Source organism: Helianthus annuus, chromosome 11, assembly GCF_002127325.2.
Source record: "Helianthus annuus cultivar XRQ/B chromosome 11, HanXRQr2.0-SUNRISE, whole genome shotgun sequence".
NCBI lineage: Eukaryota > Viridiplantae > Streptophyta > Magnoliopsida > Asterales > Asteraceae > Helianthus > Helianthus annuus.
The window spans coordinates 18364373-18436182 of NC_035443.2; the positions used below are offsets into that span (position 1 = coordinate 18364373).

The following is a 71810-nucleotide window of genomic DNA, read 5'->3' on the forward strand; positions in this document are numbered from 1 at the left end:
AAATCAAGTTGTGAACTTGATTGAATCAAAAGCAAGAACGATCAAATCAAGTTGTGAACTTGATTGAATCAAAAGCAAGAACGATCAAATCAAGTTGTGAATTTGATTGAATCAAAAGCAAGAACGATCAAATCAAGTTGTGAACTTGATTGAATCAAAAGCAAGAACGATCAAATCAAGTTGTGAACTTGATTGAATCAAAAGCAAGAACGATCAAATCAAGTTGTGAACTTGATTGAATCAAAAGCAAGAACGATCAAATCAAGTTGTGAACTTGATTGAATCAAAGCAAGAGCGATTAAATCAAGTTATGAACTTGATTGAATCAAACAAGTAAAGCATGTGTTATAAATGGAATGTTTTAACAACTTGTGTAAACATTTCAGAAATAGAGATGGCTGATAAAGGTAACGATGATGCGGTGCCAAGAGTCACCGAACAAGTGAGGGAAGTGATTGCCGAAGAGGTTGGAAAGGCGATCGAAAACAGTTTGACAGGCTTCATTGATAGAATTTAAAACACAGTTTTATCAATGGTAGAAGATAGAATCAAGAAACTAGAAGATGACTCAAATATAACAAAGGAAAAGCATGGAGGACGAAAGCCTTGTTCATACAAGGAATTCATGGCTTGTAAACCACCAATATATAATGGAGAGGTTGACCCAATAGTGTGCCAAAGATGGCTAAGTGATATTGAGGGGGTATTCGAGAGGACCCATTGTGATGTAGAAGACTATGTAGCCTATGGTACGGGTCAACTAAGAAATCAAGCAAAAGATTGGTGGGATAACAAAAAGAGAGAGATCGGTATTGAAGTTGCTATGGTCATGACTTGGGAAGAATTCAAGACGCCATTTCTTAAGCATCATAGCCCCAAAGCGGTTGTGAATAAAATCAAGGAAGAGTTCATGCAACTTAGGCACAAAAACGAGACCATAGACAAGATTACGGCAACGTTCATGGATAAGATGAAGTTCTGTGACGATCTAGTGACGAACGAAGAACAAAAGATATACTACTATCATAACATGTTAAGCGCCGAATATAGGGAATTTATCACCCCTTCCAAATACGAGACCCTTACCGAGATTATAAATGCTGCTCGGGAAAGGGAGATCGAATTGAAAAAGAGCATTGAAAGGGGTGAACGGAGAGCGCAAGATGTGAATCCAAGCCCTACTAAGAAGGCACGAACAAACGAAAGCGCGAAGAAATCCGATACAAAAGGCGGGTCGCCGAGTTGCAGGATCTGCGGGAAGGGTCATAAAGGCGAATGTCGTTACAAGGATAAGCCTTGTCCCATATGCAAGAAAACGGGACATATAGCTATATCATGCCCGGAGAAAGTGACGGTTTGTTACAATTGTTATCGAACGGGTCATAAGAATAAGAAGTCAGAATGCCCGGAATTGGTTGGAAAGAAGGATGGGCAAGAATCGAAGGGTGAAGCCCCGAAAGCAAAGGCAAGATCTTTCCAACTAACCGCCGCAGAAGCAAAGGTTGAACCCGACGTGGTCTCAGGTATATTTGCTGTAAATTCAATTCCTGCACACGTGTTATTTGATACGGGTGCGAATAAATCCTTTGTATCATATGGATTTATTCGACATCCTTCATTCGTTCTAACTAAATTACCTGTACCCCTAGAAGTAGAGATAGGTAATAATAAAAGCTTTATTGTTTGTGATGTATGTGAAAATTGTAAACTGAGCATTGACGATGAAGAATACTTGATAAATCTAATCCCGATGTCGATGGGAGAATTTCAAGTAGTCGTTGGGATGGATTGGCTATCTCGATACCATGCAAAGGTCGTGTGCTTCCGTAAAGAGATAAAACTGACATCTCCGAGCGGGAAACACGTCACCATTTATGGCGAAAAAGGAGGCAACCCCATAGTATGCTCAATGTCGAAAGCTCACAAGCTAATGAAACAAGGATGCAAGGCATTCATGATATACGCTAATGAGCCCGAAAAAGAATCACGAAAGATTGGAGATGTACCGGTAGTACGGGATTATGAAGATGTTTTTCCGGGAGATTTACCGGGGATACCGCCTGAACGGGAGATAGAGTTCGGGATCGAATTGATTCCGGGCGCGAAACCCGTAGCAAAAGCCCCATACCGACTTGCACCGTCGGAACTACAAGAGTTGATATCCCAAATTCAAGACCTGCTCGACAAGGGATTCATAAGGCCGAGTGTGTCTCCTTGGGGCGCACCGGTATTGTTCGTAAGGAAGAAAGACGGGAGCATGCGCATGTGTATTGATTACCGGGAGTTAAACAAACTCACGGTAAAGAACCGATACCCGCTCCCGAGGATAGATGATTTATTCGACCAACTACAAGGTGCGAATTGGTTTTCCAAGATTGACCTTAGATCGGGGTACCACCAACTAAAGGTCAAAGAAGAAGATGTGCCCAAGACGGCTTTCCGCACGAGATACGGACATCACGAATTCCTCGTGATGTCATTCGGGCTAACAAACGCACCCGCGGCTTTCATGGACCTCACGAACCGGGTTTGCAAGCCAATGCTGGACAAATCGGTCATCGTGTTTATCGATGATATATTGGTATATTCGAAAAGTGAAGCTGAACACGCACATCACTTACAAGAAGTGTTAGAGACCCTTAGACGAGAGAAGCTATACGCAAAATTCTCTAAATGTGCCTTTTGGTTACGAGAGGTACAATTTCTTGGCCATGTTATAAGTGCCGACGGAGTACTGGTGGATCCGTCAAAGATAGAGGCTGTGTCAAAATGGAATCCCCCGAAGAACCCTTCAGAAATTAGAAGCTTCTTGGGGCTTGCGGGATATTACAGGAGATTCATTCAAGACTTCTCCAAGATTGCGTCACCACTAACAAAGATAACACGAAAGAAAGAAAGGTTCATTTGGGGTGTTGACCAAGAGAAAGCGTTTCAAACGCTAAAAGAAAAGTTAACTCAAGCTCCGGTACTGACATTGCCGGACGGAGTCGAAGACATGGAGGTTTATTCGGATGCTTCACTATCGGGACTCGGTTGTGTATTGATGCAACGGGGTAAGGTAATAGCCTATGCCTCGAGGCAATTGAAGATACACGAAAAGAAATATCCCACGCACGATCTCGAGTTGGCGGCGGTAGTGTTTGCATTAAAAATATGGAGGCACTACTTGTATGGAGTAAAGTGCACAATATTCACCGACCACAAGAGTTTGAAATACTTCTTCGATCAGAAGGAGTTAAATATGCGACAAAGGCGATGGCTGGAAACGGTGAAAGACTATGATTGCGAAATACGTTATCACCCAGGGAAGGCTAATGCGGTGGCAGATGCTTTGAGCAGAAAAACGGGTTATGACCCGATACGAGTAAGATCGATGCAACTCGTAGTAAACTCGGGTATACTTGAACGTATTCGAGAGGCGCAATTAGAAGCAGTAAAAGAAGAGAATTGGAAGAAAGAAAGAATAATTGGTCAGTTGAAAGATTTGTCGGATGGGAATCACGGGTTAAAGACTCGATCCGGAAGGATATGGGTCCCACATACCTGTGGAGTGAAGGCGCTTCTACTTGATGAAGCTCATAAATCCCGTTATTCGATTCATCCGGGTGCAACCAAGATGTACAATGATTTGAAACAAAATTATTGGTGGCCTGGAATGAAGAGGGATGTGGCGAAGTACGTGGAAAAATGCTTGACATGTTTACAAGTCAAGGCGGAGCATCAGAAACCATACGGCAAACTCCAACCGTTAGAAATTCCGGTTTGGAAATGGGAACATATCACAATGGATCTACTGACCAAGTTGCCTAAAACAAATCGTGGCTTTGATGCCATATGGGTAGTGGTGGACAGATTGATTCGTGAGACTTACACGTCAGAAAAGATGTCGGAAGTTTATACCAACGAAATAATAGCCCGTCATGGGGTGCCGGTGTCCATTGTGTCTGATAGGGATACCCGGTTTACTTCAAATTTCTGGCGGGATTTCCAAGAGCAAATGGGAACCAAATTGTTCATTAGCACCGCGTACCATCCTCAAACGGACGGACAAAGTGAAAGAACGATACAAACATTGGGAGACATGCTACGGGCGTGTATAATCGACTTTGGAGGCAGTTGGGATGTTCATCTACCGTTAGTTGAGTTTTCGTATAACAACAGTTACCAATCTAGTATTAAGATGGCACCATACGAAATGCTTTACGGTAGGAAGTGTCGAACCCCAGTATGTTGGGGTGAGGTGGGTCCACGTGAACTCGCTCATCAAGATATAGTACGAGCCACTAATGAAAAGATCGATATAGTTCGAGCACACTTGAAGGCAGCTCAAGACAGGCAAAAGGCGTACGCTGATAAAAGGAATAGGCCAATCGAATTTCAGGTTGGTGACATGGTCATGCTAAAAGTTTCCCCATGGAAGGGCGTTATTAGATTCAGAAAAAGGGGGAAGCTAAGTCCGAGGTTTATCGGGCCGTTTAAAATTATTGAAAGAGTTGGCAAGGTAGCTTATCGCCTTGAGCTACCGGAGGAACTAACTGGGATCCATGGCACGTTCCACGTATCGCAATTAAGAAAGTGCCTAGCAGACGAAACGGCCTATATCCGTTACGATGATATCGAAGTGGATAATAGTCTGAATTATGCGGTAAGACCGGTTGAGATTTTAGACAGAAAGGTCAAACGTTTACGAAATAAACAAATTGACCAAGTCAAAGTCAGATGGGAGCATAGAAAAGGCTCGGACACTACGTGGGAGTCCGAGGAAGAAATGCGACGACTCTACCCTTCATTATTTGGTACGTAATTCGGTTTCGGGGACGAAACCCCTTTTAAGGGGGGTGGACTTGTAACACCCCGAAAATATAAAACGTTATATTAAAAATTATAGAGTATAAATAATCGGGAAAAATTACTAACTATAAACTTTTAACCTAGTTAGTTAATAGACTAGAAATAGCTTATGAGGTGATTAAAAGCTACCAAACTACATGTGGAACAAAATAGAGGGACCTTAGTTGTTAAAATCTGAAACTTGATTAGAAATAAACCAAACACTCCAAAAATTGAAGTGTTGGTCGACCAAGAAGTAGCAGGGGGCGACACCCCCATTCCAAAAACCCTAACCTCACAAAACAATCAAATTAAAGGCTCAAATCTGATCAAAAACAAAACCTAAACATAGATTAGTGATCCTCATCACAAGAGGGTTACAAGGTATGTAAAAATTCGTGTTAATTCTTCGTTTGAATTTCTTATGATTTTGGAAAATCCGAGAATTGATGTTGCATGTGTGTTATTTGGTTTGATTAGAATTGATAAGGTGTTTAGAAGTGAAACCTAACTGATTCCATGCTAAATCATGACCAAATTCAGGAAAATTCCATGAACACCTTGAAGGTGGGTTGTGGGTTTTACATGATGATGATGAACACTAGGGTTTAGATGACTATCCTAGTGTAAATTGATCATAGAAAAGTGATTTCAGAAAGATATGATGATTATAATGCTATATGAGGGCTTGATTGTTGTTAAGTTAATTAGCTAGCAAATTATGAACTTAATTTCAAACGATGTAGAAATCCTGCCCTCATAGTGTTTGTAGAAATGCCTCAAAGAAGGCTTAAAAATAAGAAATGTAAAGCTTTAACGCATAATTATGATGTTTCGGTATAATATGCGAAGTGAGGTCTAAAGAGAGTTCTAAACGTGTCTTGAATTGAACTCTATAGGACAAGATACCGGAACGTCGAGCGGACAAGCTGGTGGTGATTCGCGGTTGAAGGGCGTGCGTTAAGGTATGTAACTTGACCCGTTACATTTATTATATCGGATGATTTAAATATGTAATTGAATTTTGAATAAGAGCTGTTTTGAATTAAGCAATGAAGTTGTTAAATTGTTTGATCGATTAAATTCGGTTGGTACCCGTTGGTAGTCGTCATATAGGGGGATCCCTTAGATGAGCCAAACGGGTCAAATAATCAAGTAAAACATGATTTATAATCCGGAATATGATGGATTGTTGTAAGTTATGTGTTACACCCTTATATTTATACTGGAATTAATAGCTAATTTATACCAAAAGATGATAACTTAACATGAGTTTCAAAAATGTTACACTTCTTAGTCTACTAAGGACTAAGGTAGAACGTACTAAGTCGTTTAAGAATTTGTTTACAACCAAAGAACAAAAATTTAACAAGTTCAAACATAGCGGAAGCTTCGAAGTGGAGTGTTCGGTTCATCATCAAGTCGCTTGATCGCCATCCATGTGACCTCCTAATTACCTATGAATCAACAAATAAGTCATTAGTTATGACGTTTATAAATGATAAGATTTCAAGGTTTAACATCACTTTGAAACAACAAAAATATATTAGTTTTCCAGGCTCCACCGTAATTTACGGTGCCACCGTAAATTACGGTGAGTGCTGGAAATTCCTGGATCCACCGTAACACAGTAGAAAACCACCGTAAATCATTGGTCTCTACCGTAATTTACGGTGACACCGTAAATTACGGTAGTACCTGGGAATTCATGTTTTTGTTTGGTTTGAGCATTTCAACCAAAATCCCAACTCTCGGGTTTCAACATTCTGCATTATCAATGTAGTAAAAGTTTGATATTTCTAGTACATCATAATATAACCACTACATACATCAATTTATCATGTTTGGAATGTAAATCATGTTTTACTTGATTATTTGACCCGTTTGGCTTGTCTTTGGAATTCCTTCCTTTATGACAACTACCAACGAGTTTAATTCGTTATTCAACAAGTATTCAATTCAACAATGCATTCGCTTCAATTCAAAATAAACTAGAAACTTTGATAATCGACTACAATGATCTAATTTCACATAATGTAACGAGTCATGTTACATACCTTGGCGCACGCCCTTCAAACGAGAATCACCACCGGCTTGTCCGCTCGACGTCCCGGTATCTTGTCCTATAGAGTTCATTTACAAGACATGTTTAGAACCCTCTTAGACATCATTTCGCATAATATACCGAAACATCTTAATTAAGCGTTAAAGCTTCAAATTTCTATTTGTCAGCCTTCTTTGAGGCATTTCTACAAACATCAAGAGGGCAGAATTTCTATATTATTCATATTCATGTTTATGGATTGCTTAGTAGTTAACTTAACTTCAATTAAGCCATCATATATCATGTAAACATCACATCTTTTCTGGAACTATCTTCTAAGGTCGAATTTTACTAGTATAACCACTAAGAACCCTAGATTCATCATCATCTTGTAAAACCCACAACCCACCTTCAAGGTGTTCATGGAGTTTTCTGAATTTGGTCATGATTTCACATGTAATTGGTTGAGTCTAACCTCTAAACACCAAATAGATTCTAAACTAACCAAATAACACTCATGCAACATCAATTTTCCAGATTTCACAACATCATGAGAAATTCAAGTTAAGGGATTTCACTAATTTTACATACCTTACAATCCTCTTGTGATGAGGATTATGATTCTAGGCTCAATTCTTGATTTTTACTTGGATTAATCCTTCAAGTTGCAAGATTATTGAGATTGTAGGGTTTGGAATTTCTCCTGGTCGCCCCTCTCTCTCTCTCTGTTCGATCGATGTTCACCCAGGATGGGTGAGTTTTGGTGTTTTGTTCACTAATTAGTATTCAAGTTTCAATTTTTGACAAGTTCAGTCCCTTAACTACCATTTCCTCTAAGTTAAGTGTTTTAACCATATTATAAGTTTATTTCAAAACTAAATTTTTAACTAGGTTAAGTTCCTAGTTGGTAAATTCTTGTTTATTAATTTCTTTGTATTTTCTAATGTGAGGGTTTATATTTTCGGGTGTTACAAGTCCACCCCCCTTAAAAGGGGTTTCGTCCTCGAAACCGAAATTATGTACCAAATAATGTAGGGTGGAGTCGTCGCATTTCTTCCTCGGACTCCCATGTAGTGTCCGACCCTTTTCTGTGCTCCCATTTGACTTTGACTTGGCTTATTATCTTGTTCCTCAAACTTTTCTCCTTATGATCTAAAATCGCAATTGGTTTTACCGCATAGTTGAGGCTGTTATCCACCTCGATGTCATCGTAGTGGATATGAGCAGTTTCGTCGGCCAAACATTTTCGAAGATGTGATACGTGGAATGTGCTATGAATTCCACTCAACTCTTCGGGTAATTCAAGTCGATAAGCCACTTTACCAACCCGTTCAGTGATTCTAAATGGCCCAATAAATCGCGGGCTTAACTTTCCCCTTTTTCTGAATCTAATGATACCCTTCCATGGGGAAACCTTTAGCATGACCATATCGCCAACCTGAAACTCAATTGGCCTTTTTCTTTTATCTGCGTATGCCTTTTGCCGGTCTTGAGCCGCTTTCAAGTGTGCCCGAACTATGTCAATTTTTCGCATTTGTAGCTCGGATTATATCGGTTGGTGCTAGCCCCCGCGGACCCACTTCTCCCCAACATACCGGAGTCCGACACTTTCTGCTATATAATAGCTCATACGGGGCCATTTTAATGCTCGCGTGATAGCTATTGTTGTATGCGAATTCGACCAAGGGTAAATGGACATCCCAATTACCCCCAAAGTCAATAATGCAAGCCCGCAGCATATCACCCAATGTTTGTATTGTTCTTTCGCTCTGCCCATCCGTTTGTGGATGGTAAGCAGTGCTAAGAAACAATTTAGTCCCCATCTGTTCTTGGAATTCACGCCAGAATTTCGAAGTAAACCGAGTATCTCTATCTGACACAATGGATATCGGTACCCCATGCCTTGCTATGATTTCATTGGTGTAAACCTCAGACATTTTCTCAGACGTATAAGTCTCACGAATCGGAATAAAGTGAGCACTCTTAGTTAACCTATCCACGACTACCCAAATAGCATCAAAGCCACGACTTGTTTTAGGTAGTTTGGTCAATAGGTCCATCGTAATTTGCTCCCATTTCCAAACCGGGATTTCTAACGGTTGAAGTTTACCATATGGTTTTTGGTGTTCTGCCTTGACTTGTAAGCACGTCAAACACTTCTCCACGTATTTCACCGTGTCCCGCTTCATTCCGGGCCACCAATAGTTTTGCTTCAAGTCATGATACATCTTGGTCGCTCCCGGGTGAATGGAATAACGGGATTTATGAGCTTCATCAAGTAGAAGCTTTTTAACCCCACATGTGTTAGGGACCCAGATTCTATTAAAGCGAGTCTTCAGGCCGTGACTGCCTACCTCTAGGTCCTTAACTTGGCCGATAATTCTTTCCTTTTTTCCAGTTTTCCGCCTTTACAGCCTCATCTTGTGCTTCTCGAATTCGTTCTAGCAAGCTTGAAGTCACAACCAGTTGCATTGATCGTACCCGTATTGGGGTATAATCTGTTTTGCGGCTCAGCGCATCGGCCACTACATTAGCCTTTCCTGGGTGATAACGTATTTCACAATCGTAATCCTTCACCGTTTCCAGCCACCGCCTTTGTCGCATATTTAACTCCTTCTGATCGAAGAAGTATTTCAAACTCTTGTGGTCGGTGAATATGGTGCACTTTACTCCGTACAAGTAGTGCCTCCATATTTTTAATGCGAACACTACCGCCGCCAACTCGAGATCGTGTGTAGGATATTTCTGTTCGTGTATCTTTAATTGCCTCGAGGCATAGGCTATCACCTTGCCCCGTTGCATCAATACACATCCGAGTCCCGATAGTGAAGCATCCGAATAAACCTCCATGTCTTCAACTCCGTCCGGTAGTGTTAATACCGGAGCTTGAGTTAACTTTTCTTTTAGCGTTTGAAACGCTTTCTCTTGTTCAACACCCCAGATGAATCTTTCTGTCTTTCGGGTCAGCTTGGTTAGTGGTGACACAATCTTGGAGAAATCTTGAATAAACCTCCTATAGTATCCCGCAAGTCCCAAAAAGCTTCTAATTTCAGAAGGGTTCTTTGGGGAATTCCATTTTGACACCGCCTCAATCTTTGACGGATCCACCAGTACTCCGTCGGCACTTATAATGTGGCCAAGAAATTGTACCTCTCGTAACCAAAAGGCACATTTAGAGAATTTTGCGTATAGCTTCTCTCGTCTAAGGGCTTCTAACACTTCTTGTAGGTGATGTGCGTGTTCAGCTTCACTTTTCGAATATACCAATATATCATCGATAAACACGATGACCGACTTATCCAGCATTGGTTTGCAAACCCGGTTCATGAGGTCCATGAAAGCCGCGGGTGCGTTTGTTAGCCCGAATGACATCACAAGGAATTCGTAATGTCCGTATCTTGTGCGGAAAGCCGTCTTCGGCACATCTTCTTCCTTGACCCTTAACTGATGATACCCCGATCTAAGGTCAATTTTGGAAAACCAGTTCGCACCTTGTAGTTGGTCGAATAAATCGTCTATCCTCGGGAGCGGGTATCGATTCGTTACCGTGAGTTTGTTTAACTCCCGGTAATCGATACACATGCGCATACTCCCGTCTTTCTTTCTCACGAACAATACCGGTGCGCCCCAAGGAGACACACTCGGCCTTATGAATCCCTTGTCAAGCAGGTCTTGGATTTGGGACATCAATTCTTGCAATTCTGACGGCGCAAGTCGGTACGGGGCTTTTGCTACGGGTTTCGCGCCCGGAATCAATTCGATCCCGAACTCTACTTCCCGTTCGGGCGGTATCCCCGGCAAATCTTCCGGAAAAACATCTTCATAATTTCGTACTACCGGTACATCTCCAATCTTTCGTGATTCTCTTTCGGGTTCATTAGCGTATATCATAAATGCTTTGCATCCTTGCTTCATTAACTTGTGTGCTTTCAACATTGAGCATACAATAGGGTTGCCTCCTTTCTCGCCATAGATGGTGACGTGTTTCCCGCTCGGAGATGTCAGTTTTATCTCTTTACGGAAACACACGACCTTTGCATGGTGTCGAGATAGCCAATCCATCCCAACGACAACTTGAAATTCTCCCATCGACATCGGGATTAGATTTATCAAATATTCTTCATCGTCAATGCTCAGTTTGCAATTTTCACATACATCGCAAACAATAAAACTTTTATTATTACCTATTTCTACTTCTAAGGGCACAGGTAATTTAGTTAGAACAAATGAAGGATGTCGAATAAATCCATATGAAACAAAGGATTTATTCGCACCCGTATCAAATAACACACGTGCAGGAATCGAGTTTACAGTAAATATACCTGAGACCACGTCAGGTTCAATCTTTGCTTCTGCGGCGGTTAGTTGAAAAGATCTTGCCTTTGCTTTAGGGGCTTCACCCTTCTGTTCCTGCCCATCCTTCTTTTCAACCAATTCCGGGCATTCAGATTTCTTATGACCCGTTCGATAACAATTGTAACAAACCGTTACCTTCTCCGGGCATGATGTGGCTATATGTCCCGTTTTCTTGCATATAGGACAAGGCCTATCCTTGTAACGACATTCGCCTCTATGGCCCTTCCCGCAAATTTTGCAACTCGGTGACCCGCCTTTCGTTTCAGGTTTCCTTGAGCTCTCACTTGTTCGTGCCTTTTTAGTAGGGCTGGGATTTACATCATGTGCTCTCCGTCACCCCTTTCGATACTCTTTTTCAGCTCAATTTCCCTTTCCCGAGCAGCGTTTATAATCTCGGTAAGGGTCTCGTATTTGAAAGGGGTGATAAACTCCCTATACTCGGCACTCAACATGTTATGATAGTAATATATCTTTTGTTCTTCGTTTGTCACAAGATCGTCACAAAACTTCATTTTGTCCATAAACGTTGCCGTGATCTTGTCTATGGTCTCGTTTTTGCGCCTGAGCTGCATGAATTCTTCCTTGATTTTGTTCATAACCGCTTTGGGGCTATGATGCTTCAGAAATGGCATCTTGAATTCATCCCAAGTCATGACCTTAACAGCTTCAATACCGATTTCTCTCTTCTTGTTATCCCACCAATCTTTTGCTTGATTTCTTAGTTGACCCGTACCATAGGCTACATAGTCCTCTACATCACAATGGGTCCTCTCGAATACCCCTTCGATATCACTTAGCCATCTTTGACACACTATCGGGTCAACCTCCCCATTGTATATTGGTGGTTTACAGGCCATGAATTCCTTGTATGAACAAGGTTTCCGTCCTCCATGTTTTTCCTTTTCAAGTTTTGAGTCATCTTCTAATTTCTTGATTCTATCTTCTACCATTGATAGAACTGTGTTTTGAATTCTATCAATAAAGCTTGTCAGACTGTTTTCGATTGCCTTTCCAACCTCTTCGGCAATCACTTCTCTCACTTGTTCGGTGACTCTTGGCACCGCATCATCATTACCTTTATCAGCCATCTCCGTTTCTGAAATGTTTACACAAGTTGTTAAAACATTCCATTTATAACACATGCTGTTCTTGTTTGATTCTATCAAGTTCATAACTTGATTTAGTCGTTCTTGCTTTTGATTCAATCAAGTTCACAACTTGATTTGATCGTTCTTGCTGTTGATTCAATCAAGTTCACAACTTGATTTGATCGTTCTTGCTGTTGATTCAATCAAGTTCACAACTTGATTTGATCGTTCTTGCTGTTGATTGAGCTTACTTGCTCTTTTCATGCATATTTGTTCATTTCTCATTCTTTACGTAATATAAAATTTATTAACTGAAATTAGTTCTTACCGGATGGTCGATCAAGCTTGAACCGAACACTTATTGACAACCTGAGGCTCTGATTACCAACTTGTTACACCCTTATATTTATACTGGAATTAATAGCTAATTTATACCAAAAGATGATAACTTAACATGAGTTTCAAAAATGTTACACTTCTTAGTCTACTAAGGACTAAGGTAGAACGTACTAAGTCGTTTAAGAATTTGTTTACAACCAAAGAACAAAAATTTAACAAGTTCAAACATAGCGGAAGCTTCGAAGTGGAGTGTTCGGTTCATCATCAAGTCGCTTGATCGCCATCCATGTGACCTCCTAATTACCTATGAATCAACAAATAAGTCATTAGTTATGACGTTTATAAATGATAAGATTTCAAGGTTTAACATCACTTTGAAACAACAAAAATATATTAGTTTTCCAGGCTCCACCGTAATTTACGGTGCCACCGTAAATTACGGTGAGTGCTGGAAATTCCTGGATCCACCGTAACACAGTAGAAAACCACCGTAAATCATTGGTCTCTACCTTAATTTACGGTGACACCGTAAATTACGGTAGTACCTGGGAATTCATGTTTTTGTTTGGTTTGAGCATTTCAACCAAAATCCCAACTCTCGGGTTTCAACATTCTGCATTATCAATGTAGTAAAAGTTTGATATTTCTAGTACATCATAATATAACCACTACATACATCAATTTATCATGTTTGGAATGTAAATCATGTTTTACTTGATTATTTGACCCGTTTGGCTTGTCTATGGAATTCCTTCCTTTATGACAACTACCAACGAGTTTAATTCGTTATTCAACAAGTATTCAATTCAACAATGCATTCGCTTCAATTCAAAATAAACTAGAAACTTTGATAATCGACTACAATGATCTAATTTCACATAATGTAACGAGTCATGTTACATACCTTGGCGCACGCCCTTCAAACGAGAATCACCACCGGCTTGTCCGCTCGACGTCCCGGTATCTTGTCTTATAGAGTTCATTTACAAGACATGTTTAGAACCCTCTTAGACATCATTTCGCATAATATACCGAAACATCTTAATTAAGCGTTAAAGCTTCAAATTTCTATTTGTCAGCCTTCTTTGAGGCATTTCTACAAACATCAAGAGGGCAGAATTTCTATATTATTCATATTCATGTTTATGGATTGCTTCGTAGTTAACTTAACTTCAATTAAGCCATCATATATCATGTAAACATCACATCTTTTCTGGAACTATCTTCTAAGGTCGAATTTTACTAGTATAACCACTAAGAACCCTAGAATTCATCATCATCTTGTAAAACCCACAACCCACCTTCAAGGTGTTCATGGAGTTTTCTGAATTTGGTCATGATTTCACATGTAATTGGTTGAGTCTAACCTCTAAACACCAAATAGATTCTAAACTAACCAAATAACACTCATGCAACATTGATTTTCCAGATTTCACAACATCATGAGAAATTCAAGTTAAGGGATTTCACTAATTTTACATACCATACAATCCTCTTGTGATGAGGATTATGATTCTAGGCTCAATTCTTGATTTTTACTTGGATTAATCCTTCAAGTTGCAAGATTATTGAGATTGTAGGGTTTGGAATTTCTCCTGGTCGCCCCTCTCTCTCTCTGTTCGATCGATGTTCACCCAGGATGGGTGAGTTTTGGTGTTTTGTTCACTAATTAGTATTAAAGTTTCAATTTTTGACAAGTTCAGTCCCTTAACTACCATTTCCTCTAAGTTAAGTGTTTTAACCATATTATAAGTTTATTTCAAAACTAAATTTTTAACTAGGTTAAGTTCCTAGTTGGTAAATTCTTGTTTATTAATTTCTTTGTATTTTCTAATGTGAGGGTTTATATTTTCGGGTGTTACATTATGGGTTAGTATTATCACATGTTAGAAACACTAGAATTGGATGTAATGAGTTGTTAGAAAAGCGAATTACAAGATTGGTGAATGAGATGAACAAAATCAAAACAAGACATAGTTTTCCAGGACCTACCGTAAATTACAGTAATACCGTAATTTACGGTAAGGATCAGAATTGTTATGGTGAATATCTCCTGGTTTACGGTGACCAGAAATCTCCAGGATTCACCGTAAATTACGGTGATACCGTAATTTACGGTAGACCCAGAATAGTTGTTTTGTTTTCATTATTTCAAATGTGATGTTAAATCTTGTGTTTTTATTATGTAATAACATCAGAACTAATGTTTAATGGTTTTGATCATAGGTAAATTGGCAAATCTTACGGGTGGCGATCGAGTGATTAATGAAGAACCGAACACTACATTCTCCAAGCTTCCGCTATGTTTTGAACCTTTAAAACTTTTGTGTATGGGATGTAAACATGTTTGAACATTTTTTTTTAAATATTTCATCTTAGTTATTACTTGACTAAGGTTTACGAAATTTCTGACAACTTATGTTAAGCTATTATCTTTTGGTATAAATTAGTAATTAAATTTAAGTAATAATTTAAGGGTGTTACAACCAAATAACAAAAAATACATTTTTAAAAATATGTGTATCACATGGTTTGAATAAAAATAATTTTCTGTACTAAATAATAAAAAAATTATATATATTAAATAATAAAAAAATACATTCACGTGAAGTTCTGCCTGACATAGCTAAGTATTCATCATATTGATCGGGAGGGTTACCTGTCGCCAATTGGTGAATGGCGGATGTACATTTTTGTATCGGCGTGAAAATTCATTTGCCCTCTCGTTGTAACGTTCTTGAAATCATTCTTCGCTTGCTTCGATGTCTCCAACAATCTTTAAAATAAATCTTTTGGTAAATGAAACCGATCTCTAAATGTTTCGGCATTGTAGACCAGATTCTCCACAAAATAATCCTTCATTAACACTTCGTTGGCATGTATACGATCACGATCCACCATTTTTTTCTTTGGGCGGCTCGAACCTTCAAGTTCGTTATACACCTTCTTGAAAAATTCAAGCGTCTCATTGTCGCAAATCGTTTCGCTATCACCATCGGTGTCTATCGGAAACGAATCCGTAGGAGATTCCATTTTTACCCAAGAAAGTGCTATAAATTTATGTTTTTTGTGGGTGAAATATGTAGAATGTAGGTGTTTTTTTGTGGGTTTAAAAGATTAAAATAGGTTATATATATATAGTATTTAAGTTTTTTTTTTTAAATCACAAACAGTAAAAAACTAACGTATATAAAGTTCCAACGTTCAAAAACCAATGTTCACAATCATCTTTCAATGCGTGAAGACCACCACGCGTTGCCACATCCACGCGTGAAGTTTGGTAGCGGCGATGGAGTATAACGCGCTTCCACGCGTGATGATTTCCTCACCACGGGGCGCCCCGGGTTGCCTAATTGTTCAAGGTTCACAAACGGTTAAACATAGTTCTTGATAACACATTAGTTTCTCACTTTCTCTATCAGATGCGAGTTTCAGTATCCTTCATTCATTGGTTAAACAATGATTTAACAACACTTGCATGTTGCATTGGTTGCTCTATATGTGCCCGTTGTTTCTATTGTCCCCACATACTATGGACAAAGATTTAACAATACAAGTTGCATGGATTGTTTCATTTGTATAATCAGTTATTTTAATTATGCTAGGCAATGCAATTCATAGTTAGTTATAAGGAAATTATTTTTATTGTTGATTCTCCACATATGTTGATTCTCCACATTATTTTTATTATTTTAATTATGCTAGCAATGCAATTCATAGATTAAAGATCCTGTAAATTAATTCAAAAGTGTAAGACCATGTGTAGTGGTAGAACCTTATAATGCCCCCACCATGGGGCATTATACGACACGTGGCGTCCTAGTCAGCAAGGGGGCATTATAGCAAAAGTGGTGTAGTGGGTATAATGCCCCATAATGCCCATTCAATCATAAAAAAAAAAAAAAAAAAAAAGCAAATCAAAAGTGGCTACACAATCACATGCAAAAGTTAGAGTGTGTCAGCCCACTTGGTCCCTTTCCATTGGTCCATCAAAGTTCTCATATCCATCCAATTTGTAGTGTGGGCGTTTTGAAGAAAACGCCGAAACCATTTTTTTTCAAAATTTTTGCAATAAAACGCCCCATGTAGTGGTAGTGGGGGCGTTTTAGGGCGTTATTTTTCAATTTTTTTTAAAAATCACGCCCCACTACACATGGTCTAAGTGTGAGAAATATTGTGGAGATAGCATGTGTCCTCAATCTAAATTAATTCAAAAGGGTAAACAAGTAATTTTCTCATTGATTCAATTAACTGATAACTTTCCATAACCGCCGCCCTTTATTATGGGAATACGAATTAATCTACGAATTTATATTTTTTTTATCGTTCATCAATTATAATTTCTGAAGATCGCAGAATGAAGGTTTTATATAGTGTTATATAGTGATGGATGCAGAATAAAGGTTTTTATACAGTGTTATAGTGTTATATAGTGTTATTGTGTTATATTTTCTTGTAGCAGTCTATGATGGATGTATAGTGTTATAGTGTTATATTTTCTGGTAGCAGATCTATGATAGATATATAGTGTTATAGTGTTATATTTTCTGGTAACAGGTCTATGATGGATGTATAGTGTTATATAGTGTTACATGGTGTTTTATAGTATTATATGATGTTATATAGTGTTATATAATGTTATATATTTTCTGGTAGCAGTTACATATTTCTAGATTTTTAGAATAAGTTTAAAAATGGATCGTTGGAATTTAGGAGAGGTTACCTTATTTGAAACATATAAAAAGACATTATTACCCCTATAATTTTCAAATCGGTACAAATAATTAAAACGCAATTTACAATTTGGTCTCTATTGATCTCAACCATTAGATCAAATATCTAATGGTTTAAAACACTTCTCATACTTTAGGTCACTTTTACACTATCCCTACCCTGTTTGCACATATTAATTTATATTCGCTATTGAATTGAAAAGAAAATAACGTGCAAAGACTCTTTCATGGGATGAAGATCGAGACTAAAAACCATTAAGTTAGCCAATGATCTCTAGATCAAGTGGTGGAGGGTTTGCATTTCTCTTGAGAGATGCAAGTTCGACTCCCACTCGGTACAGAGTGAGGCACTGGTGGGCAATGATAGGAGACCCAGGGAAACCTGGGTTGGATCCTTGAGCCAAACGGATTTTACCGGTAATTTCACTGTCGTGCCTACGGGCGGCTGGGTTACCGGGTTTTCCCCGGAATTGGTGGTGGACTCGGGTTACTCTCGGAGTACTCCGTTTGTCCAGTGGGTGACCCGAGAGTGCTTGGGATTGAGTTTGTTGGCCGTTTAAAAAAAAAAAAAAACCATTAAGTTAAGCACGCAAAGACATGTTCATGGCCAATTAATTCTTCATATTATAATATTTATTTTTTGAAAAATGAATATTGTCACCATCTTGATGTTTCTATTTGAATGTTTGCTGCTATTGGATTAAATTTTTTTTTGTTAATATACTAGGTTAGAATCCTGTGTGTTACACGAATTGTAAAAATGTAATTTTATATACTAAAAAAGTAAAAATATATATTTTAAAAAACTCGTATATTGCACGTGTTGAATAAAATATTATGTCATATGTTAATAAAAACAGTCATCAAGATTTATCTTTTAAAAATGAATATTGATGTATTATTTACTTATTATAATATTTTACTTTGTTTTTTTTTTTTTTTGCATAAAAGTAATTTTATATAATAAATAATAAAAAAGATATATCTTTAAAAAATCCATATATTACACGTGTTGAATAAAATATAATGTCGTATGTTAACACATACAATCATCTAGATTTATCTTTTAAAAATGAACGTTGATGTACTATTAACTTATTATAACATTTTACTTTGATTTTTATTTATTATTAGGTTAAAAACACATGTATTACATGAGGTTGAATCCCGTTTTTATAATACATTCAAATTATGAGATACAATTATTTTAGTTAGTTTTATGCACCTTCATGCTTATTTGTTTATTTAATTCATAAAACACTCGTCTTAAATTTGTATTCAAGAGAGTTTATGGTACAAAAAGTGGAGACCGATCCCCACGTTTTTATATATTTCATCATTTTTATGAATTATACCGTAAAATTAAGAATTAAATTCTCTTTGAATGAAGTATAAAATTGTTATATTTAAAATGGTGTTCTTTTACATGTTGATGTAATGTGCGATAAATGGTTGGTTTAAATCAATTATAACAGTACGCTTATCATTATAGCGATACGTCTAAAAACACTTACAATTTGAATGAAGCATATGCCCGACCAGAATAATTATTTGATTTTAGTGAAAAAAATAATACAATTATTAAGTGTATATCAAACGGGAAATTTTGATTCCTAATTTACCAAATTTTTGTTTAAAATTATTTATAAAAAAACAAATATTTAGTCTTATCTATTTTTTTTAAATTATTATTATTATTTAATATGATCATAATAAAAACAAATGTTTATCCTTATATAAATATTTATTCTTATCAAATATTTGTTTAAAATTATTATTATTATTATTTAATGTGGGAGATAAATAGGAAAATAAGGTGAGAAAGCACCAGAAAGTGACACGTATCCAAAAAAAATTTTCATTTATTAGTATAGTGAGATGAGATGAGACAACATAATATGTTTTTTTTTTACTTTTGAGTTGGCTAATTTGACAAACAGAGCTTTCATATCACAAAAAAAAAAAAAAAAAAAAAAAAAAAAAAAAAAAAAACATAGTCATACCCTGAAGTAGCAAAGTAAGACTTGTGAGTAAAGATGAATTTATATACATGTAAAGGTTAATAATGGGTAGATATCTCATGCGATTTTTACAACAAATGTATCATACAATATTATAAATATCGCGACCACGCGGCGACTAGTCGACGATTAATCGCTAGTCGGTCAGTAATTGAGTAATTTTTCGTTAATCAGTCCACTAATCGCTATAGTCGGGCCTAGTCTGCCAGCCAAAAATCGGCGATTCCGGCCAAATTCCGGCAAAAAACATGTATTTTCCGGCCAAAACCTCTAAATTTCGGCAGGTTTCCAAACAAATCATGTGAATTTCAACAATTAATCTTGTATACTTAAAAAAATGAGTTGAGTAAGAGTTAAAACCTAACTACTTAAAGTATTTACCAATAAAAATGTGTATATATATATACATAAAACTGAAAATTACATATAGAAAACTCGATCCAATTAATACCAAGTAGTCGCTAGTCTCCACCTCATCGGCCGACTAGCGACTAGCGAGTTCTCCAACCTTGATATCATATTTTCCAACAACATCTGACATCTGCTACTATCGTCCCCACCTTCAACCACCAGCCCTAAACCCATATGATCCACAGACAAATCTAACGATGCCAATTCAAGCTTGATCTCTCGAACCTCGAGGTTATGATAAATGGAATATATTATATACTTTTGATAGTAATTGTCATAGGATAGGAGTGGGGTCGATGATACTTTTGTTCCGAATCTTTGATGTTATCACTTTTTTATTCGTCAACTTTTTATGTCCTTCCAAATAAATCATGATGTTATCACTTTTAGTAATAGAAAACCAAATTCTTTTTGAACTATAAATGTTTTTTTTTATTCAAGTGAATATTACTCAAAACTTTTACATCACAATATTATGTTATTACTGGGAAAAAAACGGTTAATAATTATCTACTCCCCAATTAAACATTTTTGATAAAGTTTTTAATCCATGCGTAGTGGGGGGTGATAGGGTGCTGCTATAAGGGGTTATAACATCCCATAACACCGGGAACACTGCTCCACAGGCGCTATGGGGGGTTATAATTTCAGGCGTGATGCGCATAATGAGATTCAAGAGGGGTTAGGTGAGTAAGGGTGGGTTGGAAAATGTGTTTTGTAGGGTATGTGGTGGAGGCTATATGGTGTTAACCACTACACATATATGTGATGGGACGTTATGTTGGGGTAAAGGGGGTGACAACTATACATGACCTTATACCGAAGTGCTAATTGAGAGTTTGAAAAATGAGACACCAAACCGCCAAGATTTGGTTTCGTATGACCAACCAAAATGATTTCATTTTAACAATTTGAACTGTTTTTTTTTTTTTTTTTTTTTTTTTTTTTTTTTTTTTTTTTTTTTTCAAACTGATTAGTTTGAAAAGAACTTAGAATACGATTTTAAAAAATACGAGAACACCAATCTGGCAAAGAATTTGTTGAGTCAGTATGACCAACGAAAATGATTTCGTTTTGAAAATCTGTTGAGTCAGTATGACCAACAAAAATGATTTCGTTTTTTGAACCATTTTTTCAAACCGGTTAGTTTGAAAAAAGAACTTAAAACGATAAAGATATTTGGTATATAAAGACTCTAATTACTACCTGGTTAATTATTATTGTGTTTTATTTAGTAAATAAAAAGACATCTTATGAAATTTTAGAACATAGAAAGTAAGACACTTTGACTGTATCAAATTTTCTAACTTTGGTTAATGATGTATTTTCAAGTTATTCTCACTACATGTACTAAAAGCCATCAAGACCAATTAAGAATCCATCAAATTAAAAGTTCCACACAAGAAAATATTAATTCCAAATCAAGAAAAAAAAATGTACTTTTATGCAAAAGCTCTTAACTACCATTTTATCAATACAGCTGCAGCAGTAAAGTTATCCAGAAAGCATTTCAAGTAAACTGTACTCATCAACCTTGCATCACTAAAAATAATATAAACAACAAAATTAGCAAAAAAAAAAAAAAAAAAAAAAAAAAAAAATTATTAGTTACAATTTAAACCCAATGCAACAACAAATCATACCTATGAGGCGAGTGCGATTATGTCAATTCAATGGCAAGGGGAACAACGGAAAGGCCCGAGGCATTGGTATCTAATAAAAGCCCGAAAAAAGTATGTGAGGATTAGCAAATCGAATAAACTAAAATTTGCCGATGGTTAGGTCGTGTAAAAACATTAACTTTTCCTAAAAATAGTTAGTGTGGCATATCTGAATGTCATAACATTGTTATTTCATTATGGCTCTAAATGTTTGAATAAAGTGACTTTATAAGTTTTTTATGCATTAAAAATACACTTCGAGAAACTTTAGCCGTTTGAGACACGTTGGATTGAGAAGAAATACATCTTTAAAAAAACTTAACCAGCCTTTTATATATATATATTATGTCCACTATGATTACCATAATAATGTTATTTTAATAATATTCTACATTTTTAAATAAAATGATTTATAATGTTTATGCATTAGGAATGCACATTGGAAAACTTTCAACCCGTCCTACCCATTTTAATAACACATAACCCATTCGGTCCCCAGCTTTTCTCCAAATCGACCCATCATAATAAGGAGTAAAGTACACGGATGGTCCCTGTGGTTTACCAAAATTTTGGATTTGGTCCCTAGTTTTCTAAAAGTACACGCATGGTCCTTGTGATTTGCACTTTGTAACCTCTTTAGTCCCCAACTTTTTCCAAAAGTACATGGATGGTCCATGTGGTTACGCTTTGCAACACATTTAGATCGTAACGTGGACCTACTAAAAACCTTTAGATTTGTTGGTTGGGACTAAATGCGTTACAAAGTGCAAATTACAGGGACCGTCCGTGTACTTTTGGAGAACTCGGGACCAAATCCAAAATTTTGATAAACTGCAGGGACCATTCGTGTACGTTAGTTACTCTTAAATAAGTCAACCCATTCGATATGTACCTTCAGGTTCCATCCGCAACCAATCTTGCCCGCAAATCAAAGCTTGACGGATATCCGGGTCAACTGATCTCAGATGATTATCAATCACTCGACCACCAGTACTAAACGCCAGGTCAGCAGTAAGAGTAGACACAGGAACACCCAATATATCACGAACCATCGTAGATAAAATCGGGTACCTCGGTGTATGCACTTTCCACCAATTTAAAATATTAAAATCGTAATTTCTCGGAAACACAGGTTCCTCCAAATACTTATCGAGATCCGAACCCCCGCTTTGTTGGTTCGAAGTTTCATTAAGAAACTTATCGAAACCTCTCAATCGGTCCTGAGCGGCATTACTCGTACCGATTAAACCGCTGCCACCCTTCCCCGCCACGTCATCAACTGAGCCCCCCAGGTCGACGGAATACTCGTTAAAAAGGTTGCTTATACCCTCGGAAACCTCCCGTATACGTTCCGGAGCTTCGGTATCGTATATTTGTTTATAATAATATTCCACCAGCTTCATTTTAAATCGTGGATCCAAAATTGCGGCAATTGCTAAACCTAACCCGCTTTTATTCCAATATTTATCGAATTTAATCTTCATTTCCGTTGCGAGAGAACTGATGAATTCATCTGGGTTTTTACAGTAGTCGATCAATTGGATATGAACGTCACATATTTCCGGGAAAAATACGTTTGACGTAGGGTATTTGCTTTGCGAATGTGAAAAGACGTTTATGACCTCAACAAGAAGTTTTATAAACGACGTAACGGACCCCACGCGTTGCCATTCTTCATCAGATAAATACGATGTGTAACTAGCATCATGTTCTTGAAGTAAAAAAAACGCGCTTTTGTATTCTAATACGCTTTCGAGCATAAGATATGTAGAATTCCATCTCATCTGATTATCAAGCGATAAACATTTTTCGGTATTAATCCCAGCTTGTTGCGCAAACTCATCGAATTTACCATGTGTTGTTAACGAGCTTTTCACGAACCGAACACTCTCACGAATCTTTTCGATCACATTTTTAATCGATTCCATCGAATCCTCAAGAAGGGATTTCACTAAATGCGAAGCACATCGAATATCGAATAATTCACCGTGATCTAAAACAGGTCGGTTTTCCGCAAGCCAGTTTTTGATCCTATAGGCTAAATTGTCGTACCGGAAGCAATCGTCGAGAGTCAACGAGAATAGCTTTTGGTCAACGTCCCAATCCATTAAACACTTTATAAGTAACTCGGATATCGCGTCTTCCGTTTGAGATGAATCCAACGTCAAGAAGTTTAATATTTTCCTCTGAAGTTTCCAGCTGTCGTCGATGTAATTAGCGGTCAAACTTAGGTAGTCAACGTTCTCGGGTGAAGACCAAAAACCGACAGCGAGACTAATTCTGCCGTGTAGATTTCTCACGACGTCAAACACCTTCTGTCGTTCTTTTGCATAAATGGTCAAACAGTCAGACTCGATAGCACCTGTGGTCAACACTTCAAACATCGGCTGAAGATTCTTGACGAATATTTTGAACCCAACGTGTTCCACCATGGACGGCGGATAATCATGTAACATGATCATACGGGCCAAGTCAACCCGACTTCTTTCTTGGTCAAACTTAACACTTCCGAGGTTAATCGTCCCGTCTACCTTTGACTCGTGGTCAAACTTATGATAAGCTATCGGGATAACGTTTTCGTCTTTTCTTTGAACTTCATCATAACCAACAGTCGCAATGGTAACCGGTTCGTCTTTTCTTTTTCGTTTTGCTGCGAGTATTTGTGAAACGTCAAAATTTGATCTTTTTAAACATCTCATTAAATGATTTCTCAAATGAGTTGTCCCGCTGTTGCTTGACCCGCTTAGCTTCTTTTGACAATGAACACATACTGCATAACACGCTTCCGCTTTTCTGACCCGTTCAAAGTGATTCCACACTACTGATGTCAACCTCTTCGGTTTTTTGACCGGAGTTTCAGTTTGTATTTCCATCACATAAACTTGATAGAAACCTGTTTAATTTATATAGATAGATATATCAGTAAACTACTAAACTCATGATTTTAGTATCAAAACTGAAAGAATTCACATAATAAGAAACCCTAATAATTCTGAATGTGACAAACCACAAGCAATCAACAAATAAAAATTTCATCCATCTGTATATTAGGTGTTGAGAACTTGAGATCAATACGGGGTCTGTACTGAACTGGTATCATACCGCATAGCACGGCACCGTACCGTATATGTTCAGTTAGTAGTACCGGTATGACACCGTACTTTTAAAAGTCTCGAATTGGTACCATACCGTATACGTTCAGTCGGTAGTACCGGTATGGCACCATACTGTTCAAAGCCTCGAACCATGTTCAGTCGGTGGTACCGGTATGGCACCATACTGTTAAAAGCCTCAAACCGGTTCCGTGCCGCATATGTTCAATCGGTAGTACCGGTATGGCACCATATTGTTAAAAGTCTCGAACCGGTACCGCACCGTATATGTTCAGTCAATAGTACCGGCATGGCACCGTATTGTTAAAAGTCTCGAACCGGTACCGTACCGCATGGTACCAATGCTAAAATTTAGCTAAATTCAAAACTGAATACCGCACGGTATATGTTCGGTCGGCACTGGTATGGTACTGTACTGCATGGTACCGATCCTGAAATTCAGCTAAATTTTAAACCGAATACCGCACTGTACATGTTCAGCCGGTACTGGTATGGGACAGTACCGTTAAAAGTGACGAACCGGTACCGTACCACATGGTACCGATACTGAAATTTAGCTAATATCAAAACCGAATACTGTACGGTATGGTATATGTTCGGTTGGTACCGGTAAAAAATTCTTAATTAGGGTTCATCTTTTGTAACAATTATCGTATGAATCGAAATTCAAAATTCAAATTAAACGGATATTCGACATGATCGAGTGAAAAAAACCAACAGCCGAATTGCATAATCATAACTAACAGATCAATTAACAGTATGATAATTAAGAAAAAGATAAAGAGGGTGAAATTAAGAAAGAAATTAGGGATCCGAACCTTTTATGCAGCGGGTTTGTTATGGCAGAGTCCGATTGGAAGATCCGGGAAGATGAAGCAGGGTTGGGTTAGGGTTAGGGTTTGAATTGGGGAAAGAGGATACGGATGCAAATGAAGACCCGACGATATGATCCGAATTGGGTATTGTTTGTGTGGAGTTAGGGTTTTCCGAATCTTTTGGGTACGGTTTGTGGTTATTATTGCCGGATCCTAATGCCAAGTCATTTTCATTTTTTATTTTATATTTGTTTTAGTTTATTAAATCAGATTTCTAGGATTTTTTTTGTTGTATTAACTGAATTTCAATAAAATTTTCGATATACCTATTTGGTATTTTTAACTTACATATTGATGAAATTGGTGTGATTACATACATACATATGGTAAAGAGTTTGATACTTGTTAGGAAACGTTTTTTAATTTTGTACAATAAAAAGTTCTATAGAAATAAGATGCTGATTACTTATGTATATGGTTATAAAACAAGGTTTTCAAGGTCGAGTACTCCCTGAGTAATCACTATAAGGTAGCATGTCGATGCGACTTTCTTCAACTTTGCCTAATTACTTGGTATCGATTAAACACGGTCAACCTCGACCAAAATCGGATCTATTAGGTCAACTCGGGCCGAATTTGACTTTAAAAAGAATAAAACATAATTTTTATGCATATTATATTAAAGAATGAATATTGTTTTCACGTATTTTGTTATACATATTAGTAAATTTATGTTATTTGACATGGATCTAATTTCCGAAAACTAATTTCTTCATAATTTAACATGTTCGAGTACTTCCCGAGTACTCTCTGCCTAGGCCGAGTACTCTTAACTATCTGATCGACTGACTAGGGAGCGCCTAGAGCCTTCTGCAACCATGATTATGTATTTTCATATATTTGTTATTATATGTTCTTGATTCAAAATTATGAAATCCATAAGATGTAACCTTTTTATGTTGTAAAAATCAAATTTGGTATTCTTGTTGGAAAACTTAAAGGTTGAAAATCTAAAAGAAATAATGCACTAATTACTTTATGTGACTTGTTTTTTTTTAAAGAAATAATGTTTGTGATGTTTGAGCTTAAGACTCCGAGCATGACAAGTAACATGTATTTCTTAAATCTTTTGGGGTGGGTTTGTTGTGGTTTTGTTTTAAATGGACGGATGGCGCTAATTAAAGATCCAAAAGTGTGCTCGGATAAGCTCAAGGTTAGATCTAGATCCTAATCGTGGTTATGAAATTGCAAAATAATAAATTGTTAGGCTTGTTGCAGAGGTGAGAGGGCCACTCTACGACCTCCTGCTGATATGAGCATAAGTATTTGGAGAAGAGAGGTAGTGTGATTCGGTGAGTAATTGAAAACATGTGTTGGTTGTACTTGTAAGGGGGTATTTATACCTTTGGGATTTGATGGCTTATACTAAGACCAGGCGGTATGGTGGCCGGCTTAGGCCCGGCGTGGCCCGGCGCCGGTCCCCCACACCGCTCCCCTCGTCCCGTGATGTGAAATCCGGCTCCCACTAGACGATTGTGACGGGCCATAATTTTGAAAAAGTAGCCGTTTAACGGCTATATTGTTTAATAAAAAAATCTCCTTTTCTATAAAACCATCTCATTTTATACCACTTTTCACCATTTTCTCCCCACTTTCAACCCAAAACACTCTCATTTTTATACCATTCTTTTATAGAAAAAATATCTTTTCATCCACAATGGCATCTAATTCTTGGTGGTCCTCGTCTTCTTCGGAGGAAGAGGAGATGTTTTACGCAAACGCTGTGGTAAAGGCGGCGCAGATTTTTAGGGAAGAGGAAGAGGAAGACGTCTCGTCTGAAAGCGTTATTACCAGACGAAAACGGACTAACAGAGACCGCCAAGGTTTATCATTATTAAATTTTATTATCCTTATTTCTTATTTCCTCGTATTTATATATTTTTTACGACAGGAGCGCACGAGAAATTGGTGAACGATTATTTTTCGGATGCACCCCTTTACAATGCCGACATTTTCAGACGAAGGTTCCGAATGAGTCGCCGGTTATTCACACGGATTGCTGATGATTTGGTGGGGCTAGACCCGTTTTTCACGCAACGACCCGATGCTCGGAATTATGAAGGGTTCAGCACGTTACAAAAGTGTACTGCGGCCATTCGCCAACTGGCGTACGTGACAGTGGCCGACGCTTTGGGCGAGTACTTACAGATGTCGGCAAGAACTACGCGGGAATGTTTGTATCGGTTTTGCCATAATGTGGTGAAACTGTATAGCAAAAAATATTTGCGGAAACCAAACGCGTATGATGTTCAACAATTGTACCAAGCTCATGAAGCACGACACGGGTTTCCTGGAATGCTCGGTAGCATTGATTATATGCATTGGGCGTGGCATAACTGCCCGAATGCGTGGCGAGGCAAATACACGCGAGGTGATCACGGCTATCCAACCTTAATTCTTGAGGTTGTGGCCTCACAAGATTTGTGGATTTGGCATTCTTTCTTTGGTCTCCCTGGTTCACTCAACGACCTCAACGTGCACTGACCATAGTAAACTCCTTCTCGTTGTACCGAAATAGAGGTACCAATCGGCGATCTTTAGCGATGTCGTTAATGGAACCGGTCCGGACACCCGTTTTACAGTTTCTGGGGTTGAGTATAGACGTGGATATTATTTTGCTGACGGAATATATCCGTCTTGGTCTACAATTGTCAAGACTATTCCATTTCCCGATAACGAAGGAAAAAATTCGCCAAGCGTCAAGAAGCTGCAAGAAAAGACATCGAACGTTGTTTTGGTGTTTTACAAAAAAATAGGCCATCATTCAACAACCGGTACGTGCGTTCACACCGAAGAGGTTGCGCCTTTGTATGTACGCTTGCATTTTGCTCCATAACATGATTATTGAAGACGACGGTCGGACGATTTGTGAGTATGATGAGAATGCATCTTACGGGAATACTGTCCCGGTAGATCCGACGCAATAGGATTTAAACTCGTTCGCGCTAACCAACGACTACATGCATGCAAACCTTCAACAGGATTTGGTAGAACATATATGGAACAACGCAAACGACGGGGACAGTGACGAAGACGAAGACAAGTAGTGTAATTTTTATAAATTTTTAAATGTTGTCTTTTTTTTTATAAATTTTAGGTAGTGTAAATTTTTTTAGGTTATGTAATTTTTATTTATGTTATGTAATGGATTTTATTATCTTCTTTTATGTCTTATTTTTATTTAAATTTTGAATTGTTTTTATAAAGTTAAACAAATAAAAAAGTTAAACAAATAAAATAAATTAAACAATAAAAAATTATGTGGGGTAACCCCATCCTCCACCCCCCTCAAAATGCAAGGAGGCACATCCTCAATGGGATGGTGATGTGGCATTTACGTAGCGCCCCATCCTCATAAGGATGAGTCTCTCCATACCCTCTAGTCTAATGATCCCTACCAAACCAGCCACTATTGGGGTTGGTTCAGATTTAAGCTAGGGGCCCTTGACCGTCTTATACATAAGCGTTTCTTTTTAGTTTTATTAATTAAACTAATTGCTGAAAAGTCTTATACACAAAATAAGAATTACACTAAATGTTAGTTAGAAATTGGAAACATTAAAATCATGGCCTTTTAGTTTAACTAGTTGATTTTTCGCCCTCGTGTTGCGGCGGGGACTTAATGTTTGCAAAACGTGTTTCGACAATGGCAAGCAGATATTAAATATCAAAACATAAATAAAAATGACGTTATAACGATAGTCACTTTTTTCTAAAAAACGATTTTAAATAATCTAATATATAATAATAGGACCCACACGTCATACACGTTGGAAATTCAGTTGTTTTTAGTTTAGTTATTACAGTGCTAACACGTTAAAATATGGATGAGCTCGGTACCGGTAACGACACCGAAAGTACCGATCCGGAAAATCATCGAAATTAGGTACCGGCACCGAAAATGCTAGGTACCATACGGTATGGCATTTGAAGGTAAAAATCAGTAAATACATGTATGGTGCTAGACTGGCGTCGAACCGAAAGTAACGATTCTGAAAACGCCAAAAGGTGGGTACCAAATTGGTACCGAAAATGATTAGTATAGTAAATTTGGTACCGATACGATACCGGTTTGATTACAGGATTTGATATGATTTGCTCATCAATAATCTAAATATCCAAGTTAATTTTACATGCGACAATTCATTCATTATAGAAAAAGACAAAAAAGAAAACAAAATAAGTTGTTTTGTATATAAAACCTCATTCAAACGAAATACAGTTTACTTATAGTGTGTATGAAAAGTAATCTAAACGGTGCAATTACTTGCATTGCTACGTTGCTACAGATCCAAGTTAATTTTACATGCTACAATTCATTCATTATAGAAAAAGACAAAAAGGAAAACAAAATAAGTTGTTTTGTATATAAAACTTCATTCAAACGAAATACAGTTTACTTACAGTGTGTATGAAAAGTAATCTAAACAATACAATTACTTGCATTGCTACGTTGCTACAGGATTTGATGAGCTCGGTACCAACCGGTACCGGAAATCCCCAAAAGTGGGTACCGGTATTTGAGGGTAAAAACCGGTGAATACTGGTGCCGAACCGATACAGAAAATGTCAAAAGTCGGTACCAATTCCGAACAAAAAATATACCCGGTTTGATAAATCTGATACCAGTACTGGTACCCGATACCATTTGCTAATCCTCTTAGGATGTTACTGTTCATTGTGTTCTAATTAAATCTATAGGTAAATTTATTGTTCATTTTGTTCTAAAATTAATATATAGGTAAATATATAGGTAAATTTTGGGTATTTCCGTTGGGTAAGGGGTTCACACTTTTTCTTCTATGAGCCACTTGTGCAAATTGAAAATGCGAAGTAAAATCAGCATGTGTAAATGAATTTCACAATTCGATCTCAAATTAACACGCAACAAAATTAGTTTCACAAGATCAAACGTGGATTTAGTAACAACCGGGTTACATTTATAAGCAAAAACTACTCATTTCACATTTTTTACCTGACCTATTTTGATCTGATCTATTTCAACTCAATTAAATTTGTGTCCACCGTAACGAGAAATCATAGATCCGCCATTGGTTCAGAGGGCCCCTTTTAAGCTCCGGAGTATTAGTCTTAATCGTCTGGAGCAGTTGGTTGCGTCATGTGATTCGTTTACAAGCCTTTTCTAGGCTTTATTTTTGTTTTTTAGACCTTGTATGGTTACTTCTTTAATTTGTGGTAAATTATTCCTTATGAAAAACAAATTCTTTACCATCGTACTTAGTAAATCTCACTATAGCAAATTATGCTAATAAATATTTGACTTGTTGAACCAAATTTGAACACACCGTTTAAATTAATCTCAACAACAAAAAAAAAAAAAAAAAAAAGAAAAAAAGCAGTCTGATACCTATGGATTCTACAAGCATTTATCCAACATGATAGATTTCAAGAAATAAACATTAAAACTTCTATATATTTGTGATTATTAAAATTAGCTCTGCTACGGTCCATTCTATTGTGTCCGATGACAGAACAAAACGTATACTCGATAAATAAAAAAAAAAACAAATAATGTAATTAATCTGAAAGTTAAATCTTTGATGTTTGGGTGATATATTTAGTAGCTATCCCACATCGAAGGTGAGAAGAAAGGGAAACACAAGTGGAGTTGAATAACATGGGCAAGAGGGTAACTGAAAACTCACTTACCTGGATGGGGTCAATGGGTGATAAGAAAGCCCATGGCCTAGGTTAGTGTCCTCCATTGCACTTAGGAGGGGTGCTACCCTAAGATCGGCCCAAGTGGTTAAGTCTACATCATAATTTGTGGCAGTGGAGGCCTGCGTTCGTGTGGCTTCTACACAATATGTGAGGCCTGCGTTCGCGCGGCTTCTACACAATATGTTAGTTTAAATTTTTGTTTAATAAGTGTCTTGTTGGGTTAACGCATGTGAGCTGAATTGTAAAGAATATAGGATTTTATGATTTTTTATACAAGAAGGAAACAACTTTAAGGTATAATGTAGACATTATAAATTTATAATGCATATTATGATTGTAAAGAATATAGGATTTACAATAACTAACTGGTTAGATAGTGGTGGTGGTAATGATGATCAAGCTCCACCAAATTATGCTTAATGATTCACAACGGAAAGTTGAACAATATCCAAAAAGGTTTGATCATATATGTGATGATATGTCAAGTCATTTCATAATCAACTTCAACATGATTCGATGAAACTTTAAAGATTAATTATATTTAATGTTTTGTAATAGTTTACTTTTTTTTTTGTTACATTATGTAGTATTCAATTATCTTCTAAACATATAAAAGGTTCAAAATTTATAACATATTCCACAGTTTTATAAATATAAATACATTTATTGTATTCTTTATTTTTTTTTATGTTATGGTTTCAAATTTGGAAATTGCATCGGCTTCTTTGAGCATGATATTAAGCAGTTTTTCATTAATCTCAATCGCCGATTCAAGATGGCTAATCGCTCGTCTACGATCTTCCACCACCACCTTTAACGCCTCTTCCATTTCGGCCGCCTCCTTAGCCGCCTTACCCAACTCCTTCCCACCACCATAACCACCGGTTTCCCCATTTTCAATCCATCTTGTTCCAAAACCACCACCTCGTTTCACCACCACAACGCCGCTAACGCCACAACCAACCTTCTCAACAAAACTACTTGACATTCTACCACTATCCACTTCCCATGCACAAATGCTTCCATTCTCAGAAAATGTCAAAAGTGTTCTCCCATAATTTAACATCATCATGGCCACCACTGCCCCGTCGTGCATTGCTCCCCACACGACCGTTTCTCCTCCTCGTGCAACCTGTTAATGTGTACCGAATCGGTTTAGAACATTGTCAAAACATTAACCTACATTGTCAAAAAGCTATTTGCACGTGTCGAGGTTCAAGTCATGTTGTGGACAAAAGGTATAAATTTAGAAGTAGATTAAAGGGTGTGTGAGTAAAGCACTTTAAAGAAAACTTGAACTATTTATAAGCTTACAAGAAATAACCGATAGTGCCATGGGTACACAAACTAATGCATTAGTGACGTGTTAACCAAACACCAACTCACATACGAGCCATTTAACAAGACCAATATGGGTCATACGGGTCGTGTCATGACCAATATTAAGATGGCTACATAACCTATATGAGAGGGTGTTTCTTCAATGTCATACGGCCATATGAAAGGACGATCTGACAAAGAAATGATTAATGTGACAGTGATATAACTCATACGTCTCATATAACCTTTTTTCACCAATTCATACGGCTGTATGACCCATACAACATGTATGATGTGATACGTGTCCTAGTGTCATGGGTTGGTTGATGTACCATAACAACACCCAAATAAAAATACGCACATATTACCTGTTTTCGCGTCTCTACTTTAAGCTTTCTTTTGTATATCAACCCGTCTGTTCCGGCAGCGTACAACTCTGTCTCAGACGGGTCCAATGCCATGGACCATATCTCGCCATGGAACTTCACCGTCTGGAGGTGGGTCCCAGTCGCGACGCACCACACCTTGCAAGTCCAGTCCAAGGAGCTAGAGATCATAATGCCATCTGATCTCCCCATCCCGGTGGCTATTCCGGTCACCGATAAATCATGTCCGACAAACCTCTTAACAGTTTTCGATTCTGTCTCAATAGAAGAATCCAAAAGCATGAGTATAGGAGTAACCGCGATTGTTCCATCGTCACTCCCCGAAAGAATCAACGATTCATCACAACTGATCGCAATGCACGATATCGATTTCTGATGAGCAGGAAAAGACCGGATTAGCTCGCCTGACGGCACCATTAACGAATGAATTCGACCGGAAACTCCACCGGAAAATAAGTATGATCCATCAACAGAAGCAGCAAGTGGTGCTACCGGTTCTGGTAGAGTAATATTTTGTGTACAAGAGGGTGACCACCAGTAATAAAGATGAATAGAGCCGACACCGGTCTCCGGTGAAACATGAGAGCTAGCGAATTGATTGTCTCCGACTACCGTTATGCCGTTACGCGGGCATTGCCCGCTGTTGAAGCGAGCTAAGACGGTTCCGGTGTATGAATCGTAAGCGGTGATCAGACCGTCAAACGAGGCTTTGAGGACGGTTTCGAGTAATGGTTTTTTTTTGGGTAAAGGGTTTCGAGTAATGGTTGCGGCGGTGACATTGACATAAATTAGGGTATGTTAATGTAACCAAGACACGATAAAGTTTTGTAACGGCAAAAATGTTATAGAAAAAAACACTAGCAAGACGCTAGAAAATATATATATAGTTATTTGTAAATATAGGAGTTTGGAAGAGTAACGTTAGCCATTCAAAAAAAAATATATAGTTAAAATGTTTGTAAGATGCAATAAATATGCATTTGAAAACGACATTAACATAACATAGGTTTAAATGTTTTCAACTTTTGATCTTTGAGCTCCCACTTTTTGGGACATAGATCAAGAGAAAGTGGAAGATCCCACAGATTCTAACGTATGATTCATGTGAATCCTTAGATATTTTACATTTTACAACGTTAATGTCTAACATAGGAGAAACAATAATAAGAGTATATATTTCATTTCTTTAAATCAAGAATTGAATAAGTATTGAATATATGATTATATGCCATTTATACTCATGGCAATGGTATCTAAATTTAAATTACAATAATGCCCTCACCTCAAGAATATCTAAGTAATGGTATAGTGGTGTTTCTGTATATCACTTAATATTTTCTATAATAATAATCCAATAAGTGAATTATGAATTTTCTTTTCCTAAAACATGAGGTTGTAAAGCAAAATGTTCCATGTGTCTGGAACTCCAGCGAGGCACCAGTGGCTGCAATCCGTCGCCCCAAACCCGTAAATTGACGGGTGGCCATCTTTTCGGAGCAGTGAGAGGTTGGTAATGTCCAACAAAGTGACCGGTTTCTTGATGGTTTTCAATGACTTTTTGAGAGCTGCCACCGCGGGCAATGCGGCTCCAGGATAAACGGAGGTTAATACAGGAATTTTCTGACCATAGCAGGATTTTGCCTTTGGGTTTCCCCAATCGGTGCCACTGTAAAATTCGGTTATATATGTCAATAAAAATGGTTGCAATGGGATGTTCGTATCGTACAAAAACCAGACTTACTTGTAATGAGACGGCGATATCCCTTGAAAAAACACTTTTGTTTTGTTCTGAACAACGTTAGCATCGACCCATTGACCCCATGTAACAATGGCCTTGCCGAAAGCCACTAACCGATCCATGTCCTTGTATATACGAGTCCCGTCTTGTATATAATCAAATCTACATTCATGACCAATCTAATATAAATAACCAGATCAGATAAATTATTTTTAATTATAATGAATAATTGTATTCTTCTAGTTTTGATGAATATATGTATTGACTATTGTGTTAATGTGTATTGTTTAAATGTTACTACATGCACTTTAAGATGAGATGAAATAATGTGCACTTACGGTTGACTGGCTCCTCTACGGTTCCACCAGTGCCACGTGTTAAAGATAAGGTAGTCAACATCCAACCACAGTTTGCCAGCTGTCACCGTATTCAAATTCAACACTCTTCCAAACCTTCTCTTCACTATATCCACTAGGTACAAATTGTGATGGTATGTCACTTTCAACCCATAATCCTTCAATTATCACAAAATTATTAAAAATAATATTAATATATATTTTATTAAATAAGCGCACACACAAAAGAAAAAAAAGTGTTGTTAAAAGTTATACCTTAAAGGTGTAAGTGGTCATGTCTTTAATCACGGAGATGTTGACCGCGTAATTTGTTGTTGGCACCGACGAGTGAATCATACACAACATCGACAACCACTGGTTTCGGCTAAGCGAATCTCCTACAAACATAATGGTTTTCCCTCTTAGTTTTTCTAAGAAGTATCGACCATCAAATCTATTACAAAAAAAGAAATGCATAAATATGGTTAATGAAATATTAGTGGTTTTTGGAATATTCCCAAATTGTTTTAAAAATAAAAGCATCTTTTCTGTTGTGGTAAAATATGTGTGGTATTAGTTGTAAAATGGATACATCACATGCATGATCACATGTAGTTCTTTCACAAATCACATCTAATTTTGTGGTTCTAAAAAGTGATATATATTTGTGGTTCTAAAAAGTGATATATAATTAAAAAGAGTATAATGTCAAATTTGGAATAATTGTTGAGATGATAATGGTTGGTAAAACATCTTATCTTGATGAAGAAACTTGAGATAAAAGTTAACAAAATTAGTTGATAACGATGATCGATTAGACCACTCAACTTATAGATGAATTTTGTTAAAAAGAATATTTTTTATTTTATCATTAAACTAAATTATTGTTTCAATTGTGATAAGAGTACTTTAAAATTTGTTAAATGCTAAACCTTTAAAAAAATATTAATTGCAATAATAAAAAGATAACAATCTCACTTCCAATATATTAAGGGTACTACGATATAACCTTTTCACTTATCAAATGACTATACACTCATTGAAATAACTTTTTTTTGTTTTAATATATTTACCTTTTTCTGTTCTTTAACTATAACTTTGTACTCTTTATTTCATAGATTTTAATACGAAATATTTTATATGAATTCATATATATCGTTACACTTTATTTGTTTTTATATATAATTTGATACAAATAATTTTTATCCTATCAAGTATACAATAACTTTTTTTTATCATAGAAACTTGGTAACCTTATGAAAATTTATAACATATGGTTAATTTACACATCAAATATAATACGTTTTAATTAATACGTGATCAATTTATAGAAAAGCATCGTAATGGTGTATTTAAATTAATATAAGCCAAAATAATAAGATATAATATAAATGTATTAAAAATATGACTACACTATAGATGAAAAAAATAATATTAATATATTTAGTGGGGGGAAATGTTTAGTTACCGCCAGCCCGCAAGCTGTCCTTGCCCCACTAGTCAATACGTCAACAACTGGTCCCCTCAGGCTGCAGGGTGTGGATAGGTTTGGATTGGGAGTATTGTTCGACATGTGGTGAAGTTTGGATCCACAAATTTATGGTAAAAAATGAGAGTTGTGGTGTGGCTTGGCTTAGCTTGACATAACCAGCCACGTAAATTTGTTTTTTAATTAAAGTAGCCAATCAAAGTCAACCAACTCACCCTGCCCCCAACCCACACCCAACTAAATACCCACGTTAAAGGGTGAATGACATGCCCAAAGCTAACCCGAAATGGAACAGCTAACGTTGAAGCACATCCCTCTCCATCAACGCACCACTCACCACAACCTCAAGGCAAAGACTAACTTATCTATTTATATCACAATTCCACCTAAAACACACAACTCAATCGTACATTTATATTATTAAAAACATCAATATGTTTCCAAAACAAGATTTTACACGAATTCGGATATTATATCATGCATAGTAATTTTTATATAATAGTAACCAACCTTTTCAATTTACATAATACTAACCAACTTTTTCAAGAATCTTACTAAAATTAGTGAAAGTTTGTTTTCATATAAAGTTATGCAACTTTCATTAAGTAATTCAAGTCCCACATACAAAAGTATTAAAGAAATTTGCCTTTAAAAAAATAAGTAGTTCAATCTTGTATAGTTTTTTTTAGGAGTTAAATTTTATTTTTTTCCTTTAAGAAGTAAAACTCGGTATTTTCATTAAAATATCAAAGTAGCAAATTACAAACATATGACAGGTAAACGGGCAACAAGCTGCGTCGCAACCTCTTTTGAAATGCAAAACCAATTCATTAATTAAAGAAGATAAATATAACATATGTGAATCATTAGACAAGAAAATAAGACGGCCATATTTAATAACAAATTCAAGAAACGTAATTGAGTAAAATAAATATATTTACGTAATTTTCTTAATATTTGGAAAAAAAACCCAAAAGAAAATTCTTTTTTTTTCTCTCGAGGGAAATAGTATAAAAAGGTGCAGAGAACCGAGGAAGACATCCTCCGTGACAACTCACATCGTATAAGGTGCCATACTTTTTAGATCACATGAACACGTTTTGTCGGATTTATACAATATTTTCCATGTAAATGTAAATTATAAAATATATTAATAATTTCATATTAGGGTGGGTGACTTGTTATATTTTATATAATTTTAATAATCAAGTTTTCTTAATTTTATTCAGATGTAGAACTATTTTGAGATCCATGACCTCAATTTCACGTTCTCAATCATTTCCCCTTTCATTTTATATTCTCATAAAAAATGTCGGTGGAAATTGATAAACCCCATAATAAATATTTTTTTGTTTCTTTTTAGATATTGTCAAACAATAAAAAAAAATTATAGTAATGTTAGTTGTCCCGACCAAACTACGGATTAACACGGGCCAGGCCTCTGTTTATCATTTTGTATTTTGTGGTGTAAAAAGATATAAAAGCATTTATAAATGTCTGATTTATACACCACCCCGTCCAGTGGGCGGATCTAGGATTCTGACCGAGCGGTAACGTTTTATAAATAGGCGGTAACGAAATCGAAAAAACGTCAAATTTTTCCAAAATTTACACTAAAAACGTCAAAAATTTTCCGACCAAGCGGTAGCGGAGGCTACCCCTTGTTCCTCTTTACATCCGCCCCTGACCCCGTCCTGGCGCCCTCTATAAAGCCTCTTTAAACTATATTAAAAAAAGAAAAAAAATAAAGAAAAACCAAATCTGATTGGTTTATGTAGGTGGGTTTCCATGGCTTTCTTCCTCTCACGCCACTCAGGGCTTTGGCGGAGGTGGAGTGGTGTAGGGGCCGCCATCCAGTTGAGATGGCTGGGACGTTGCGCCACACCGTCCGGTCTTAGAATGGGTTACTTGGTATAGTTTTTTTTAACTTTGCACACGTTACAAAGTACAAAAAGTGGTATGTAAATTTCAATCCTGATTTCTTGCCAGATCCCATTCTATTTAATGGAAGCGTCATTTTATCATTAAAACATTTCATTTCTAGTTTCTTGCTAGATCCTATTCAATTTAATGAAAGCGTCATTTTATTATTACAAAAAGTAACATAGCTCATATTCCTCTAAATCTCTAAATCTACGCTAGTTTTCACTATAGAACTAAATACATCAACCATCTACAAGAAGAATACCTTTAATACGATATGCTAGAATGTAAACTCTTTGGTTTTAATATAAATATTTTATTTTAAAATAAGACCTTATTTCATTATATATTTTAAAATAACTTTAATAGAATGGATTACCTCATGGTGACATTAACCCATAATAACTAAAAAGTTTCCAATGAAAAAGGAATCTAACCTCCGCCCAATAAAAAACAAAAACAATTTCTCACAAATTCCTTTCACAAATGACAGCTATGAAGCACCACCACATTTTTAAGTGCTGGGGACCTCCCACTTAATGGAGGGAAAACGAACCACCAACAGCCGCCATTGCTGACTGTTACAGCCACCAATGGCGGCCGTTAACACATATATAAATAGGGTGAGTTTAAACGCACCCAGTAAGTTTGAACACACCCCGCATATAGTAAAAGAGAAAATAATGTGACTGACTTAGTAGAAATGAGGGGTGCGTTCAGTAAAAACAGTAACACAGGGTATGTTCAGCCTCACCCAAATATAAGTATTCGGATAAAAAAAGTACCTGGATAAGCGGCAACCGCGAGGTAGCCATCGGTATTTGAGATATAATCGGTCCGGGCGGCCGTTGTTGATGCAGTTGAACTCTTTTTCAAGGAAGGGGCAGGTGGATTCATTGTAGAGTGGATAAGAACTATCCAATACCCAATTTCCCTGGAACAGATCACAGCCGGTTGCGGCTGCATCAACCGCCATTAATGTCGAAAGAATACCGATAATAACGAGTAATAAGCTCAAATGAGTATTAACCCTTAACTCCATTTTTGATCTCCCTCTCAAAATAGAGATGTTGAAGAGAGAGGGAGGGGGGGAATGAAAAACGCTTTTTTGTTTGTGGGCTATTCTGGTAATGAATGCGGACAGGAGTATTTATAGTGTTAGGTTTCCATAACAATAGGATAATATAATGAAATAAAAGTTTTAAACACTTAATTTGTATTAGGGACTTAGAGTGTTTATATTATAAATCACAAAAATATACCATGTCAACTGTCATAATATACTTGTAGTATGGGTTAGATGGTCCCTATAAATCATATAATTTGTCACGTGTGTTTGTAAAATTCAGATTCCAAGACCGAGTACTCAGCGCCTACTTAGTACCCGACACCTTACCTTGGAGAGTATTACAAATCGGCTTTTATAAGTCGGAGGCGGTCAAACTCGGCCTACTCGGTCAACTACTCGAAATACACGGTCAACTACTTGGTGGAAACCTTGGAATACTCAGCGACTACTCAGAATACCCGGTCAACTACTCGATGGGAACCTTGGAATACTCGACGACTACTCGGCCTTCTCGGAATTATGTTAGTTTTGACATGTGTTATGCTAATTTTGACACGAATTACACATATTTGGCACATATATAATATCCAATAATTAATTCTCTTTATATTTAACATGTCTGAGTACTCCCCGAGTACTCCAAGTACTCCTAACTCCCAACTCGGCCGAATAGAAAGCGCTTAGTGACTTCTACAACAATGGTATCATGTAGGCGAAACAATTGATACATGTTGTATAAGTGTAACGTTTAGCATTTATGTACTTGCCATATTTAGAAAGTTTGTATTCACTTTCTACTTTTAGAAACCTTGTAGTTCGTATTTCATTTTCATATTTGTAATCCGAGTCTTTGATCATAATGGAAACACATTTCAATATATTACTTGTTTAAATTCGTACATACATAATACTTACTCATTTGCAAATGCGTGTTTTATATACAACACTACACAATGTTCTTTGATGATTATACCCACCCAAGTCCGTGCGTATAATTCATACACAATCGACACATATTTACGTTTATTCAAGATTGGAATTCAATCAATCATACATCGTATACATAATATGCTTAAACACTACCCTTCACACCAAATTATACTTAACACATAAGTTTATTGGATAATATATCTTAACTAACAACAAGGAGGTCCTAAAATGTAAATTTTAGAAAATGAAGATGGTTATGGACCGTAACCATATCCTTACGATCCGTAAGGGTGTCTAACAGCAGAATCTTGTTTCATCTTTGCGAATGTTGCCTTAATTGCACTTTTCAAACAACTAACCTCTACCTAACCTCATTAAATGTCACAGCCCCCGATCCCTATCTCCCGGGAACGGGCGGCCGTGAGCCAGTTTCGGTGGTATCACATTTATTTATCAAATTTGGCAGCGGAAATTTTCATCAGGACCGTAGTTAGGAAATGTTTTAATCAGAGTAAACCACCATGTTTTATAACATTAAACATATGGGTATAAACCCAAGTTTTTAATACACACGTTTCATAGGAATAAATCCTATTTATTTAATAAAAACATCCATTTTATTCTTAGGTAACTTTATTGCCACTTTTCCAAGCCTTCAGTGCTGTCCAGCTGGCTTCTATTTGGCTTTCACATATTGTTACCTGAAACGCGTTTTAAAAACATTTTGTCAGTGGGAAATACTGGTGAGTGAATCCCAGTTTAATCAAGTTTAAATAAAAATTCACAGTGAACAGTATTGAGGGCGCATCCGCAATTACATTTGTTTCCAAGTTATATCAATTACCACCACACGGTAATGTCGTTCCGACTTATGGTCATGTTACTCCTTTACCAGGTGGTAACAAATTTTGTATACAAAACCCCAAATTTACCGACTGTAATTGTATTCTTACAAATACTCAATAACTGTCATTCGCATGGAAAGATATTCAAGGTTTTGTAAAAACAGTTTTCAAAAAGAAGATTACTCACAAAAATGAGTACATAAAAAGAAGGATACTCACATTGCTGTTTTAGGTTTTTCGTAAGGGTTTCCTGGAGATAATCTATAAATTACACAAATGCACGTGTGTTAGTATAATAACCCATTTTAACATTAGTAATACCCTACCCGAGACGGCATTCCAACGACTACGTCGGGCAGAACCACGACAGCCGTTACGGAACCCTAGATCAATCGGGCAGCGTATCTAATACGTCTCCAGGGGTTATAATACTTACATCGTAGCAGAACCTCGCTATTTTAGGGGGTATAATGCCCGGCTATAGTAACACTACTACAGAAATTTAGAAAGAACGAAAGAAAGTGAGCGACGAAAACCGAAAGCCCGTTGCCTTCTTATATAGGGCTGTAATTGGACTCCCACGCGGCCCGCGTGGAGTTTGGGCCTGGTTCTACGCGGCCCGCATGGCCTAGGGCCTAGGCTTAGCTGATCCGGGTCAATCTTATAGGTTCGACACGAGTTGGACACGTGGCCGCTCCGGGTCACGCCACAATTCCGGACACTCGCGGCCCGCTTGGACTTAATCCACCATGTACGCGGCCCGCTTGGGCTTAGGGTTTTGGCAAATCCTGGTTACTACTCGCGCGGCCCGCGTTAGGTTGAGGTGAGGTCCATGCGGCCCGCCTCAACTTAACTTTTATTGTTTTTATTTATTTTATATAGTATAATCTAGTTTGAGGGCTCGGTTTTCACATACGGGGTACATATAAAGACACATAGATATATTTAAAGATATATTAGGGTATAAGAATTATTATGAGGGTGTCGGTTTTACCGAGGGTTGTTATATCCTCCCCACCTTGTTTTAGAGCTCGTCCTCGAGATTTACTGGAACAAGTGTGGATATTTCTTTTTCATTTCTGATTCAAGTTCCCACGTGTACTCGGGTCCTCTTTTAGAGTCCCACTTTACTTTGACCAGAACCAATCTCTTATGCTTGAGATTTTTAACTTTCCTATCTTCAATTTGTAGAGGCTTCTCCACAAACTTGAGTTGCTCATTAACCTCTATATCCTTAAGAGGTACTACGAGTGATTTATCAGCTAAACACTTTTTGAGATTAGATACATGAAACACATCATGTATTCCTGCCATTTCTTCTGGTAGTTGTAGCTGATAGGCTACAGGTCCTATTCTTTTAAGAATTTTGAAAGGTCCAATATACCTAGGACTAAGCTTTCCTCTCTTGATGAATCTTACCACTCCTTTCCAGGGAGAGACTTTTAATAACACTTTATCTCCCACTTGGAATTCTAATGGTTTGCGTCTGTTATCAGCATAGCTCTTCTGGCGATTATGCGCGGTTTTCAGTCGTTCCTTGACTTGAATAATTTTGTCGGTTGTTTCTTGTACTATCTCGGGTCCAGATAGTTGTTTTTCTCCAATTTCCGCCCAACAGACTGGGGTTCTGCACTTTCGTCCATAAAGTGCTTCGAATGGTGCAGCATTGATACTTGTGTGATAGCTGTTATTATAAGAAAATTCTATTAAAGGTAAGTGTTCATCCCAATTACCTCCAAAATCAATTACACAAGCTCTAAGCATGTCTTCCATTGTCTGAATTGTCCTTTCACTTTGTCCGTCTGTTTGAGGATGATACGCGGTGCTTAGATTTAGCCTGGTTCCCATTGCTCTTTGGAAACTTGACCAAAAATGAGAAGTAAAACGGCTATCTCTATCGGAAACAATTGATAAAGGAATGCCATGTAATGAAACAATTTCATTTACATATAATTTGGCTAATTGTTCCATACTAAAGGTTTCCTTCATTGGTAAGAAATGAGCTGATTTGGTTAATCTATCTACAATCACCCAGATTGTATCATTACCTTTCCTTGTTTTAGGCAATTTGGTAACAAAATCCATTGTTATCAATTCCCATTTCCAAACTGGTATTTCTAATTGCTGTAACAAACCTGAGGGTTTCTGATGTTCAGCTTTAACTTGTGAGCAAGTTAAACATTTAGAAACATAAGCTGCTACATCTTTTTTCATTCCTATCCACCAGAAATTTTTCCTTAAATCCTGGTACATTTATCATTTCCTGGATGCATCGTATATTTAGATTTATGGGCTTCTTCTAATATACGGTGACGTAAATTTCCTAATTTAGGTATCCACATTCTCTTTTTATGGAACCTCCAAATTCCATCTGTTCCTTTTTCTAATTCCTTAATCATTCCTTTTAATTTTTCAGTATCCTCCTTGATTACTGTTTCTTGTGCTTTTCTAATTTGATTGTTTAAATCTACTTGTAGATTTAATTTAAGAGAACGTACCCTTTTTGGCTTTTCGTGATATTTTCGACTTAAAGCATCAGCCACCACATTTGCTTTTCCTGCATGATACTGGATATCACAATCATAATCACTAAGCAATTCCATCCAGCGTCTTTGTCTCATATTCAATTCTTTTTGCCCGAAGACATATCTTAAACTCTTATGATCTGTGAATATGGTAAACTTACTACCATAAAGATAATGTCTCTATATCTTAAGGGCAAAAATTATAGCTCCTAATTCCAAATCATGGGTTGAATAATTTCCTTCATGACTCTTAAGCTGTCTAGATGCATAGGCTATAACCTTTTGACGTTGCATTAATACGCATCCATAACCTAACTTTGAAGCATCACAAAAGACTACAAAGTCTTCAGTTCCTTCTGGTAATGCTAGTATTGGTGTATGGGTTAATCTTTGCTTAAGGATTCTAAAGGCTTCTTCTTGTTTTGGTCCCCATTCAAATCTAACAGATTTACAGGTTAACTTAGTTAAAGGAATGGCTATTCTAGAAAAATCTCGAATAAATCTTCTATAATAACCGGCCAATCCTAAGAAACTTCTAACCTCGGTTGGTGATTCTGGGGTTTTCCATTTGGTAATTGCTTCGATCTTTGCTGGGTCTACATGAATTTCTTCATGATTTACTAAATGTCCGAGAAATTGTACCTGTTCTAACCAAAACTCACACTTTGAAAACTTAGCATAAAGCTTCTCTTTTCTCAATAAACTTAAAAGTAAATGCAAGTGCTTTGCATGCTCTTCTTTGTTTTTAGAATAAATGAGAATATCATCTATGAAGACAATTATGAATTTATCCAAATATGGCTTACATATTCGGTTCATCATGTCCATAAATGCAGCTGGGGCATTGGTTAAACCAAATGGCATGACAGTAAATTCATAATGACCATACCTTGTTCTAAATGCGGTTTTAGGAATATCCTCTTCCTGTACCTTTAATTGATGATATCCTGATCTTAAATCGATTTTAGAGAAAAATCGAGCTCCTTGAAGTTGATCAAACAAATCATCGATCCTTGGTAATGGGTACCGATTCTTAATCGTGACTTTGTTCAATTCCCGGTAGTCAATGCACATACGCATTGATCCGTCCTTCTTTTTAACAAATAAAATCGGCGCTCCCCATGGCGATGAGCTTGGCTGTATGAATCCTTTTTCTAACAATTCGTCTAATTGTTTCTTCAGTTCTTGCATTTCTGCGGGTGCCAAACGGTAAGGTGCTTTGGCAATCGGTGCTGTTCCTGGTAACAGATGAATTCTGAATTCAACTTCCCTGTCTGGCGGTAGTCCTGGTAATTCTTCTGGAAAGACATCTGAAAATTGGGATACTACTGGAATATCTTTTAATTCTTTTCCTTTAGTGTTAGTGATTATAGAAATCAAATACACTATAGATCCTTTCCTTATACAACTTGCAGTTTTCATCACAGAGATAAATTTAGTGGATCTAAATGGTTTATCTCCTTTAATTGTGATCTTTTCACCTCTTGGTGATTTTAATTGAATTGTCTTTTGATCACATAAAATACTGGCTTTATTGGCTATTAACCAATCCATTCCTAATACTACATCAAATCCAACCAGATTCATTGGGTAAAGGTTTGCCATAAATTTTTGATTAAAAATTTCTATATTTGCTCCCTGCAAGAATTCAGAAATCTTAATAGTTTCTCCATTTGCGGTTTCCACTAGACATTCTTGTGGTAGTTTAGTTAATGATTGATTTAGGAGTTTGCAAAATGAAGTATTAATAAAACTTTGGTTGGCACCAGAGTCAAATAATACTTTAGCAAAAATATCATTAACTAAAAACGTACCAGCAATGACGTCTGGAATCATCTTGGCTTCGTCTGCAGTCAAAACAAATGCTCTAGCATTTCTAGGGTTCTTGTTATTTGCAGCTGGGGTCACTTTTGGGCAGTTTGGCTTGATATGACCTTTTGGGCAGTCAAAATTTATAAATTCACCCTTACTTTTATGCTCTATCGTCACAGAGATCCTCGCATTTCAGATAATAGGACCGACACCCCCCATATAAATATATACATATAAAAAGTAAAAACTCATACTATCAAAATAGAAGGAAAATTGTTTAATTTAAGTTAGTGACTACTTTATTTTAGCTTTTTTCATGGTTTTAATTAAATAAATACAGTTTTATTTTAAAGGAAAAGTTTAAAATACAAAAGACTCTTAACTTGTGACGGTACGCGACTAACAAAATAGCGTGCGTAATTATGATATAACATACGTAACTAGGGCAAAAACAACCTATACGTGATTTTTGTTTTGACCATGCATGATTTTCTTCTTCCTGTGTAAATAAGGTTTGAACTTTATAATGTACGTAATTTACTCACGAATGGTCACACGTTAAGGGGCTATTGTGCAATAACCCACCCTTTATTTTTAAGTTCTACAAATTTTAACATAAATAAATTTAATTATACCGTGTTAATATGTTTATTTTTATCTGATAGAAATTTTACAAACAACCTAAATTGTATCTAAAATAAACAATAATATTGAATAAGGCTCGGTTTATGTTAACTTATATAAAAATGTTCATAAATATACAATCACCATAATGATAGAATTTAAATTTCATATAAAACTATATATTAATTAATGATAATAACATAAAATTCAAATTGTCACATCTGTACCATCCAACATAAATATTCAAAACTGAAATAAATAGTATCATAGAGATTACAACTCTATAAATGTATAAATTTGGATATCAAACAATAATAAGTATATGTAAAACCAAGGTATTCAACTATTCGAGTATGAGTATATCACTCGGTCTAAGATAACTACTTTGCGTCGCCATCTCTCTTCTGTAAATACTCAGTGACACCGGTGATTGGGTAGAGACTGACAGCAGATGCCGAAGAATCAGTGTACGCAAATGGCATTTCCTCCTGTTGATTCTCATTCTCGATATCAAGTAGCTTCATCATTTTGTCACGATCCGTTTTAGCCATTGAGCCACTTTGTTCAGCAATAAACGCTTCAGGAACTATTCGTCCTTCTAGCATGCTAACAACTGATGACATTGTTGGTCTATCGGTTGGAGAGATTGCGGTGCACATTAGAGCCAATTCGATAACTACCATCATCTCCGTGGTGTCATATTCTGAACCCAGCTTTGGATCAACAAGATTCATCAATTTACCCTCGGCTTTCAAAGCAATGGCCTAATATAAAGAAACAAGGAGTGATAATGAATATGAGGAATCAATATAGATTTGTAAGTTGGAAAAGGGTCATATAGATGTGGTAATGTCAACGCATAAGCCTTAGAAAAATTAAGAAAAAAGAAGATACCATGAAAGCAAATATACTTTCATATTTTGGTTTTTATGGTATTAACCCTTGTTTTCATAAGTTCATTTTATTTTATAGACTAAGGGGTTGTTTGGCAACTTCTGAATGGTTAAAAGCTGAACCAGTAAGAGGTCTGAACCATTAAGTGCTGAACCAGTAAGTGGTCTGAACCACTAAGAGGCAGTATAACGCTTAACCCTTCAGAGGCAAATGTTTGACCAATTCAGATTAGAGGTCTTAACCATTCAGAGACTCTGTATAAAACTTAACCATTCAGAGGCAAATGTCTGAACCATTCAGACATCTGCTCACGAAACAAACAGTCTGAACCATTAAGTGTTGAACCAGTAAGAGGTCTGAACCATTAAGAGTCTCGTTAAGAGGTAAACAAACAACCCCTAACTATTTATACAATACAAAAAAAAATGAACAAAAAAGTGTTGGGCCCAAAAAGTTACTTACCTGATCATGAAGAACAAACTGATTCTCCTTTGCCTTGTTAGGAATGTTAGCCACCCCGCTCACAATCTCTAAGAGGACAATTCCATAGCTATAGACATCTGCTTTGTCTGTCAGGTAACCACGCATGGCGTATTCGGGAGCCATATATCCACTGAAATGTGTAGAAAAATAGAGATACTTAAAGTGTGATAATGGCATTACATTATAGAGAAAATGGTGTAAGTAGGGCATAAATGACTCACTAAGTTCCCGCAACACGGGTGCTTATATGGGTGGCGTCCTCTTCATCAAGCTTAGCCAAACCGAAATCAGATATTTTAGCATTTAAATCTCTATCAAGGAGCACATTAGTGGCTTTGATATCTCTATGAACAATCTTTAATCTTGATTCTTCATGGAGAAAAGCAAGACCTTTTGCTATTTGGATGCATATCCTGTATCTTGCTGGCCAGTTAAGTTCCAACTGCCATTGTTTAGGCCCTTCAATCCACAAAGTCAACAATAAAAAATGTTAATTGGTTCTACTGGTCAAACAGACTGAAAGCGTACTTTTTATGGATTTAGATCCTTTTATGTAGAACCCAACACGACTAGTTTTTCATAACACAACAGGCCCACTTATTTTTGGGTAGACAAATGACCTCTCGTGCTAGGTTCGATATAAGAGGATCTCAATCTAATTATAATATCAATGTTTTCAGAACCGGGACGGACATTGAATCGGTCTCCTTACTGGTCCATTGGTTGGGCCGGTCGGACTGGTTGAACCGAATGTAAGAACCGGGTGATTCCATAAATATTATAAAAATAAATATGATAGGGTGGGAGTTGATTACAAAGTGTAGGAAATGTTTTGGTGATGACTTTAAAAAACCAATCGCTTACCAAACAAAGCACGGGCTAGACTGTTATTTTCCAAGTATTCATACGCTAACAACAACTGGTTTCCTTCGATACAACATCCATGCAGCTTCACAAGATTCGGGTGTTGCACAGCGGATATCACGCCTAATTCATTCAAGAACTCTCTATTTCCTTGTTTTGATTTGGAGGAAAGCTGTTTCACTGCTATTAACGTGCCATTTGGTAATACTCCCTTCATTATAACACAAAAAATTATTTTTCAACATTGTAAAAAACATTCTTTAATATTACGTGATCGAGAAAGAAATTGTAGAGTACCTTGTAAACCGAGCCAAAACCACCTTCTCCAATCTTATTCGCAACATCAAAATTGTTTGTTGCAATTTTGATTTGCTTCAAAGTAAAGGAACCAGTGTTAAGCTCTAGACCATTCAGGTCTACACCATGCAGATCTGTTGAACCACAAATGTAACTAATGAGTACATATAAAAGTGTTTGTATGTGTAAACGACAAATTTAATACCATTACTTATAATCGGATTGATTGGGGTTGTATTCTATATCGAACGGGTCAAATAGTTTAACGAGTGAGGGGGTCTAGACAGGGCCGGCTCGAAGGGTGTGCGGAATGGGCGACGGCTCAGGGCCCAAACCCATCGGGGGCCCAATTTTTTTTGTTTTTGTATTAGTTTTACACTGTAAGGTTAAAATATATATGTAATCCCAGCATAAGAAGACACGGGTTCTAATCCCAGCATCCTCAGTTTTCTTTTTCTTTTTCTTTTTGTTTCTTATTTATTTATTAAATGCAAATGACATTAATTGCCTGATTTTGTCAACTTACATTAAATGATTGGTGTTGATTCAAATAACATTAATTCATTTTCATATATTTATTTTTTTTAAATATTCCTTTTAATAATTTATATTTAAGGGACCCGTATTTTCTGTTTGTACAGGGCCTAAAGATTTTCGAACATTTTCGGAGACGGCCCTGGGTCTAGAGTCACCTAAACTCTACTTTTAATGCATACAAATAATCATATTATTTCAAGATTAAACCTACTTTTGTTTCTTTTCTTATTATTTTTTTTTGTAATAACTGATGCAATAACTAATTATATACCTAGTTCATCTCTGCAACGTAAACAACCCCGCCACCATAAAAGTCCTAAAATTAGGATGATGGCACAAAAAGCTCCAATCACAATCCCAGCCACAATTCCTCCGGACACACCGTTTCCATTTTCCTGCGATTCACTTTGTGGAACCTCGTAATCTGAACGATTCAAATATACAAAGATTGAAACAATTGTTAAGGAGGGGAATCAAACAATAAAAGTGATCCTACATTATACAAAGATTCTTTTAAAAATGTTAAAATATAGCGTTATGAAAGACAGAAAAATCTTTTGGATGGATACCACTAAAAAAGGTTTACATGGTATTTATATAAAGCTTGCACACTATTACGACCCGCATCATGAATACTGGATAAGGAGTTAGTTATCTTACTTGGATCCACAGAAATAGCTGAAATAAGTGGACCATAATTTCCTCGGGTTGGGATATTTATTGTTCCTTTTCCGGCCCAATATAGACGGATTTTCAAACTACTTGTAACATTTACGGTATAAGTTCTCACAATCGCTTTCCCAACCCCACCCGCTCTATCACTGATGTCAAAATCCTTCTCCATCAGCGTATCCTGACACAATACCATATAACGATATTTCAGTTAAAAACATTTACTTTTTAAACAGAGTAAAATGGCATTTTCATCCCTGAGGTTTGGCCAGTTTTGTGACTTTCGTCCAAAGGTTTGCTTTTCCGCATCTGGATCCAAAAGGTTTGAAATCTTGTCATTTTATCCGACTCGTTAACTCCATTCATTTTTCTCCGTTAAGTCAAGGGTATTTCCGTCTTTTTTGTTAACTTAAAGAGAAATTCCATCTTTTTCACTTTATGTAAAAAGACTAAATACCCCTGAAAAAGAGCGAATTCCTCTTTAAGTTAACAAAAAAGACGGAAATACCCCTGACTTAACGGAGAAAATGAATGGAGTTAACGAGCCAGATTAAAATGGCAAAATTTCAATCCTTTTGGATCCCGATGCGGAAAAACAAACTTTTGGACGAAAGTCGCAAATCTGGTCAAACCTCATGGACGAAAATGGCATTTTACTCTTTTATATATTATTTATCTATGAGAACTGACCTGAATGTAGATATCAAACACACGCCTCCCAAGGCTGCTAAACTTTGTATCATCAGTAAAAACAATCTCGGCAAAGTGAAGGCTGACGTTGTAACTTCCATTGCGCATGCAGAAACCATAATAAGTCAAAGATATGGCCGAGGTTCGTGCATTCATGTACAGTTCAGAGGTGTTCACCGGGAGGCTAGAACTATTTGTCAAAATATAACTGTCAGGGTTATCATCATCCAAGAAGTGACCAGTATTGCTAAATCCCCATCGATTATCAGTTGAAGAGAAATGCGAAGGACTGCCTGCGTCCAAGTCACCTTCATATACCTTGTTTTGAACCGATACTCCGTTTCCACCACAGTTAATATACAAGGAGGTTGAAGCTGATTGACAAACGTTGTTCCCCAAGCACGAGACCACATTACTGGTAAAATAGTAGACATAAGAAAGTATGTCACAAAGAAATGAACATCGACGTATTTTATCTAGAAAAATAATTCATGTTAGATAGGGGTGTAAACAAGCCCAGAGGCACGAGAGCTACTCGGGATCAGCTCGGTTAAAAGTTCGAATGGGCTGAGCCTTAACGAGCCCGAGCCTGAAATACAGCTCGTTAGTTATCGAGCCGAGCTCAAGCCTGAACTACAAAGCTCGTTTAGGCTCGTTAGCCTAAACGAGCCCAAACAAAATTTAATTTTTTGTATATATTATAATGATAATGATGATTAAAAGTAGTGGCGAAGCTTGAGATTTTTGACCGGGGGGAAGAAGTCATCGAACCTAAAAATTTCTATAAAATCGCGGGGTCGAAAACGTATATACCAAAAAATTTCTATACGAAAACTACATGCTCTCCACTACTGAGCGAAAAGTTCGGGAGGTCGGCCGCCCCCTCCTACCCTACTTAAGTTGCGCCCATGATTAAAACCCAATCCTAAAAAGCCCAAAGTCGGTTTCACTTAGGCCCATATGATTTAAACTAATGACATTTATGAGCCGAGCTCGAGCAGAGCTTTGGCTCGTTTAAGCAATATCGAGCTGAGCTTTTAGCTCCTTTGAGATTGTTCTCAAAATAGCTTGAGCCGAGCTCGAGGTTTGGGTTTTACTCACGAGCCAAGCTTGAGCTCATATAAGTAGACTCGAACTGAGCCGAGCTTCATAAGAACAGTACTAGCCAAGCTCGAATAGTGGAAGGCCGGCTCGTTTACACCCCAAAATTGGCAGAGAAACTTACGAAGTGTTATCCGTTGAAAAGGAAGCGAACAAGTTTCTACAAGAAAAACCAAAAACAAGAAGCTTTAGCTGGTAGAATAATAAACACGTACGAGATAACTGTTAAGTCAGTTAAAGAATGATAGCTTTGAGAAAGGGGAAACCGAACTTACGTAGACCGAATCTGACACCTTAAGTTACTTGAGTTTTCAAATGTGAATTTGTTGTATGACAGATCACTGCAAGAAAAATCCAATTTCAGTTTTTTTTTTTTTTTTTTTTTTTTTTTTTTTTTTTTTTTTTTTTTACGAGTCTTACAGTTGATAAACTTACATAAACTCTCCTAAACCGAGCATCCAATTGGGTATAATCCCAGATAGCAAGTTTCCAGTAAGATAGCTAAAAATTTAAAATGATAAGTTAATATTGCAGTTATATTGAGATATTCTATGAGAAATAATAATACGATAGAACGAGATGCTTACATGTAATCGGCTTGCCTTAGATTGAACCCATTAGGAATGGTACCATTAAGCTTGTTAAAGCTAAAGTCTCTGAAATAGCAACATAAACGGCAAGTGTATGAGATATAATAATATTTAGGGATGCAAATGAACCGAAGAAACACGGACAAGACCTTGTTCATGTTCTTTTGTTAAGAAATATATGTGTTTATGAACTGTTCATGAACAGTTACCGAACGAGGTTTTATGTTCGTGTTCGTTTGTTAAGTAAATGAAATTGTTCGTGTTAGTTTGTTAAATTTAGGCAACAAACGAAAACGAACGTTCAGGAACACAAATGGAAACAAACTAACACAAAGAAGAGTTCATAAGCATAATAAAGATTTCATTTGGCAGAGTGTTGAAGTTTTTAAATAAAATATAAAAACTAAAACACTAATGAACTATGAACACAACCGAACATAAACGAACACGTTGCCGAACGTTCACGAACATAAATGAAGGAACACAGCCTCCGTTCATGTTCGTTCATTTAACTAAACGAACGAAATTTCTTGTTCGTGTTCGTTTGTGTATTAAACGAACAAACACAAACGAACTTCCCGCCGAATGGTTCATAGATTGTTCGCTGAACGTTTGGTTTGTTTGCAGCCCTAACAATATTGAAACATAAATAATATTAGGGAAAGGTAAAAATTACTAACAAGACTTTCAACTCGCTTGAAGCAAGAGAATCCGGTAACTCGCCATATAGATTGCAATTCCGTAAGATCCTGGCAAGATTGAATTTACAGTAAGTTAAAAAAAAGAAACCGACCGGTAATGCCAGCCTCACTAAAAGATGAAATCCAATTACTCACAAGTTCTTGAATAATGTTGTGTTACTAAAAGGCGGACAAAGGGTGTCTGGTCCTCCCAAGTCACTAATTCTCCTGCGTTTATTGACTTAGTCAACACAAATATTTAACCAAAGCTGCAAGCGAAATAAAGACTATATAAGAGAAATTACTGACAAGTCTGTCAGGCTTTCCAAGAGAGTAATGCTAGAAGGTATCGGTCCCTCCAATCCACTCGCCTGAATCCTTCTGTTATTCACAAACTTCAATTACATACAATTTTTATATACAGAAAACGTAAATTGAAACAATAAGAAAATGCGCTGCGTATGAGTCATGCGCTGTGTCAAACACAACTCACAAGTGTCGTAGACCTCTCCATTGCCCAATGTAATCAGGGATCTTGCCAGAGAAATTGTTACCACCAATCCGACTGCAAAAAGAAACAAAAAAAAAAAAAAAAAAAAAAAGAAAATTCAGTTGTATGACATTTGGCAATATATTGAAATTCAGTTTGGTAGAGCTCACAATTCGGTGAGGGTGGTCAGTTTTGCCAACGATGCAGGCAACGTCCCAGTAAAAGAGTTGGAGTTCAGAAACCTACGATTAAAAATGGAACAAACGTATATAAGTTGACAGGATAACGAGATATCGAGATCATTAAATAACAATTCCAAGAAAATCCAACGAGTTTTACAATCGGTCAATGCGTGAAAGATTCCCAAGCTCCTCGGGTATTATTCCAGACATCATGTTGTCCTCTACAGTGCTAATTAACAACAGAAGCGAAAACATAAACAACAAAAAGAAGTTATATAAGGTTCTTTTTTTTTTTTTTTTTTGTAAAAAGAAACTTACAAAGTTGTCAATGTGCTTATGTTCCCGATCTCCTTTGGGATTGATCCAGTTAAACGGTTCCCGATCAGAGTACTGCAAAATAGTAGTAAAATAAGTTCCGATAACAAATCCGACAGTCAATGATTATAGATAAAGAAAGAGGTACATGTTTAAAATTCGCGGCATGGAACCCCATGCTGGAGGGATGGTACCGTTGAGATAGTTGCGAGCCAAGTCTCTGTAAGAATGAAATACGCAAATCAAATCATAATACAAACATTATAAGTCATGATATTGATAACTAGAACAAGTTTTAGGAGTGTACAGATTCAGAAGGTTAGGAAGATTGGCGAATTCAGGAGGGAGAATGCCTGCTAAGCTTTGTCCTTTAAGGTTTCTGTATCTCACACAAACAACAAAATTAATAATAATTTACTTTTAATTCAAATACTCAATGTTAGAACAATTGGATCATAAACAACAAACGAACAAACGATTTTGTGAGAAACGCACTCATGACTTTTTTCTTTTTATTAAAATCAAACCACATAAATTACAACAACCGTACCTAGTAAATCTTGTAGGAAAGCGTTCCCGTATAAAATAAATATAACACTTTTATAAATATAATCACAATGCAGAAGCAAAGGAAAGCAGTAAATTACAGTACTTTTACAATTGAAAGAAACAGAAATCAATCAATCAATCAATCATAGCCATAACAACTATTAGTAGGGTCTGGGGAAGGTGCGATGTAGGCACACCTTACCTCTATCCCAAGGGACAGAGAGGCTGCTTCCGGTGAGACATCGGCTCCAATAATGATTCCATATATAAGAGCCATAGCAAACATACAATTGCACACAGCTATATAAAAGGTAGCAACAACAAAAAAAATAAAAAATAAAAAAAATTGTATTGTACTAATAAAAATCTTAGTAAGGGTGAAGGGAGTGGTTAAACATTCGGAATAGGTAAACTCTCAAATCACCCAATCAAACAATGCCACATCATTTTACCTATTTTGTTTACCTAGTGCTCAAAAACGTTGGCGGTGGTTTACCTATCTTGGATTAGGTAAACTATTATTTAAAAAAAACATAATAAATGAAATCATCCAATCATCACCAAGCCTTCATCTTCCCTCATCGGTAAAGGTTCACCGATCACACAACCACAGCGGTAAACACCTTAGGCGGCGGTGTTACCGCTCGGTAAACTCGTCGACCAAGTTTACCGCCCACTCCGACCCTAAGCTAAGCTATCAGACAATTAACACACTCATAACGAATTACAAAACTATGAATCCTAAAGATTGCTTGATCACCAAATAATGACTCCTAACTAGATTAAGATACCAATTAAACATCACATTAAAATAAACAATTAAATAATATATTCAAACTAACTCTATCAAGAACAGAAACTCTAATTTTCAGAAGCAATAAACTTCTGGATCATCAAAAAGCAATCAATTATGATTTGCAGATCTAACAAACAATTATGATTAACCTAATTGGCGAGTGAGTTCAGATAACGGTTGATGAAGTAATTGATGATACAATCTATTCGTATTAGAGCTTCGAAGACGACAATGCCGTTAATTCAATATTTTTGTAGGTTTTTCGGATACTGATTTGCAGGTGAAGAAAAAGGTTCTGCAAAAATGAAGAACGAAGTGTACGAGTTGTCTCTAGAGTTGCACAAATCGGTTAATTTTTAATAATTAGTTCGGTTAACCGGTAATATCTGACTTTAACGGTTATTTTTTAACTCATCCGATTAATTATTTTAACCAGTTTGATTAATTAACCGGTTATTTTGTCTTTTTTTTTTGAATTTTAACCGGCCTATCGGTTAAAAAAACGGTTAATAATCGGTTCTTAGGCTATGGGGTGTGGAACATTATTGCCACATAGGACCATTAATTAAATGGTATACCACCCCTCTCCTTGATTGATGGTGGTTCCCATGGATTAAACCACGATTGCCACGACCTCCTATTTGAAAATTTTAAGACAAAATAAATTAAAAAAAATAAAGGGGATAGTGGTTTGGGTCATGATCACACCCTTAGGGTAGTGGTTTAAATGGTGAATTAAAAATGGATGACATGGTGTCTATATGGAGGATCATGGTGGTCATAAAGGTAATAACCACACCCTATAGCCTTATGCTAAATAATTATAACTAGTTACTAACCTACGATTAAAAATAACCATTAACTGGTTATTTCTAAATCGGTTATTAACCGGTTACGGATATTTTGTGCTCCTATAGTTGTCTCCATTCTCCAACGGTTAATCGGTTAAAAGAGGAACTGCGGGCTAAACACTCGATTTAAACAGCCTGCTTGAAGAGTTGAAGTTCTTCTACTCAAGCCCACATGTGGGCCCAGTTCGACTGAAAGCAGGCCTCCACTTGTGGTCTATCATTTATCGCTTAAACCCAGTCTCGACTCTGGAGCCCAATTTTGTGGGTTTTAATTCCAACTTTCCAAGTCACAACCGAACTCGGTAGCTCTTTTGTTTGGAGGCGGTGTACGCGTTCGTGTCGGCAACAACGAGTAGGTGGTGGTAGGCAGTGGCGAAGCTTGAGATTTCCTACCGGAGGTCGAAAACATATATACCTAAAAATTTCTATAAAATCGGGGGGTCGAAAACGTATATACCAAAAAATTTCTGTATGAAAACTACATACTCTCCACTACTGAGCAAAAAGTTCAGAGGGGTCGACCGCCCCCTCCCGCCCCTTGTAACCTGTGCTCCTGGTGGTAAGGGTGTTCGGGTTTTTTTGCTAAAAAAGTGATCTGATAACCATCCCATTTAAAGTTTGGGTTGTTTGGGTATGGGTTATTCGAGTTCGGGTTTGTTCGGGTTAGGTTGTTCGGTTTTCGGGTTTAAATGTAAAATGAAAAATATGATATTTTTTTCACAAAATATCATCAAATATATCATGTTGTTAGAGAAATATCATCACAATTCAAATATCATCTAACAATATAGTATGATAATATTCAAAAGTCTAAAAAATTAATGTTTCAAATACAAAACACCCCAAATCAAAAAGTATCTATAAAAAAAGACAATTATTGTTCGGGTTTTTATTTCTGTTTCGAGTTTCGCGTTGTTCGGGTTTTTGGTTGGGAAAAAGTGACCCAATAACCGACCATTTAAGGTTCGGGTTGGTCAGATTTGGGTATTCAGGTTCGGATTTTTTGGTTGAACTCTAATTCGGGTTCGGGTGACTTCAAGTTTGAGTTGGTTTTCAGGTTTCAGATAAAAAATGGCAACCCTAGGTGGTAGAGACAAGCAATGATCGTATGGGGTACTAACTTATGTGGACTCTTTTTAGGCAAACACATTTTATAATATTGCCCGTTTTGACCTTAACTAATTTGAGGTGACCCAAATTAACAAGTATACAATTTTTTTGTGCCCATATATATTGTAAAGTTCTTTTTAGACTATTTACAAAAATATGATCATTCGGATTTTCATTAGGACTGTCCTAATAGCTCGTGATTCGACACTCATTTGGAAAAAAGCTAAAAAAAAGCTCGGTTGTAATCGAGCTGAGCCGAGGCAAGGTTGACTCGCTGATACTAACCCCAACCTTAACATTTCACAACCTAACTAAAAACCATTTGGCAATTTAAAGTCAACCCTCCATCAATATTTGGTCAAAACCAAGTCAAACTAAGCTAAGCTATTGTAAAACATGAGTCAAACGAAGCTGTCTTGGTTAAAAATTGAGTTGTACTTGCACTCAAATTTTTAGCTTGATTTAAAATTGAAAAGCGACTTGGCTCTAGTTGGCTCTACTCATAACCAACCCTAACCCTAAGGATAAACTACTTGGAAAAGAACAAAACAATGCAGGTACAAGTCAACAAACTAGATTAAAAGTTTCTAAGTGGACGCTTAAAGGATAAACATTGGTTGTAAAAATCCCGAACATCGCCAATTAATCAGTAGGCGGTCAATAGTGGTCAAATCAAGTATTAATTCGCAAAAAATCGGTGGCAGTTAGCAATTCCGGCCAGATTCTTGACCAAACTTGTAAATTCCGGCTATTAATCCTATCTACTTGAAAATATGGGTCGAAAAAGATGTTAAAACATTCCTATTAAAAATACATATAAAAATGTGAGTATATACATATAAAACTGAAAATTATATATAAAATCTCAATTCAATCAATCCCGATCAATCCCTGTTAATCCCTAGTCAGTACCCCCCCCCCCCCCCCCCCCCCCCGACCGACTAGTGCCTAGTGATTCTTACAAGACTTCAAAAAGTCAAATTCGAGTCCCTCAAATTTCAGTTCAATTTTTACTAGATAAAAAGGTAATATGCATCATATCTTAGGTTGACTCAACATAGGCAGTTGTAAATTTGATTTCTGGAAAGGCCTTGTTAAGAGGAATTGAACTATAACCAAACCTCCACTTTTGTATATAGTTTTAACATTTTACATATGCATATTGGTGGTGACACTTGCACCACTTGATCTAACCACCAGCTTACAACTTCGCCCGTTACATTTTTGTATGTATTTTTAAAAGTTAACAAACGCATGTCATCATTAATTGAATAAGTGAGGGAAGAGGATATTACACGCTAACAACATGGCATATGGTATTGTTTGGCTCTGGGCTGCAAGTGACATTGTTCGTATATGTTGTATTGGTAATACTATCGCTCCATTCGACACATGGATCTTGTTCGAAATCCCAATCTTTACCCAGCTTTCTTCCAATCTCCCTCAGTACATCCACTGCAAAAAAAAAGTAATTTTTTAAGTGGATTAACCACGAAACTTACGATATAGAATCTTGAGGTCATCATATCTTGTAAACTAACCTTCTTCGGACGGAAGACATGTTGTATCAATGGATGCGAAAGCAAAAGGTAGGAATGTAACACATAGAATTACTACCAACAACATGTTGCTTAGATCAATAAGTTAGTGCTTTCCTTATCGAACATAAATATAGATGCATGTGTACTTATATTACAAATATCCAAATTTTGAAAAATCATCTTTAGAAGACCAAGACATTTGATAGTCTCATTTGGATTATACAAACAACTTGGTTTTGTCAGATTTCAATAATACACTACTAGCTAGGTGATAAGAAACTGTGTTTTTTGACTTTTTGGGTGTGTGATATATATATATATTGAGCAGCCAAGACAATAGTAAGAAAACCAAACAAGGAACCTTAGCAGGAAACTAAGTACCGCATAAAAAGTTTATTTATACAAAAAAATAGGAAAAGAGAAGAAAACAAGTTGCAATTTTTTACTCTTTATTTTACTTTTAAATTTTTAATAGTTCCCATTAACTTAACTTAGAATTCATTCCCATGTGTCGGGGTCGGTTTTTTTTAACATGATTTGAGTGTACTAAGTTTTTATTGTAAGTGCTTAACGATCAAAAGGTAGAGTAACTCTAGTTTAAAAAGTATTATATTTGACATTACTCATCAAACGTAAAGTAACTCTAATTTATAAAGTCTAAAGAAAATGTACGTCAAAATGTAGGCCAACTAAAAAACGTAAAGTAACTTGAATTGACCCGATTCGTTTCCGAACAAAATTTACGTCAAAATGTAGGACAACTAAAAACGTCCACAAAAATAAGTATAAAATGTATTATATTTGACATGACTCATTTTCGATAAAAATACATTGAAACGTAAAACGTCAATTTATACCCAGCTTGTACATAGAAATAAATACGTAAAACTCGAGGAGCGTCAAAATGAGACGTTACAAAGTTTTTAGAAATTTTAGTGCGTTTAAATGTTAATATTAAAAGTTGAGGGTGAAATTCAACAAAAAAACTAAGGGGTGAAATTCACAAAAAGACAAAAAAGTAAATTAAAATATTGTAGCTAACAACTTGGTCTATTACATATATAATAATGTAATTAAGGTGTTTTTTTTTTTTTTTTTTTTTTTTTTTTTTTTTTTTACAAAAGCTATATTAAAAAATCCAGATTTTTATGCTTTTATGATTCTAATTGTGGTATATTTTACTTTAAAAAACATTGTATATAATATTCTTTGAGAATCCTTAGTTCCTTACGTATAATAGTGCTTCAATTCCTTTACAATAACGTATCAAAAGAAAGCATGGGTCAAGACTCAAGAGCGCCCTTGGAATGCATCAAAACCATTAAAGCAAATGGTTTGTCAACTTTTACAAGTTTAATATATTGTTAGACCAAATCCAATACACCGTATTTGCGGATGCATTTGGATGACATGACAAATGAAGAATAAAATTCTGAATTGGAGGTATACTGCGTTTGGATGGAAGCACGTAAGGCAGAGTCGACCCTGAGAATTCGTGTACCTTGTTCGAGCTCGAAAAAACGCGCCCGTTAGGACTTAACGAAATTGGGTATTAGACTAACTAAAGGTCTAAACCTAATGCCAATAGACTACTAACTAATCTAAACCCTATTAATTTAATTTTTTTACATATACATATCGAATTTTTTTAAATAACGTGCCCTTTGAAATATCGGGTCCTGGTCGATGGTCCTCCCCGCCCAGCCTTAGGACTGCCATCACGTAAGGACATGCAAGTTTGATGCACGTGATAATGAGTTTTGGTACACAAACTCGAATCAATTTTGTTGTAGATTAGTTTTGGATTCAGATGTATTTTATATATTTTCACATTTTGTTTATATAACTCAACTATATCTAGGAATATGGTTTCAATTTAAACATTTGATATAATATAATAAGGCAGAAGTTAAAATTTGACGACAAAAAAGTCAAAGAAATTAATGTTGTCACATCATTTCATATAAAATATGTTTTAAGAAGCTGTCAAAGAATGTTGAATTATTCAACAACGTTTTGGACATTTATGACCCGAGTTAGTCCTTTTTTTTTTTTTAAGGTGAACTTCATTAAGAAACCGAACCCGCAAACCGGGACGGCAGGAAAAAAAAAACTTACATATTCACAAATTTACACCAATCCCTCCAATCGAAATTACCTTTCTTCGCTCTATACTTGTACCAAAAGAAACTGACTATCATAACTTCGCTAAACACCTCCTCGACACTACTCTTTTTACCGTTAAATCTTAAGTTATTCCTAGCCTTCCACAAAACCCAACACGTGGCAAGAACAATACCGTGAATAGCATTCCTATCCGCCGTCCTTCTCCACCCCATCTTATGAATTTCGGTTAAATCTCTAAAAGAGAAGATGAAGAACTTCGGAATTTTGCACCAAAAGCTAACCTTCTCCCGAGTTAGTCTTTACTTCCTTAACAAAGTAGCTGGTTATTAAGGCAACAACCTTGACACAATCCGAAAAGTGTCGAACACGACTTGAAAATAACTAGGTTTCAAGTTAGTTAACAGGAGTCATTTTGTTAAATACATGTTGTCAACCAAACATGATCTGTTTAATAAATGCATTAACCGAAGAAGTTCTTATATAAATGTTAGAAAAGGTTACTTAAACAAATGTTAATATTTAAAGTCTAAAGGTGAAGGGGGCACCCTCGGTAACCCCATTCGGTGACCCAAGTCATCTAGAGGGAACACCGCCGCCATCAACGAGGGGAGTCACATAGGGGAGCAAGATCGGTGAGAGCTTACCAAATGAAGGAGGGGAGAGAGATGGTGGGCCACCCTTTTTTCAACCGATCAAAACATTTTTTTTTTTTGAATAAAAAAACAATTCCCCTAAGAGGGGTACACCCCGTATGTTTTTGGACAAGAGAGAAGTTATAGAGGGGAAATGACATGGCAACGTATGATTGGGTTAAAAAAAGTTTCCCCTCACCTCATTAGGGGGGTGCCCCCTTCACCCTAATATTTTTGATTTTTATTTTTTTTCTCTAACTACTAATATTCAAAAGTGAAATAAAATCTTTATTGATTAGTTCTAGCTACGAATTCTTCAATCATCTTCACTTATTGATTAGTTCTAGCTACGAATTCTTCAATCATCTTCACTTATTTCCTTTAATGTTTCATCTTAAAATCTTTACCGTCTATTATTTTTAACAACTTTATTGATTAGTTCTAGCTACGAATTCTTCAAACATTTTCACTTATTTCCTTTAATGTTGAGCAATATATTAAAACCGCTTATTTCCTTTAATCTTGAGCAATATATTAAAACCAAGTAGGAATATTAAAACCACTTATTTCCTTTAATCTTGAGCAATATATTAAAACCAAGTGGGATTGAGAGATAAGATAAAGAAACAGCTGAATTTAAAATGACACCAATCATTTTTCACTTATTTCCTATAATCTTGAGCAATATATTAAAACGAAGTGGGAATGAGAGATAGGATAAAAAAACGCAGAATTTAAAATGACACCAATTACAAAAAATTACAAAAAGGGTTTCATTTGAGTTGAAGTAATTAATTAGTTGTTTAACATTTTATATTAAGTCTCATATTTGCAAGTGAACGTTAAACATGTGGATCTAAAACACAACGCGATTTTATGTGTGTGTAACAAAACAACACGCGAGTAAATATATGTAATGCGTGAGTTGAACAATTCAACCCGTCAACACGACACAATCCACACCTTGTTGTATAAAAACAATTTGGTTAGCCAAGCTAAGTATTCAGATGAGAAATTAAGAAATCAATGCACTACTAAAACCCTTCATGGACAAACTGAATCGAGGCAAAAATTTGCCTTACAAGTCGGAACTCCAATATCTCTTTTAGAATGAAAGGTGCACCCAACCACCCATCTTGGAACTCATTATATCTTGTGAATCCAACTAATAGTAAAATGCCAACTCATTCCATCTCATTCTATCCTTCCATCTCATTTCATCCCTAAAAGGATAGAGCTCTAACTTCCATCTTATTCTTTTCGTCCTTTATGTTTGTAGTGGGTTGCATTGGATGACTTTTAACTTTAACAATTATAGTTATAGTCATTTATTTGGAAAACTTGTTGCATGTTTCATCCTTTACCCCAAACCATGTTAAAAATTTAAGTTAACTCTGATCATGTGCTTAGCACGTGAGGGCATTTATGTCCTTTTACCCTTTATTGCATTATTGTTGTTATTATATTTGTGCATCTTGTTTGTTTCTTATTTAGTTATTCTTTGTCTATTGTCTAGATCTTGACTTCTGTGTTAAGACTTATCCAGGAAAGCGACGAACCTAGAATCTGGCCCCTGACACAGTTTCACCTTAGGGTTTGTTGTTTGATTAAGTGGTTATCTGTATTCTTGTCTGATTTCTTAATTGTTATTTTGTGTTTGTTAATTGTTGTGTGTTAAAATGGTTGAGCTTAGTTCTTCTGTGACTCGTATCAGTAAACTTGACATTGGGGATCCATTGTATTTATATCCTAGTGATTCAAGTGCTTTGACTATTGTTAGTATAAAACTAAAAGGAACTAAAAACTATTCTGTTTGGTCTAGTGCAATGAATTAACTTTAGAAGCTAAAAATAAATATTGATTTATAACTGGTAAGTGTGAGAAATCTAAGGATGATGATGTCTTAGCAAATCAATGGGACAAGTGTAATTCTGTGGTTCTAACTTGGTTGTAAAATTTTGTTTCTGAAGAGTTGTTTCTAGGTCAAGTTTTTTTTTCTAAACTTGCTTTTGAAATCTGGTTTGGTTTAGAAAAGTCTTTTGACAAAGTGGATAGTCTGTTGTTTATAGTCTTTATAAAAAGATAAATTGTATTTCACAAAGTGGTAGTTCTGTTGTTGAATATTATAATAGTTGACAACAATGTGGAAGCAGTTTGATGCTATGATTCATCTGCCTTCATGTTCTTGTAAGCTGCTAAAGACTACAATGATTTTACAACTTTAATCAAATTAATGTAGTTTCTTATGGGTCTTGATGATGTTTATCAACCTGTGAGAACAAATTTTTTAACAAGAGGTGCAACCGACATCGCCATGTCCGAGTCGGAATCAGAGGAATAGGGTTGTACGCCTTGGGCGTGTAGTGAAGCAGACGCTACAGACTCGAAAGAATGAGCACCAAACAGATCAAAAGGAGCCTCCTCAATGGGAGCCTCTACTGGAATGACAGGATCAGCAATGGACACATCAGCGGGAATCTCAGCCATGGGAACAACAGGATCGACAACAGGACCATCATTAAAAGGGACATCGGCATCCATGAGGGCCACTCCATCTTGGTCACCCTCCGGGGGACCCTCTAGGAACAAATCGATGTCGTCATCAGCGAACTCATCATGAGGCAGATCCTCGAGAGGAACTGCGGCAAGTGGTAGAGGAGCAGGGACCTGAAGAGGAGGTAGGTCCCCATCGAAATTCGAAAGGGCCATCAGCGATAGGAATATCATCTTCAAAATCGGGAAGAGCAAACGGCTGGAAATCATCCTCATCCGTTCTAGTAGTGTCTGATGTGTAGACCTCACTCTCTGACGGGATCTCGTCGTCCGATACGATCGCTATGGGATCCAAGGTGTCCGATACTCTAGTATCTGAAGATGATGGCATGGTGTCTGTAACACAACCACACATATCAACATAAAATCAAATAAACATGTAAGTCACATTAATGCAAGCAAGTAATCTTCCTAGTCTCCCCAGACTACCCCTCCTAGTCTCTCAGACTGAACTTCCCTCAGTCTCTAAGACTGAACTCCCTCAGTCTCTAAGACTGAAATATAAATTTTTGAAAAGTGTATTTGTGCCCTTTTGTTTGTAAAAATGTTTCGTACCCTGGATCTGGACGTTTTGTGTATGCAATGTAAAAATGTTTTCGTGAGAGCCCTAGTGATCATAGTCTAGACTCGAGAAGGAATCCTAGTTCGCTATGATCGAGGCTCTGATACCAAGCTGTCACACCCTGGCTTTTGCGGAAGCGTGGGTTAATTTGGTGTGACTTCTTAATACCATAGCAACAATCACAACAACACTACATGATTAAAACATAAGGTGTTCATCCATTCATTAAGTCAAATACTACCACAACATCATTGTTGGAAAATGTCGACACTTACGATAAGTTACAAACCATACTTGTTTAAAACATGTTTACCAGACACAACAAAAGACTTGAAATAAAAACATGGTTTAAAGACATGTAACCCGTCCAGGCAAGGGTTACACCTCCTAAACCAACTACCCCGGATGACATCTTTATTCAACGCAGCTTAACATGCATGCAGACACTTGCCAGATCCTTTAGTTTCCTGAAATACATGTAGTTTGAAAAATCAACAAAAGTTGAGCGAGCTCATGTGTATGTGAGTATGTATAAACCTTTAAAGTGTGTCTGTATGTATGAAAAACCCTGGTATGTAGCAATTAAGGAAAAATAAAAGAGATCACCAATGGGTTGCAAAACCACTGGTATGTGTGAACGGTGCAGGAAGTACTCAAACCTAGCAAATTTGTACCGGGCCTCCGGCTGTAAGACACAGTCACCACTATGGGCCGCCCCGGCCTCATGGGTGTGGGCTCGCTACACCCAAATAGATCTATCACTCATGTCCCTCGGTCCTACGACGAGGATTAATGGCCTTAAGTGTTGTACCCACCTTTCACATGATCTAAGCGTCTAAACCCTCCTTAAGCTAACCATACCAATTATAAAAGCGTCTGTAATAAATATGACATGTATTTCACCCCCGAAGTATAAAACTGAAAACAGTTAAAGGAAAAGGGGGACATGAACTCACAGTACTGCGTCTCCTGAATAGAATCGTCAACCCAAACTCGGTCTACTACGCGACGACCTACACGTACTAATGTCTATTAGACGAACGGGCCGTGCCTTGGCTTTAGGGTTTAACATTTTTGAGTTGCGACTCTTAAGTTTCCGAATATTATTCCAAGTTATAATTATTAGTTAAAATAATTATTTTAACTTTAAATTATATTTTATTATGGAATAATGTTAAACAATATTTCGTATTTCCTTCCCAAGGATGGGGGCATTTATACATGTATTATTGTGATTCCGAGAAATATATTTTAAGTCCCACTTAGGAAAAATATATTTAACTTATGTGTCCAAAATATCCTATTCCCAAAATATATGTATTTTTCATGGCATTTGTCAAGTCATAATATTTTACCCTAAAAACAATATAACTAGTTCACAAAGTATGCAAATACTCACACATGTGTATTAGTGTAAAATATATACTCTGTTTACATTTTTATCCGTTTTTATTTATAAACTCGACCTCCGTTACTTTATATTTTTGTAACAAAAATATGGCGAAGTTTATATTTGAGACACAAGTTATAAAATATACTTGTAATGCTTGTTTAAAAAAAATATATTTCTAAGTGTTTGGAATTTTAGAAAATTTCGCCAGAGTTTCCTTTTAAACGGATGTGTCCATGCTTATTAGCATATCATTTTCTTTTCGGAAATCATTCAACCAATCAACTACAAATTATTAAACAATATTACACTAGTCAAGTGTAAAAAAAAACAATGCATTTTTCATGATAACATAAACTTGGTGTTTCATAAAAACGCGTAGTAATTTAGTGATGTGTTTAGTGGGTTTAGTTACCCTCCAAAGTGTGTTTATTTTTGTAAAACTCTCGTTCTTGGGATTTTTAGAAGTTCATAACTTGTGAACTCATTTTACTAAAATATCCGTTTACAACTTTTTCATGTCTTACAAGTATACATATACTTACTTCTTCCAATAGTAGTGTAGAAATCATGACTTTACTAAAAACCCGTCTTTTAACTTGGTGTGTCTAGAAAAATCATTTGTAGACCTTGGGTCCATACGACCATCTATTCACTTAGTTTGTTTATTTTTCAAGAACTCACTTTGTTACCAAGTTTATGTTGAAACATGGAGGTGATTCTTTTATGTAAAACATTAATCACCTCCTAACTTGTTAACATAAGTTTTTAATCTTATTTTAACAAGTTCACCCATAATGTTAAACATCCTATGACTAGTAATCACCAAATAAATAACAACATCATCAAAACAACTTTATTTTATCAAGAGTTTCTTCTTATTGTAACCTCATACTAGCTTTATGTTCAAGTTTGTGTTCATGTTTTTTTTTAGTGTTCTTGTGGTTACATCACCACATAACTATTAACCACCATAAATATAAAATAAAAGATGATCAAAGAGGCTTACTACTAGCTTTTAAGCTAGGGAAGAAGCGAGGCGAAAAATGAGTGGTTAAAGACAAATGAGAGAGGTCCTTGACAATCCGAGTGCTCCACACCTTCTAACTTGGCTCCTTGCACCTTGTAATAACCTTGGATGGAATGAATGGAAAATGAAAATGTGGTGGCGTGTGGGAGGTTGCTCGGCCGAAGCTTTGTTTGGGGGAGGAAAGAAATTGTTTTGAGTTTGTGTGGTTAGTGGGAGTGATGGTTATTTTTATAATTCAAATCCCTTTGATCCATTGGGTTATATGTTTATGAAGTACACAACAATATCATCCATAATCTCCATATAGATTGCATGGGGAATACACAAACTTCAAACAAAATATCTTGTGGGGACTAGGCTTGAACCGAATTCAGCCATGGGGGGGGGGGTTAAGTGTAAGATTGGGTGGGTATTTGGTGATTAGAAGGGTGTTATGTGCAAGTATTAGTGAGTGTAAGTAATGTTAGTTCAATCTTAGCTTTCACACTATCCTAAGTGTAAGTGCATGGGAAATTGATGGATCTCTTTTTTTTTTGGTGGCTACATGGGAAAACGTAAGTTGAGAGGGGGACCATGTTGTGCACCATTTTCATATGGGGGGTTTTAGATGTAACTTTGTGGGTAAATAATTTAATTAGTGGGAGTTTAAGGTTATGACTAGTTGTTTAGCGTGTACTGGGTATTATGTAAGGTGTTATAGTGCCCAGGGACCATAACTAGCTCAGAAAAAGTGTAACAATATTTTTAATAATATTTTTGTGTTTCGGGTAATGTCCGGTTGTCCGGTTATATACTGTCCCGTTAAAGTGCTAAGTGATAACGTAAAGTGTCCTTTATGTAACTTTTAGTGACCCTTTTAATTCCCGACACTTAGGAAAGCATACAGGACCATTTTACCATATTTTTGCAAGTGACTAGCATATTTAAATGCTGAATTTTATTTAAAAGTGCAGAATTTTGCAGTTAAAGTGGGTTTTAGGCACTTCCCGGCACCTAAACTATCACCTAGTGACATAGTTTTATGGTCCTCACTTCCCTACACTCCTCACTAGTGTAGTATCCTGTCTCTGGCTCATACTGGCCTCATTATAGTGTCTATCTATGTGCTGGCATTGTCAGCACGTGTCTGAGTTATCCGCTCACTGTGCTAACTGTGCTTTGTGCATCAGGTTTGTCACTAAGAGTCTCTATGAAATAAATGGAGTGACTGTATGTAAAGTGATGCACATGTATGTATGTAACATAGATCAGTAAGCAGTTTAATCTAACAGTTGTAATCAAGCACAGTTATTAAGCACGAATTAAATGTTAACTAATTGTACGGATTGTTGGTGCATCTAGTGTCTGTTAACTTCGTCTTAATCGAGTCTTTTGTCTAGATATGATATATCAGTGCACGGAAACCTAGAAATTATGTAATTAGTAGGTAATTCCGCTTGAAATGACAATATGTCATTTCAAGCGAAATCAAAAGTTTAATATTCCGCTTGAACAATACATAGAGGTTCTGCTTAAACAGTTTGGAGCGGAATAAGGTTTCGCTTGGGCAGTTTCAAGCGGAATCAGGGCATCTATATATAGGAGTAGTGTGTTGTCATTTGGAGCGGAATCTGATCTTGTATTCTGAGTCGAGGTGCTGTTCGTTTGTCATTTGAACGTGTAAAAGCTCAGGATTTTAGTAATAGAAAAGGAATTGAAAAGGAACAAGCTGTTTGACATTGTTTGCATTGATTTCGCCTTTGTAAATGATGATGAACTACTCAACTTGACTGTTTAGGGTCACTAGAATGATCCAACAAGTGGTATCAGAGCTCAGGACGAGGAGCTCATACCAATTCAGCTTGATTCTACCGGATTCTCTCACTTCTACATCTTCTTTTCTGATTTGAACGATATTTTACGGTTGAAATGGCCTGATTTTGACATATATCAAGCGAAACATAGTGTAACTAATCCCTGGAAGTTTTGGACCTTAATTCAAACAAATTCAGATAAAATTGACATATTCCGCTTGAAATTCATTTGAAAATGCTGACATCATCATCTTATTCCGCTTGAAATATCTGTGTAATTTCAAGCGAAACCACCTAAAAATCATATTCCGCTTGAAATACGTGTGTAATTTCAAGCGAAATCAGTTTATAATCAGATACCGCTTGAAAAATCTTATCTGATTCCGCTTGAAATCAGATATTGTTCAAAAGTTCAAGCGAAATAAGAGATTTCGCTTCAAAAATCTGTTTCCGCTTGAAAAGGCTTATTCCGCTTGAGAAGCTATTTCGCTTCAAACTGATATTTCGCTTGAAGCTTGCTGTTTTTCAAAATCAAAAATTTTCTAAGTGTTTGTTGATTGTTTCAGGTACTTGGAAATGGATGATTTGTTCATGAATCCTTTCTGTGATGTGTTTGCTTATACCAGTGGTTCGAGAGATGGCACAACGAACAACACGAATGAAACTACACCAACACCAAATGCGAAGAAGATTCTTTCTGATGCAATGAGCGTAGAAAATGCTTATGGTACATACAACAAGCCTCCTAAACTGATGGCGATCGAAGATTATAATCGGTGGGCTACGAGATTTGAGGAGTGGCTTAAAGCTTTCGCATTTCCAAGCTGGAAAAGTTTAAAGAATGGTTATAGTTCGGGAGATCGTGTTGGTGAATTTTTCACATATACTGATGATGTTGAAAGATACGTTGCTAAACAAAAATGCATAGCGTTGATTCATCAGTCAGTCAGAGATGATATAATTTCATTGATCGAGTATACAAATTCGAAAGATATTTGGGAAAAGTTGAAAGTTAAGTGTGTAGGTAGTGCTGAGATTGTAAAAAACAAAAAGAAACTGTTGCGTAAAGAGTTTGATTTATTTGGTTGTATGAAGAATGAACCGGTTTATAAAATGATCGAGAGATTTGGGCATCTGAAGATGGAGCTGGCTAGACATGGAATCACTTATACTCAAGAGGAGTTGGTCGATAAATTGTTTGATTCGTTGCCGAATGATCAAGATTGGCAATACTTTGCCTTGATGTTGAAGAACACTATCAAGCCGCCAGAAGTGTTGACTGTGGATTTGCTTATCGAAAGACTAGAAAGCCATGAGTTGGAGATCAAGAAATCTAAAGTCAACAATACAGCTCATCAGCAGAATGTGGAGCTGTACTACAGAGGAAATCTACCAAAGACTAGGTCTCCAAGAACAGCGTTTTCTGCAGAAAGTTCAAATATTGTGAATCATGAAACTTCTCATAGTGGTTTCCACAGTGGATCTTATTCAACACCTTCAAGCCAATCTGCATCAAAGAACTTATTTCAATGCAACATCGCTGTAGATTTAAAGAATGGTCAAAATTTCAACGAAGAATCTGCAAAGCAACAGATGGTTTTCTTAGCATCTGTGCTTGAATCATATGAGAGCCTTGTGGCAGGCAAAATAGGCAACACCAACTAACAAAGGAAGACTATGATCAGATAGATCCTGAAGAGATGGAACTGATTGATATCAGGTGATGTATGGCCAGTGCAGTTCGAAGGGCACAACACTTCATTGAGATTACAAGAAGAAAGTCTATTGGTGGACCTTCTACCAAGTTAGGCTTTGACAAATCAAAAGTGACCTGTTTCAAGTGTAAACAGAAATGTCATTTTAAAAGAGAGTGCCGAAATGCTTATGCTGATGATTCTGAAAATCCGTTCAGAGAAGATTACTACAAGAAGGCAATTTATCATCAGAATAAGGCTGAACCCCCCAGGATGAAGCAGATTGAAGACAAAGAAAAATCCAAAGCTCTTGTTGTCATTCATGACGATGAAGGTTTTGACTGGAGTGAGCTGGTACCAGAAGAAGACGCAGTAGGTTATGCGTTTGCAGCAAAAACAGAAATCAAACCTTTCAAAGACACTCGAACAGCAACAGAAAAAGCAAATGATAGACAACAGAGAGCTGAATGGAAGATGATGAGACTTTCTCGTGTATACACTGAAGCAAAGAGAGCAAAAAGATGGGATGCGAATAGAGAATGTTACCTTGATCCTGAAGGAAACATTGCTATTGATCCAAAGACTCTTTGTCTTAAAGCTTTAACTGCGGAATTTGCTGAACTTGAAGAGTCTCAACAGAGAGAATGGTGGGGAGGTGGTGAAGAGAAAGAGAAAGAGAAAGAAAAAGAGCAGGAGCAAAAGCCAAAGAAGATTCATGTAGGAATCATTGATACTTCACAAGAATTGAACGCTGAAAATTTGGGAAAGATGGCTGACAAGGTGCTGGCTGCTAAGGAACTTGAGGTAGACTCTAAGTCTGTATCTGAGTCTAAAAGCCAGGTCAGTTCAAATGCGTCGTCAAGTGAGTCAGGTAAGAAAGTCAAAGGTGACAGTGACTGCAAACATTGCATGAGAAACTGCAAAGTTTGTAGTACACAAGCTTACCTCAATGATACAAAGGTTAATGATCTGACAAAAAGAGTCAGAAAGGTTGAAGATCAGATTCTTGATCGTGACAAAATGCTCAAATTTTCAAATGATCAAGTTAAAAAGTTGACTGAGAAAATTGACAATGATAAAATTGAAGTAGAAAGAATTAGGAAAGAAAATGAGAAACGAATTCATGAAAATCGTCAACTCTCAGAAAATTTTAACAAGTTAAAACAAACAATTCAAGATTCTGATGAACGAAATAGTAAAACAAGAAAAGAAAATGAGCATTTAACTGTAGTTCTTAG

The 71810-nt window shown here is 36.5% G+C and overlaps 5 protein-coding genes, 1 long non-coding RNA gene and 1 other non-coding gene across 10 annotated transcripts; 2 read left to right on the forward strand and 5 right to left on the reverse strand.

Annotated features, from left to right (window-relative positions):
- Positions 1–6199: 6199 nt before the first annotated feature.
- Positions 6200–7589, reverse strand: LOC110891867. The gene is made up of 3 exons (XR_002565617.2): positions 7466–7589; positions 6888–6953; positions 6200–6287 (listed from the first exon to the last, which is right to left on the reverse strand). It is a non-coding gene; the product is annotated as an uncharacterized LOC110891867 (long non-coding RNA).
- Positions 7590–21144: 13555 nt separating this feature from the next.
- Positions 21145–25618, reverse strand: LOC110889841 (zinc finger BED domain-containing protein RICESLEEPER 1). Of its 2 annotated transcripts, none has more exons than XM_022137406.2 (4): positions 25415–25618; positions 22376–24376; positions 21466–21535; positions 21145–21355 (listed from the first exon to the last, which is right to left on the reverse strand). In XM_022137406.2, the coding sequence occupies exons 2-3, from the start codon at positions 24354–24356 to the stop codon at positions 21483–21485; spliced, it is 2034 nt and encodes a 677-aa protein (XP_021993098.1). In that variant the 5' UTR covers positions 24357–24376; positions 25415–25618; the 3' UTR covers positions 21145–21355; positions 21466–21482. The 2 variants fall into 2 exon arrangements, with proteins under 2 accessions (XP_021993098.1, XP_021993097.1); XM_022137405.2 differs by having other exon boundaries at positions 21145–21364.
- A 1510-nt stretch (positions 25619–27128) lies between these two features.
- Positions 27129–27955, forward strand: LOC110887923. The gene is made up of 2 exons (XM_022135481.1): positions 27129–27294; positions 27363–27955. Exons 1-2 carry the CDS (start codon positions 27129–27131, stop codon positions 27953–27955), a joined length of 759 nt encoding a protein of 252 aa, XP_021991173.1.
- Positions 27956–31133: 3178 nt separating this feature from the next.
- On the forward strand, positions 31134–31293 carry LOC118484568. The gene has a single exon (XR_004873676.1). It is a non-coding gene; the product is annotated as a U1 spliceosomal RNA (small nuclear RNA).
- A 545-nt stretch (positions 31294–31838) lies between these two features.
- LOC110887922 (protein ROOT INITIATION DEFECTIVE 3) lies at positions 31839–34009 on the reverse strand. The gene is made up of 3 exons (XM_035979807.1): positions 33985–34009; positions 32842–33566; positions 31839–32285 (listed from the first exon to the last, which is right to left on the reverse strand). The coding sequence occupies exons 1-3, from the start codon at positions 34007–34009 to the stop codon at positions 31839–31841; spliced, it is 1197 nt and encodes a 398-aa protein (XP_035835700.1).
- Positions 34010–34015: 6 nt separating this feature from the next.
- On the reverse strand, positions 34016–39530 carry LOC110889840 (protein trichome birefringence-like 41). 2 transcript variants are annotated; one of them, XM_022137404.2, is made up of 5 exons: positions 39130–39530; positions 35209–35330; positions 34936–35111; positions 34601–34759; positions 34016–34525 (listed from the first exon to the last, which is right to left on the reverse strand). In XM_022137404.2, exons 1-5 carry the CDS (start codon positions 39308–39310, stop codon positions 34240–34242), a joined length of 924 nt encoding a protein of 307 aa, XP_021993096.1. In that variant the 5' UTR covers positions 39311–39530; the 3' UTR covers positions 34016–34239. The 2 variants fall into 2 exon arrangements, with proteins under 2 accessions (XP_021993096.1, XP_021993095.1); XM_022137403.2 differs by having other exon boundaries at positions 35209–35386; positions 39130–39523.
- Positions 39531–46306: 6776 nt separating this feature from the next.
- On the reverse strand, positions 46307–59001 carry LOC110889839 (probable leucine-rich repeat receptor-like serine/threonine-protein kinase At3g14840). Of its 2 annotated transcripts, XM_022137401.2 has the most exons (23): positions 58792–59001; positions 58546–58705; positions 54252–54323; positions 54093–54164; positions 53948–54019; positions 53787–53858; positions 53618–53689; positions 53451–53522; positions 53267–53338; positions 53114–53185; positions 52958–53026; positions 52275–52343; positions 52123–52188; positions 51963–52028; positions 51812–51847; positions 50587–51001; positions 49885–50077; positions 49496–49648; positions 48688–48821; positions 48391–48601; positions 47748–47985; positions 47506–47656; positions 46307–46913 (listed from the first exon to the last, which is right to left on the reverse strand). In XM_022137401.2, exons 1-23 carry the CDS (start codon positions 58874–58876, stop codon positions 46530–46532), a joined length of 3006 nt encoding a protein of 1001 aa, XP_021993093.1. In that variant the 5' UTR covers positions 58877–59001; the 3' UTR covers positions 46307–46529. The 2 variants fall into 2 exon arrangements, with proteins under 2 accessions (XP_021993093.1, XP_021993094.1); XM_022137402.2 differs by lacking the exons at positions 58546–58705; positions 58792–59001 and adding an exon at positions 55439–55594.
- Positions 59002–71810: the final 12809 nt, after the last annotated feature.

Excerpts from the sequence above, each read along its gene's own strand:
- LOC110889841 (XM_022137406.2), bottom strand. The coding sequence starts at position 24,356 with ATGGAAATACAAACTGAAACTCCGGTCAAAAAACCGAAGAGGTTGACA. Across the intron at positions 21,536-22,375 it reads GTTGCGGATGGAACCTGAAG|ATACCAATGCCTCGGGCCTT; the intron begins GTACATATCGAA and ends GGCTTTTATTAG.
- LOC110887923 (XM_022135481.1), top strand. The coding sequence starts at position 27,129 with ATGGCATCTAATTCTTGGTGGTCCTCGTCTTCTTCGGAGGAAGAGGAG. Across the intron at positions 27,295-27,362 it reads GACTAACAGAGACCGCCAAG|GAGCGCACGAGAAATTGGTG; the intron begins GTTTATCATTAT and ends TTTTTACGACAG.
- LOC110887922 (XM_035979807.1), bottom strand. The coding sequence starts at position 34,009 with ATGTTAGACATTAACGTTGTAAAAT. Across the intron at positions 33,567-33,984 it reads AGACATTAACGTTGTAAAAT|CCTCGTTTGACGGTCTGATC; the intron begins GTAAAATATCTA and ends CCGTCCTCAAAG. Across the intron at positions 32,286-32,841 it reads AAGTAGAGACGCGAAAACAG|GTTGCACGAGGAGGAGAAAC; the intron begins GTAATATGTGCG and ends ACACATTAACAG.
- LOC110889840 (XM_022137403.2), bottom strand. The coding sequence starts at position 39,386 with ATGGAGTTAAGGGTTAATACTCATTTGAGCTTATTACTCGTTATTATC. Across the intron at positions 35,387-39,129 it reads CGCGGTTGCCGCTTATCCAG|ATTTGATGGTCGATACTTCT; the intron begins GTACTTTTTTTA and ends TTTTTGTAATAG. Across the intron at positions 34,526-34,600 it reads ATATCGCCGTCTCATTACAA|TGGCACCGATTGGGGAAACC; the intron begins GTAAGTCTGGTT and ends CGAATTTTACAG.
- LOC110889839 (XM_022137401.2), bottom strand. The coding sequence starts at position 58,876 with ATGTTGTTGGTAGTAATTCTATGTGTTACATTCCTACCTTTTGCTTTC. Across the intron at positions 54,165-54,251 it reads CTTCCTAACCTTCTGAATCT|AGACTTGGCTCGCAACTATC; the intron begins GTACACTCCTAA and ends TCATTCTTACAG. Across the intron at positions 53,690-53,786 it reads CTTTCACGCATTGACCGATT|GTTTCTGAACTCCAACTCTT; the intron begins GTAAAACTCGTT and ends TTTTAATCGTAG.